The 60,948-nt window shown below is 42.3% G+C and overlaps 2 protein-coding genes across 3 annotated transcripts; one reads left to right on the top strand and one right to left on the bottom strand.

Moving 5' to 3' along the window:
* Positions 1 to 12,324: 12,324 nt before the first annotated feature.
* INTS7 (integrator complex subunit 7) lies at positions 12,325 to 35,803 on the bottom strand. Of its 2 annotated transcripts, XM_054280233.1 has the most exons (20): positions 35,710 to 35,803; positions 35,447 to 35,576; positions 33,842 to 33,988; positions 31,285 to 31,422; positions 30,759 to 30,805; positions 30,058 to 30,257; positions 28,892 to 29,014; positions 26,264 to 26,381; positions 25,185 to 25,319; positions 24,546 to 24,643; positions 23,673 to 23,912; positions 22,843 to 22,980; positions 21,927 to 22,133; positions 18,277 to 18,471; positions 17,420 to 17,523; positions 16,973 to 17,041; positions 15,782 to 15,914; positions 14,488 to 14,586; positions 13,505 to 13,690; positions 12,325 to 12,642 (listed from the first exon to the last, which is right to left on the bottom strand). In XM_054280233.1, the coding sequence occupies exons 1-20, from the start codon at positions 35,798 to 35,800 to the stop codon at positions 12,349 to 12,351; spliced, it is 2,892 nt and encodes a 963-aa protein (XP_054136208.1). In that variant the 5' UTR covers positions 35,801 to 35,803; the 3' UTR covers positions 12,325 to 12,348. The 2 variants fall into 2 exon arrangements, 1 of the variants encoding a protein (XP_054136208.1); XR_008483212.1 differs by lacking the exon at positions 12,325 to 12,642 and having other exon boundaries at positions 13,603 to 13,690; positions 15,804 to 15,914.
* A 230-nt stretch (positions 35,804 to 36,033) lies between these two features.
* Positions 36,034 to 56,619, top strand: DTL (denticleless E3 ubiquitin protein ligase homolog). Its single transcript, XM_054280253.1, has 15 exons — positions 36,034 to 36,079; positions 36,427 to 36,552; positions 37,368 to 37,466; positions 37,793 to 37,854; positions 37,946 to 38,066; positions 38,533 to 38,598; positions 39,727 to 39,842; positions 40,505 to 40,578; positions 41,494 to 41,597; positions 42,466 to 42,570; positions 44,766 to 44,878; positions 48,332 to 48,421; positions 50,192 to 50,330; positions 54,128 to 54,999; positions 56,472 to 56,619. Exons 1-15 carry the CDS (start codon positions 36,034 to 36,036, stop codon positions 56,538 to 56,540), a joined length of 2,202 nt encoding a protein of 733 aa, XP_054136228.1. The 3' UTR covers positions 56,541 to 56,619.
* Positions 56,620 to 60,948: the final 4,329 nt, after the last annotated feature.

Raw genomic sequence — 60,948 nt, 5'->3', positions numbered from 1 at the left:
AGGCTGACCAACCTACAGTGTTTTGTGCCTCATCTCACACTGTCTCAAATGCCAGTTTCTCTAAAGTCCCAGCTGTCACCTCCCTGCTCTCCAGCCCCAAGGTTTCCAAGGGAAACTGGAGGCCCTGAGCAAGACACTCACCACGTTGTTCAGGTGGGGATCCATCCCCAGCTTTGGGGGTTGAAAAATGGCATTAAATTCAGCTGTGAGATTGATAAATGAAGTCTCATTATTGGCAGAACTCAGATCTTTCCACTTGCTTCCACTTCAAATTGTCAAGACTGAGGCATCAGTGGAAGCCACTACAAGTTTTGGAAGGCAGGAGGAAGAAGAATGAAGAACAGACTGATGTGTTGAAGCTCTGAAAAATTATCAAACAAGATGTGCCTTGTGGTAGTGCTGAATGATACATCACAGCAAATTCAGTATCATAGAACCATAACTGCTTATCACACTCGGCTCTGAGAATGGTGCACTGAGTTAATTGAGGTCAAGAATTAATTGCATGTCTTTCAGATAACACTTCTAAATGGCAGCATCTGTCTAAAGAGAAGACATTAATTCAAACCTGTAGGCCAAACATTTACAGAGAAGCAGAAAGTCCCAGTCAGAGCAAGAATGTGAAAAAGTAAGTAAAATGTTATCTTGTCATAAAATGTGTCTTGATTGGCAAACTGTAAGTGTGGATCAAAGCAGTGATGTGCTGGAGAAAGAGCTCAATACAGCAGAGTGTAGGCTTGAGTATTTAACCTACTCTTTCATGGTCTCTTCTCTGTACTTGTGTATTCCAAGGAATTTGCTTCCAAACCCAGCCTTGCATCCTCTTTTCCACTGTTAATACTTAGTGATGACTGAGTTAGATTCATTCTTTCTTAGATTCTTTCTTTCAAGGCAAAGCTACCAAAGATGAACACCAGTTCAAAAATAAACAACAGTTGAAGAACAAATTATGTTGCATTTGTGAGAGCTTGTTAGTAAGGGTTCTCAGGCCTGACTGGTGAAGAAACAGGACATACCATGGGGTGGTACTTGAATTCCAGACTATCTTGGTGCCTGAGATTACCAGCTGCCAACCTGGCAGGGAGCAGCCCTGGCCAGGGCAACGTCTCAGATATTCCAGGAGTATCTACCATGCCCAGTGATAAGCTCTTTCTGTTCCTGAAGGCAGGGAGGAATGGAAGCAGAGGCTTGACACCTTCTTGTTCCACAGCAGCTATTGCTGTCTCAGGTTGGGGTGGAGGCCAGTAATTTGAACTATGTAAATTATATTGCACATTCCACTCCCTACGACACACACTCTTATTGTGGTAATTTCTGTCTCCAACTGGAGGTAATATAGGAGTTGTTACATTCCTCAAATATTGATCATCTCTCCCCTAAGGATGTGGTGCACATAGAAAACAAACAAACAACACCCCCAGCCAACCAACCCCAAACCTAGACCAACATCAGTCGTTAGAGGAGTGCACAAAAACATTCCCTGGGCTCCCTCTCCTAGATGGCAGCAGCTGGGGCTGTGAGCAAACATTAATTACACATGTCCAAATCTACAGCAGAAAGGCTCACATTCCAGGTGAGGAATCTCTGCCACTCATTATGCTGCCAGACACCTTCACACTTGCTCCTGGCCACCAAGTTTTCCATGTGAAAGGTGAGGAGGGAAGGGAGCAGCTCTGACACGTGGTCAGGCTGAGGCTGCCTCTGAGTGTAAAGCAGCCAGGGTGATCTGCACTGGACACAGGAACAGCACTGCCCAGCTCATTCTGCTCTTCCTGCTCTGACAGAAACTCAAACCATCACAGCTTTTGCAAAGGTAACTTCAGGGAGTTACAGAAAGAATCCAAGGGGGCGTTTGGAAGGACTGGGTGCAAGCGCTGCTGTGCAGGATGACCTGTCAGAAGCTATGGATTATGTCTTGAGGACATGGATGAAAAAGTGCAAGCTAGCAGCTGAGTGAAGACACAACTGAGTAGAATCCACTGGTGAATTTGCAAAATCAAGGCAATAGATTGCAGGGGGAAAAGTTGATCAAGCATGCTCAAATACACTCTGCAGAAGCCTCAATCATTGCAGAACATCAGGAAGATTTGCAAACCGCTGCTGTAACCAACACACCCAGGAGCAGTCATTCCACAACAGTACTTGCCAGAGGCCTTAGAAAACACTACTTGACTTTATGTTCAAAACAAAAAGATAAATCTTGCAATTTTAGTTTTGCAATGCTGCAGCTCAGAGATCAGCAGCTGCCAAAACCTTACAGTCTCTGGTCACCATCTTTAAAAACAGATGAAAAATGAAATATCCTTCCAAAAGAAATGGATGAACATTCTGTTCCAGTAGAAAAGCAATGAGTATCACAGAAAAACTCTCTGTACCCTTGTTCACAGAAGCTCTTCACCCTGTGAGCTGTGTTGCTGAGATCCTACCCAGCCTGGAACAGCTGATGGAGTTCACATTGAATTTCAGCTGAACTGTTATAAAAATCCGGCAGGGTTTCCACAAAAGGTCATCACAATGTATGCAAATGCAGGATGAAAGGATATAAAAGAACATACAAGATAAACAATTGAATTCCTGATTAAAAATAGTTCAGCTGAACCTAGGAATTATATAAACACCAAAGATGCCTTTTTATAATCTGATCATGCTAGTCAGTGACTTCATTATGCAGGGAAACATGAGCTGGAATACTCAGATTTTTCAGTGCACTCTACAGTTTCACATTTAGAGCCATTTGCATGGATGCAGTTCCAGGCAAAGTCCACTGCTAAGTACATCTGTTGTCTGCACACAGAGCTCTACAGGGCTGCCTAGATAAACACTAAAAATTGAATTTTGAACCTGTGATACAATGGATGTGAAATCTAGCTCTTGCTACCATCTAGATTAAAAAGAAAGCTCATGGACCAGGTTCTCATTTTAGGAGTTTGGAAGCACTAATTCTGTTACATTACACCTAATCATCAAGGACATTTAAATTAGTCTTTCATCAGGAGATCTTCATTACTTAACATGTGCTATTTGAGTGCATTTATTAAATGCACTGTTAGTATTTCCCCCTCCTCAAAACTCAAATACCTGGAGATCTTTTTCAAATTCTCTTTTAGAATTCATCTTTAATCTTTGCTATTACAGAAGTTTAAGTTTGTCCAGCTTCTTTTAACTTTCACCCTCCTTCAGACTAACACTTGCTTACACATGCACAAATACCTTAAAGGTTTAAATTCCTGAAGATGCAAAGTTTTGTGCATCTCCAAAATACTTTAGTAAGTGAAATGTCCATGCAACTGCAGCTCTTTCTACTCCTAGGCAGCCCAAAATGATTAAAGAAACTAATTAAATAATTAATCACAAGTAGCATTCTTTGTAATGACTGGATTCTTTTGCCATTACCTGGGTAACACAGATAAATATTTTACTGTATCAGGTTGTATGTCTTGCCAGGCTTGTAATTGAAGTGGCCTGGAAGTTTAATATTTTAGAGAGGCACAAATGAGTCATGGTCTCAACTGCCTGTGCTGAGCATGAATTATGCACCTGATTTTAACAGCAGCCCAACACAGAGCTGTGGCAGAGATCCTGTGCCCTGTGTCACCCCTACTACAGCATTACAGGGATTTGTCCTACATTAAAGGAAACTTTTGTCTACATTCTGTTTAGAAATTCAAGTCCTGTGAATGGCTTGTGAATCCATGCAGACTGTTGTGTAATCAAATCACTGGTGAACAAATTACATCTCAGGCAGCCCAGCCCAGCTGTAGATTGCTGCTGTCTTGCTGGACAAAGTCCTTTCCACCTCTGCCCTTCAGCTGTCAGCTTTTCATTATCAGCACCACAGCTGGAACTGAGAATGGGTACAAATGAATCACTGCTCCAACAGCTGAGCTGCTGGGACTGACCCAGGCTGCTCCACAGCTTCTTTACAACTTACAGGTCAAAGTCTTCCTGAAGGAAAGATAAAGGACAAAATGAGTTCTGTTTTTGTTCACATGTGATCTCACTATTTACATAATCTACTGTACTAAGTAAATAACATTATTACTTGTAATCATTTCTGTGAGCACAACAAGAATGCTGGGATTTTTATCTCTTCTAAAGGGAGAAGATGAGGAAATAAAATAGGTGATAATTACAGTGATAAAATTTTAAATTGGTAATTTGCCATCAACTTTTGCTGACTGCAAGTCACACAAGTGCTGCCCCAGTCCCACCCACAGGATGGAGTGGCAGCCACTTGACTTGTAAAACCACTGTTAAATTCCTGTGCTGATAATCCTTTACTCCTTGAATGGCAAAATGTCAGGCACAGCCCAGCAAGACTGGGCATTTGAAGGTCAACCAAAACTAATTGAATTGCCAAACAATACTGTTGAAAAGACAGATTTTTATATTTTTTTTGGAAGGACAGATTTTACTGAGCATTTGGCTCTTTTTAAAATTATTTTTTTAAGCCACACTTCCTGGAGTCATATACTAAAAATAAAAATGAGGAATGAGATTAGGCTAAACATGATTTATGGCTATCATGATTGCAGAGAAGCAGCTGAAAGGAAAAGCTCAAGAGATTAAAAGTGGCATTTTTCAAATTTATTCGGATTGCATAGCTGAGTATTTGAGGTGGTCAATGCCAACCTCTCCCTGGGCTGCCTTGGAAGCTGCTGGAAGTGGTCAAAGATTTACAGCAGGAAGAGGATGTCAAGCTCCCAGCAGTTTTCCATAGCAGAGAATATTTTCATCTCTGCCAGGAGGAGATCAGTGGCCGCACACAGGTGAGAACTCCCAGGTCAGACAAACCACATCACAGTGAACAGAGGCTGACTTGGCAGTGGATGTCCAAAACCAGCACAGCCTGTGGGTGCTGTTATTAGCCGTGGCTGCAAGGGCAGAGAGCACAGAGAGCAGCAGAAAGGCAAAGATCACCCTCTCAGGGGCTCAGACAGGCATCACAGAGGGCTCTCCCATCTGTCCTCTCACAGCAAGAGCTCCCTGTATTTGTGCTACAGAGCAGGCTGCACTGAAAACAGATTTTAAGTTCCATATCCCTCTGGGTAAGCTGTTTTCTGGTGAGGTAGTGTTGACACATAAATATACTCAGTGAATCATCAACATTCCCATCTGCCATTTAGTACACTCACATCACTGAAGGGCAGACCTGAACATGAGTACCTGATCTGCAGCCCTGGGTTTTGTTGAAAAAAGGTTCAATTACAAAAAAAAAAAAAAAATTAATCAGCATGGCATTTAAAAATATTTTTTCTCATAAATTACATTTTAAGTCCTGCACTGGTTTTGTTATCTTGCCAAATTGAACTACTGGAGGCATTGCAACACAGTTAAGAGTCATGAGGGTTGTGTTCTCCTTTTTCCTATACAAAAAGAAAAAATATCCCTCCACAAAACAGAACAATATATTCCATGACTATAGTCAATTCCTAAAACTCTGAATAGCAAAACAAAACTGGGGGTTTGAGGACTCTTGTTATTGTCATTATATGGTTTTGTTTTGTTTAAAATAGGAAAACCAACACAATTGGGTGCTTTCTTTTAGCGTCAGGCTGAAATTCAACTAAATTAACAGCCTTCAAGCTGTTCTTCTGGGTGATCTTTATTGCCCAACTCCCCCCAAAATGAAAATCAGTGTGTATTTTTGTTCTTGACCTAATTTACACACACTAACAGAAATACCAATCTCTCCAGTGGATCTATAATGTGGCTAGTACTACCCAGATGCAGTCAGGATTAATACTCTCAGAAATTCCTACCCAACTCACAGACTTGGTCCACTCTAAAACTTAAACCCTTACAACAAGGAGAATCAAGGAAATCTGCATCTCTCTCACATGGCACAAGGTTTTCCTGCTGTCAGGAAAACCTTTTCCTCTGCAAGGATGAAAATGCACATCAGTTCACTACAGGTGACAGAGAGATAAAGGAAATTAGCTATTAGAGTTTGTACTTTGGAGGGAGGATCAGCTCACTCCTTACATATATCAGCTTCACTGATGAGTAGCAGTAATGAGCCTAATTAATTACAATTGCTTTTGCTCCTCCCTTGTGGAATGAGGGAGAGACCTGCTGAAGAGGTCAGACATTTGTCAATTATTACAACTGCTGAAATTTCCCTTGTGTCTGCAGGGGGTGACCAGCTCTGAGAGGTCTGCATCCACTTCACTCAGGGATCTGGTTTGGACAACGTCATTTGCACAGACCAATTTCTGCAAACACGTACCCATGGAACTAGTGCCAGTGGATTTCAGGCTAAGGGATAAAGGCCTAGCTTTAGCCAGAATTTGTAAGTGTTCCTGTAGGAATATCACTGGTATAACCTGCAATCAGGCCTCTGCACACCGTGGGACTTTGTGAAACAAGGAGAGTCAGAAGCTGTCATGGTTCCTCACTGAGAGCTGCTGCCCTCATGCACTGCTGGCACATCAGGACACACTCAAGCATCCTCAGCTGCTGCAGAGCAGGGACTGACACTCACACTGCTCCAAAGGGCATTCCTTCCTTCCTTCCTGTCCTTGTGTGACCTCTGGGCAGTGACTCAGAGCGGCAGCAAGGCTGGCTGGGAACTCTGCAGTGCTCTCTGCCCTCTCCAGTGCCCACACACAAAAGCACAAAAGCACAAAAGCCAGAGTTCAGGTGCACATGAACTCACAGTTTCCTCCAGACTCCTGCTGAACACAGAAATACACTGCAGGTGCACAGGCAGCCAGGCCAGCAGTTCACCAGTACCTCCAGGATACACCACTCTCTTCCCCAGCACCTGTCTGGTACTCACTGCATTGGCCAAGTCACTCTACAAACCAGCAGAAAAAAACCACTCAAGCCAACTGGAACTGTTTTAAGTGGAAAAACTCATGATGTGATCCAAAGAGCAAAGCTGGAGTCAGGAATAAGCACAAGAGAGTCCCTTTTCAGCACTGCCACACACCTAGAAGGTGTCAAGTGAAGCATGAAACTGTACCCTGGAGATTCACCCACCATGTTTGGCAGAGTCCATCCATCCACATCACACTCAGTTTATATTTATCCCAGTCTCTTCCAGCTCAACTGCTCCTCCTTGGGTTTTCTCCATAGTTAGCTGTGTGTTAAGCACGGACAGCTCTTAATTTCACATTAACTGCATTCCTAAATTTAGAGCTTCTGGGAAGCAAGGACAGGCTCTATAAAATGGATTGCCGGCAAGCCACATACTTAAAATGCTGAGCAAAGGTATTTTAAATCAGCCAACCCACACTAGTCTCTTATTTTATCCTGTCCTCCTTGGAGCTTTGTAGTCACCATTGATACCCCTAAAAAAAAACCTTCCAAACAATTGCTTTTAGTAATCAAAGTTTCAAAATGCTTCTGGAGAACTCCACAATCTTATCTGAGGAAATGTCAATATAAGACTCCTTATCTATAAGAAAAAAAAGGGATGATTTTTAAGACTATGGAAGTGGCTATGGCCTAAGTTTTTACCATCTATAAAATAAAACAGTTTCAGTATCCCCTTGACTGCTCTACTGGCTCACTGGTAAAAAGAAAAATCAGCTTTTTACTACAGTTAGGTGTTCAGTAACTAGAAAGTGTTCAAGGCATTGTTACAGGCTCTTTCTGACCTCAGAAAGACTTTCCTCTCAAAATTCACTGAATGCTGCTCTTAGCTTATTTAAGATCCTTGGGTCAGGAGGCTGAGGCTAAGTGCAAACTTCATTAACCTACAACCAAGCTGTCCTTAATTTTGACAGCATCACCTGGAGGTGCACAAGCAAGAGATAAAGACCATATCCTAAAAGCAAATAAGAATACCAAAGAAATGCTTCCTATTCCTCAGCTAGCAATCAGCAGAGTAGAGCAACTTTCTGAAGCCCAACCTGGGATGACTGCTCACTGAAATGCAGCAATCTGTGACTTCAGGAGTGAGTCTGAGCACAGAGATGTTCCTTGGAGTACAAACAACTCAGGAACTATCAGGGGTCACTAAGGTAGACAGGCTTGTTTCCTGGTGACACAAAACAGCACCTGGCTTAAAGATTCACAGGGGAGGAGAGGGTAACTGCAACACTGCATAACATGCCTGGCTAGAAAAGCATGCAACTCTGGGTTTTCCTTTGATTTCAAGAAGTGTTTTTGTCTCAGTCACTCTCTCTGCTCTGGAGGTGAAAATAGCAAGGTTCTGGGTAAGTCTGCTCTTGCTTAGCATCTCAGGCTGTGTCCTTGGAGCACCTATGTGTGTGAAGCAAGAGCAGTTCCCATAGTGCTGGACACAGAACTGCAGCAGTCAAGCAGAGAGAACTAGCAGTTCTTGGGCTTTACTCAAACCAGAACTGCTTTGAGTGCTGGCAGGGCTCCCAAGTTCCCCCCTCTACCCTCTGTTTTCCCCCCTGCTGTCTTGGTTTGCAGACACCTGAGTACACCTGCACTGCCACAAAAGGAACAGATTGTGCAGAGAAGATGCTGTCAGGAACTAAAAGGACACGTGTGTAAATATGCTGATCAAGGACACAGCAAGCACTTGAAGCAAACAAAGACAACAAACCAGAAAAGAAGTGAAGCCTATCTGAAGGCAAGATGCCTCCATACTGTGTTGTATGAGATCTCTCTTTCTCTATATGCATATACGTACACTAAATATCACTCAAAAGATATTTTTAGGAATGCAATAAAATTCCTTCATATTCTATAAATTCTTTCAGTAGGTTGGTGGGGTTTTCAACTAAAGTTGTTGTATCACTACATAAAATAATTCTTAAAAGTTTATGCATATCTTTAAAGAACCATTGACCTTGCTTCCAGACCTGTGCAATTCCTGTACAGTTTCATAGGATTTAAGTCAAAATATATCCCCTATGAAATACAAAAACTTCAGCTATATTAAGGCATATCAGTCCTTGGGTAAAATGAGGGCATATCCAAGGAAACAAAAACAGGAAAGGAAGTCTGAGATTCCATGAATAGAGATTCCATGAATACCCACGATGAGTGCAACTTGGGGAATGACTTCTGAAATACACTTGCATGACCTTAGCAGGAGATTACACTCCAAATTCCAGGGGAAGGTAGAATCTGACAGAGGGCATTCCTCCCCTGCCCTGCATTCAGTTCCACATTGCCTGGAGCGAGGGATCAGCCAGGAATCCAGAAATGACACTTTCTGGACACATGCCTGAGCACATGTTCACAGGAATGAGAGGCAAGTACTTCCGAGGGTAACTGGCTCCACCATCCGTGGGAAGTCAGGTCAAATTACAGAGCCTAAGCACCAAGAACTAAACTATTGTCTTCATGCTGCACTGCACACATTGGCAGCACCTCCAGGCGTCTTCATTCCATCACCTCCTCCTGCTCAGCCCAACCATTCATCCAAGCTAGATGCAGGCATATCTCAGTGATTAGGAACAGATCGTGACGTGGCTGTCTGCACAAGCCCTTCTGCTGTTTGAATTCTTAGCAGGTGTCTCAGGACCAATGTCTAGCCACTGAGTATTTTCTTTCTTGTGCCAGTAAGTGAAACAGATCTGAATTGTCTTCCATCACCAGTGTGCAGCTATGCATAGTAATCAGGTTACTGCTTTGTTTACTGAGAAACACTGAGGAGATTTAAGTTGGGTCCATATATTAGAAGTGCCTTCCTAATTCTTTGTTGCACATCTTCAAGTACCAGCACCAGAAACTGAATTCAGAACTCAAACAAGAATAACCTCCCTGCTTCCACTGATAGTGAAGGATCACATTCACTGCTGATAGCTCCAACAGCAGCTTTCTGTATATTGCTGTAACTTTAACACTCTTCCTCACTTCTCTTTAGGTATTTTGAGACATTGTGTGCCATAAAACCCCTGGTTTCTGTCTGACAGGTGTATATCCCAGCTTATTAGGAATAAAAAAATACACCCTGTTAGAAAACAAAAAAATCTCCCCACACAGAAAATTACCTCACTACAAATCCAACAAAACATAAAGCACTGTGCTTACATAGAAGGAGAATTTACTAACAGGTAGAGGCCTTTCCTGATCAGCACACACATATAACTAACCTGCAAATGAATCAGCATGAGAAACTCTTCAGTTTGTTAGAAATACAGGTATTTGTACAGCAAGCCACCCTCCTATACAAGGGAATTTCCAATAAATAGCAATTGCAATTTTCCTCCCCCTGCAATCTCCCATACCTAACATCCAGGTTCTCAGGCTTCAAGTATTATTTGCTGGGCCTTAAAACTGATGCAAGTTCTTGGAGTTCTAAAGGCCTCTCAGATCAGGTGAGCAGATGTGTTTAAAGAAGGAACACTTTTTTCAGCTGTAGTAGGGTTAATCTCACAGACAGCTAAGCCTCAGGCCAGAGCAGGGCTTTCCCACTCTGAACACCACATGACTTATGAGAAAAGTTTGTTCCCCAGCATGGAAATGTCTTGTAATTTCTGAGTTGTTTTGGAAAGGCACCATCCAAGGTTTCCACCAACATATTGGTCAATAAGAGCAAGAAAAACACATTCATTATGCAGGCCTCTTTGACCTCCAAGTCTCTCTCTTCTTTTTTTTTTTCCCCATTAAATACAGAGGTTTTGTGGTAAAGAACTGATCTATGGCTTTAATGAAAAAACCCAACTGACCACAAAGGGTTCAGCTCTTCAATCTGACAGAAAGCACACACAGCAGCAGGCCAGGAACCTCTTTCAGGACCATTCAACAAGCTGGAGCTACAGGTACAGATATGCCTGTGTGCACACACAGTTGAATATATACACACCCACCCCAAACTATGGGCATGGAACCACAAAAGTGGGACAGAAACCACCACTTTCCTCAGTCAGCTTGGAAGGCAGTGGCACTTTGTGTCTCCTGCTCAAAAGGAAAATCATTTATGGAGGATGCTGCTCAACTTTTCACCAATTTTCTGTCTTCTGTTTCAACCTTGCCTCCCAGTTACCATCACAAACTTCCAGTTTGTTTGGGTTTTTTTGGATAGTCTCCAGCCAAGAGGTACTATGCGAAAACACAGCAAAAAATTCTTCATCCTGCTATGCAAAGAAGCCTCAGTTTACAGCAATTCATTATCATATTCTCTGCACCTGAAGCAAGCAAAACCTGTAAACTCCATTCAGCTCTAGAATGAAATCAGATTGAAGAAATAACAGGATCATAGGATTTTGCTGAGAAAACAACAAAAATTTCTGCTCCAAGAGAGGATTAACAAGCTCAAGTATGCAAGAAGTGCCGACTCTCCTCCTCCTCACTCAAGTGGGTCCTGCTTTGCTACAGAGTGATAAGCAGAGACTATTTATGCAGACCAGGTGAAGGTCATGTTATGTGATCTACTGCCTGTGAGTCTGGATACAGTTCAGCCTTTTATATCACAAAGGAACTGTGAAAATCATGTATGAAGCAGTGTATTTCCAAAATTATTCTGGATCAATTTCTAGAATTGGCAAAATTCTATTTCAAGTTCTTGTAAAATTAACAATTAAGCTTTGCAAGTTGGTCAAAGAACACATAAGACTACAAAGTTTTGGTATAAAGGATTCCTTTTAAAAAACAGAGCTGTTTACTTGCAAGCAGTCATTCATTTTAATTTCCCTCTAAAAAGAGCAAATAAAAAAACCCTACAAAAGAAAAGGTTTCAGAAATACAGATGAAGATTTAAAAACAACATGGTAATATCTTCCATATCATCTGAGAGACAGTGATTATTCCCACCTGTAAAACTCTGCCTCTTGGAGACAGCAACCCCTCAAGCAGTCTCCTCCCTCTGCAGTGACTGGGTATCACAAGTGAACTGCAATTTTTTTTTCTTCCAGCTGCATGCATTAAGTAGTGCTGAAGAATTTTAATAACATACATACACCACCCAAATACTGGAACTTGCTATTAAAATGTCAGAAAAAGAATCTCTGGATATTCCTGCCAATTGCTTCACATTGAAAGATACACACTTGGTATTACACTCATTTCTGTATAACCAGCCAAAGTGAAGGGTTTCCCAATGTCCTGTCAGCCTGACATTAGAACCTATGTGCTTCAAAAAACATCATGGAAAGTACCAGTCAACAAGTTTAGTGTCCCCTGCTACTGCAGTTTGTGGAGCCTGCAGGAACAGGTTTGTAAACAGAAGTTAGAGATCAGGTAGAAGTCCTTATAGTAAGAGCACAACTCCAGATCTGAACAGCTGCCTCTGCTGAATCAAGTTCGAATTTACTCCAGATAATGTAAGAAGCAACAAACTGGCATCTGAGACTTTCTAGGAGAAGGCTGCAATAAAAAAATCTTCAAAAAAACCTTTAAAAAGAAGTGTCCAGAAGAGCTGCAGCCCCAGCAGAGCAGGCTGGGGTGACTGCTGCAGCCCCAGCAGAGCAGGCTGTGCACTCAGAAGCGCGAGTACGCCGTTCTCTGCTGCTGCTGCTGCGCTGGGGCCGGGCCCTGCTGCTGCTGCTGCTGCAGGCGAACCTGCTGCGAGTAGGGATCCTCCAGAGACTTGACAAAAATCGTTGTTTTAGGCCCAGTTTTCCAGACAATGCCATTTGAGTCTATCACAGAGGACTCCACGGTGATGTTGTGGGTGCCAAGGATGACAAAGTTGAGCAGGAACTGGGTGCTGAAGTAGTCGTTGTGCGGTTCCACCCTCTGCTCCATTTCATTGGTCATGCTGTCAAGAGGAATCTGAGAACACAGATGGAAGGTTAGAACACCATAAACCGGCCAAAAATAAGTTTTCAGGTCTCCACTTGAAGGAGAGAGGAGAAAAAAGGAAAAATCTGTTTGCAATTCTCCTAAACCAATACATGTGCATACCTGGGACAGCTTGACAAGCTAACTAGTCATCTTCCACCTGAGGTTCTGCTTTTCCACAAAGTAATGTGAGTCAAACATCACACACTCCCTAGTCCTCTCCTTTTACAAACCATTGACTTTCTCCCTCAAACAACACCAAATAACAAAACAAACAAAAACCTGACCCCACAACCCACCAAAGCAGGCCTTTCACTAAATATCACATGCTGGCAGAACCTAAACCTCAGGAATGCAGCCTTTGATAAAACTGTTGACTTAAGTTTAATATGTGCTCCTCAGATGCTATTTGTTTTGGACAGCCTGTCCTCATGATTTCCACAAACAAAATAAAAGAACCATAAATTGACTATAAAAAATTCTAGTGACTCTGTGGCAGAGAGTAATATACTCCTGGTCTGCTTGTTTTGCCCTGTGGTGTTTTATATGCTATATAACTAGGCTGTTTTCCTCATCTCAGGCAGATTCCTAATGACTTGTTCTGAACATCACAAAGCCTCTTTGTTTGGAAGAGCTGTTACAAAAAGGTATTGACATTTTGCAGACTTAAAAATCCCAGATCCCCTCCACAAGTTATGCTTGGCTCTGGCCAGAGCTTGGATGTCAACTGGCAGGAGTGACAGGACTACAGAACCACCCCCATTCCTCTCATCCTGGGAATTCTGCTACCCAGAGACAAACAAAAGAACAGCAAAACATCTTAAGGCTCCTCCTGGCTCTGTTCTATCCACACCTTATAGTCCTGTCCAGATTTGCTCTGCAGCACTGAAGAGACATTGAGACAGACAGACTGGATTTTACGGAAAAGGCCTGGTTTGGATCCGTGCTGAACCACTCCCTCCACCTTGAGGGCCAGCTGCTGGTTGTTCTGTACTGCTATAGGCTCTGCTGGGTTCCTTGGAGATGGGGACAGAGCAAGCTGGAACACAATAAACAGAGCAAAATGTAACTATAAGCCTCCAGAAAAGCAAACAAAATTCAAGGATGAAACAGGACACCTTCTTATAGAAACATTTCCAAGAGAGGTTGGGTAGGAAAAATCAGCAAATGGAAACACAGCCTTTATCAGAGACTCATGACTATATTATTTAATAAACATCATCAGCAATACCAGATATTATCTTGGTATCAGTTTCATTTATTTCTTCAAAATATGTGGGAAAAAAATCTTCCACAGGTATATTAAGCTGAACAAAGAAGCAAAATGCAATAATAGTAAGTAATAAAACTTAAGGCTTTCACTTTTCCCAGTAAAAAGGAGCACTTGAGTAAAACAAAAAAAAGAAAACCCATGACCTTAGTCATATTTAGTCATTCTTAGTCAGTGAGCTGATATATAGGACAATTTTCTTCCAAGATAGTGAACATTGCTTTTTAAAGGGAAAGGAAAAAAACCAAATACAAATCTATAAAAGCTGCCCTTCCAGACTAGAATTATTTAGCTTTGCAGACTCAGAATCAACAAAAAATCCAGGTACATTTTACTTTTAAGACTTTGCAATCAAAGAACTGAATCCTACTTGCCTAAGTGACAGTCTAGTGGTTCTGAACAACCATGCACACATGCTATTCAAGTTACTCCTAACACATTAAACCAAATGTTATTTGCAGTTATGTATCTTCACTAAAAATCCTTAAGCTTTGTGCCTTCAGTAGGGCTTTTCTCATGAAGTAAAGACTTTCTAAAATTTGAGGCCATATTTGAGCAGTACTTACCTTAATACTTGTAGACTGCAGCTTTTGGAAAAAGTACCTTTGAAATGAAAGGGGCACCTTCAACAAGGCAATGACAGCATTGCACAAACAAGCTGTGTGCTGCAAGAAACAAGAGCCAAAACAACTGAGAAAAAATATCATTCATGACACAGGAGAAATACATGTACCTGAGCTACTGAAATGGCAGGAATTTCCATTTTAAGTCCAAAAATATATTAATACAGTCATAGAATTATAGCCACTAAGATTACAATGACTATATTCAGCCTCTCTGTTTATGTTCTGCCCCTTGTTGAAGGAGGAATCTGCTCTGGAAAAAAACAAGGAGGTCAAGCAAAAGAAAAATACAGATCTTTCCAGTCCTAGTCTTAGAGTTCACAGAGCAGGATCTGCTTGAAACACTCCTACACACAAACTCTCAAAAAACAACTCCCCTCCAAGCAAAAAGCCTGGCATCTATCACAACTTCATGTAATAATTAAGTTTTAAGGCTCTTGTCTGCTCTTCCTTTCCCTGCCGCACCATGCCTCTGGCTCAGATGGACACAAGCAGTGCCACTGGAGTCACCAAGCTGCCCTGGTGTGCAGCCAGCCACAGCTAAGTGTACAGGGTTTACCTTTGCTGTGGTTTACATGATTTACTCCTCTGTTCTATTTGGAATTGGTGAGGACTGTTGGTTTTAGAAACCAGGCAAACAGATGCCAACCATGTCAAAGCACCTCGCTCTCACTACCATGCACTTCAGCTTCAGGATGCTCAAGAGCAGCAAGAGCCAAAGGCACCAGCCCTGTAAGGAGAGTGTTATCAGCTCACTGTTTGCACCAGCACACTCACACTGTGCTCCCTGATGCCCTGCACTGATAAGAGAAACACAACACTCCCAAAGCACAGGGCTCACCCCCAGCAGCTCAGGGAGCAAAGCCAGGCTGCTCTGGGCAGGGGGACAATTCCTTCAGAGCAAGAACAGGAACGAGGAGAATGTGCTGCAGGGTTTGCATGTGAGTGTGCTGAGGGGTCTGACAGCTCTTGCAGTGACCTTATCAGCACCTGCTGTGCTCTCAGGATGGGAATTTTAAAAATATTATTTTTCAGCAGACCAGCAAGGCTACAAATGTTTTAGCAAAATGATTTTTGAAGTATTGTTAAACAAGCGTGTCTCTGTAGAGACCATTTGAGTCAGTAATGTTAATCAACTGAGAATGCTTCCCAGTTTCTTGCCAACCACAGATAAATGGGAGTTCTGGGGTTTTGGCCCCTTTTCTCTAGGCAATATACATTTAAAACTGTTACTTGCCAAGTAAGACACAGGAGCATACTTCCTGTTGAGGGATTCCACTTCCTCTAGCACATGATTAAATACAGACATCATTCTTCTTTCATATTCACTTTCAACATGAGCTGTTCCATTTGAGCTATATTCCTGGAAACTAAAAAAAAAAAAAAAAGAAAAAAATGAAACTTTTCATTATGTCTAACTTACTTTCCTCATCATAACCTGGAAGGCACACTACCAAACAGATGTGGCAAGACATTACAACATGAAATCCATTAAGAAATGTCTTTCAAACTGTTTACTCTTTCTTTATTTTTTTTTCCACTAAAACACTTGCCCTTTACATTTAAATCTTTCTTACCTACCATTTATTCACCACTTCTTGTCCCCACCCTCTCAGCTGAAGCAGTGACAGGTCTAACAGACTCAGCATACTTACTTCCCCTGGCTTTTTTAACCCTGCAGTGTTTGTAACAGCCATGAAAATCTCACAACACAAAGCAAGAAAGCCAGTCAGAATTAAAACTAAATCTCCAGGTTTATAATCTCCTCCTTTGAATAGAATTTCATCTCATTGACTAATACACCTTCTAAGCAATGCTTAATTCATAATGAGTACTACAGTCACTTAGGATGTTCACTTTTATTACCAGCTATAAAATCACTGAGAGATTTAGAGATTTTATCCACAGTATTTTCCATTTAACCTCAGCCCAGGAGTTTTAAACAGTGATTAAATTCATCAGTACTTCAACATTTTTTTCTAGTGGATTCAAGTTCATTGTTAGAAAAAGAGCCAGAGATGATGGCTTTACATTAAAAATTTGAACTATCTTATTGCATGTGTTTTCACAACTTTGAAGGAAGCTAAGGTGCACTTACAAGTGCAGGCAACAGGCATGGGATCTAACACACAACAACACAAACTGAAATAAGTGGCTAAAGGAGAGATTAGAAATTCAAGTCTACACTTAAGATAACTCCAGTATAGTGCTCTCAAGAACAAAATCAGTATGAAATGCAGAACCCAAGAGAGTTCCAGGTACATATGCCAGGTACACCACAGCAGCAACAGATCCTCAAGCCTGCTCAGAATACAATTAGGAATATCTACTGAGAAACTTTCTGAACATTCCTTGAATTCCTAGGTTTAAAGCTCCAAGGATTTATTAACAAGCAGAAAAGGAGTATGCAGTTAACTATCAAACCTACCTTGCAGATTCTGGGTCCAGAATCAGAGCTTCTATTGCATGTGAAATCAACAAGCAGCTCTGCTGTTGTCTGATATTAATATTAAGGAATTAAAAGACTTTCAAAGTTGGCACCTAAAGCAAGAAATGCAGTGTATTTGGTGGCACTTTTCCTTGTGAAGTAATCCTACAGTCATTACTCATTTAGTGAACAGAGAGCAGGAACTGTGAAAATACCAAGTTATAAGCTGCTCCAATTTTTGTGTCATAACTTGCTTATCAAGTAATTCCAAACAATAATATGGCAATGTTTATCTTCAAATAGGTTTTAAACAATTGGCAGCCAATTTTTACGTTATTAACTTCCGAAATTACTTTGTGGCAGTCTTCAAAGAAAAGAGGATTCTTATGCTTTATGCTGGGCACATGAGAAGAAAAGTGGACAAAGCCTAGGATTTTTAAAGGATACAGTTCTACATTCCTTAGAGTTGCTGAATCTGCATCAAAAGATGACTGATAGAGATCTCCATATCGTGCAGCCAAGTTTCGGAATTCCTCCATTGAGTGTTTCATCTGCAGAGACAATGTTACTAGGCAAAAACACAAAACAAAGCAGAACAAAACCCCACAAATCCAGAAAACCACTACACGGTAACAGACAACACTGAAGGAATAAGGGGGCACATTGGAGAAAAGTTTATGAAGTTCCTGCTTCTTCACTCAGATAACGATTACCAAAGTGACAGACTGTTATCCATGCATTAAACAGGTATATTTCCTGCACCAACAAAATCTCCTTGGGTTAAAAAGAAAGCAAAAGAAAAAACCTCCATCCCCTACTGGTAAATCAAACTGCTCTATCTCTCAATGACCACCCACTGGCTGGATTTAGAAGCAAACCTCCTTGGTGTTCCAAGGAGGTACAAGGCAAGTTTTGTACAGTACCAAGGGAGTTGCCAACTCCCAGCAAAAGGAGTTGCAGAATTATCCTCAGGTGTACATAATATTCTTCCTTAGTGTACTCAGAGTGTCTGAGGTGTTTCAAAGCAAGGTGTGAAAAGCCTTGCTGCAAGTTTGAATGTACCAAGTCACTTGCTACGTGCATATCCCTGGAAGCTGTGTGTGTGACTGGGGGAGAAAACACACGTGCACATTCACCTTCAAAACACAGCCTGCTACAGGCAGGTGTTTTCAGAGCTACAGGTGAAAACCAAAACCCACTTCACAACTGCTTTTCATTTATTTTCTCAAAAATGTTTGCTGAGAAGCAGAATTCATACCAGAGTCACAAACACAACTGCACAAGAGTGGAATAGGACCACATACCTGGTTGGAGATGCGGCCACACCTCTGGAGATCATTTCCTGATGTCATAGCGATGGTTGTGGCAATAGCTGGGGGTGGACTCGTTTTTAGGCTGTTGCAGGTACAAATAAGTTGAGAAAAAGCTTGCAGAAGGTCAATCCTGAGTTTCACAAATCCACACTGAAAGCTCAGAGGATTAAGTGGTGTACTAGCAGCCTGAAACACAGTAATAGGAATGTTGGCAAACTAGGTCAAAAGCAAAAATGATAAAATTACACTGCAGTGTCACTGAACAGTCTCATCAGAAAAAACTGAGCCCTCAAGTTCAATTCTAAAAGCTGTTTTTTTAAAAATTACATTTAACAAGTTTGCTCAATTTCAATCACACTCAATATAAATGACATAGAAGTTACATAATTGCTAAGTCATATTCCAAGCATGTCACCCTTGTAACAAATATGACTTAAGCAGTTAAAATAAATACTGTTAGGGCACATATTTCCTTTTTCCAAGGCCAAGCCATTAGGCTTAAATGACATCAGGCCAGACAGTCTTTATCACAAGAAGAAGTACACTGAATTGGATGGCAAACAAGAAACACAAGGACTGAAAAAGTGATTCTCTGCATCAGCCACAAGAGAAGGAATTGGCTCAAGTTACCCCCAGCACAAGGTAAGGGTGACTTTTTGGAACTGTGAAACATGATGAAGGCACTGAACCTTGCATTTGATGAAGGCAAGAGACACAGTCTAGTGGTAACTAAGAACAGTAAATAACAGAATTCCAGGAGGGTAGATAAGCTGCTATTGTTCAGAAAATACAGTTCTATGAAGCCTTGCTCCCTAAAAGTTTATCTGACTTGTAGAAGCATCTATGACAGCTTAGGACACCCAGGAGGGGGTAAACTGCAGTACTCGAGGTTTGATACTAGTTAAGCCAAAACCCCACTACTTATTTTTCTTAAACTGTTGGATTTTGAGAAGAACAAGCCCTCTCCAAAAACAAAGCACCAGTACTTCCTCTTGCACTCATGCCTGTCTTTGCCACTGCTTCTTATTCCTTACCAGGTCACTTCTCAAAGCAAGAAGTTATAATCTACCCCAAAACCTTACTAAGACCCATTTCTTTGCTGGCAGAAAAACAGCTAAGTGGTTTCACACAAAGCATCACATCATCTGAGAACTGGCCCACTACTTACTAAAGTGAGGAAGTATCAGCCCACTGCAACCACTTAAAACTACTGAACTAGATTTCAACTGAAAAAGTAAGACTATTTCATATTTAAACCATTAAGCCTCTCTTATCTATCACTTTGCTTTTCCTTCTCCAAGGGCACAAAAAAAAACCCCTTTTGAATGGGAATTGTTCACTTTATTTTGCAAGGATGGTTTCAGAAAAGCCTCTGTGGAAGAGGGCTATACTGCACTGTAATTGCTCTACAGAGACTACATGCTTTTAAAGAGTAAAGTACTCATATCAGAAAATACAGACTTTTTAGTAGCACAAATTGGACTTGAATCTTGTAAATGGAAATACAAGCTTGTCTCATTAATACTGCAATTCACCTTATCTGCCATGGGCAGTGAGTGAGTGACAATTCTTTCTGAAAGTGACAGAAGTATTTCTTTGGCTCAGCCAAGTCCTTCAAACACCACCACTTGACATATTTGGAACTGGTGCTTTTTAACCAATGGCTGTATAAGTGCTTTGTTCAAGTTTTGTATCTTTTTTAGATTACCAGCAGTGGAAAAATAAGCCCAATGAGACATAGGATCTGTGCCAGAAAGAGCAGGACCCATTCAAAACCTTTGCTAAGTGTACAACCAAGCACACAGCAAGACAGATGGGGACTGTGGTCAATGTGCTCCCTGACAAGTCCCTGCTCTCCCACAGGGAGAACCTCTTATCCATAAAGCAGAGGGGTTTCTTTCCCTCAAGTGCATTAACTCCAATGAAAGAACACTCTGCAGTGCAAGGCAGAGTTTTATGTTTATCAAGGAGGAATTGAGAAATTTTCCAACAAGGCACTGTCTGAACATTTCACTGCTGCTAAACTGGGCTGGCTGAACATCTGCAAGAGATTTACTGACACGGTGCTTCCCAGCTACAGAGTGGAGCAGCTACACCAGGCTCATCACATGCACCACTGCTCTGTGGTACCAGCAGGGCTGAGTCATGCTCTGCACTGAAACAGCAGCAACAGGAGAGCTCCAGTCAGAGGAAAGAGAGCAAAAGCCTACAGCAGCAAGGCTGTCACGTGCATTTTGTGGCACTTTGCTCCCCTTGGAGAGGCTGAGTTCTATGGACAAGCAGTCAGTGGCTCCTGTTACAGCTGATACACTCAAGCATGGCTGGGAAATTGTCCAGAGTGATGCAACAAGTCAGCAACAACCAGCAGAAAAACCCAATTTCCTCCCCTCTAACCTACAAATCCTGTACTCACTCCTCTGGACCACAACCACCCATAAGGAGGGCACTGGGCCCAGGAAAGCACTATGTGCAACAGGAACTGAAGTCAGCAGAAGAGATGAAGACAGGAATCCTTCAACAGAAAAAAGCCCCAAACTCCATGGAAGGGGTAATTAAATTACTGGATCACAGTATGACCTAATTAAGTATGTTATTTTCCTGCCTGTATTAAATATTAACATCTAATTAGATGAGGTCCTCCTCTCAATGTCTTCTTGATGTAAGAGAAATCTTGAAGTGTTGAATTAAAAGCCTGATTCACTCAGCCAACACTTAAAGACAAACACTTCAGGATTGATGGGTCTTTCAGAGGACAAAAGTGGAAAATTATGTCATTGCAGCTTATTCAGGGACATCTTATTAATAAATAGTAATATCTGAACTTTATTAAATGCTAATGTCTGAATTTTCATGACCCTAATAGTCCAGAAACTAAAGCAATGATGCAGCTTCACTGAAAAGGCATACAGAAACTGTATGTAAAGATTGCTTCATGGAAACTAAAATATGAAAAAAAGTATAGTGTGAAGCTGGATCATTTTTGCTTAAGAAGCAACTTTACAGTAGGAACTGAAGGTCCCTAATCATTAATGCTTTTTTTTTTGTTTACATTCACAGACATCACACAGCTTCTTGGTATTTTTACCACTTCAGAGAAGCAGAAAGTATTTGCATAAAAGCACGTACCAGTTGGATTTGATGAAACTGAATTGTCTTTCCTCTTCTTACTAGATTGCTTTTAGGATTCCATGAGATCATATTGTCAAATAGAAGGCAACATGAACTCAGCAGGAGGGAGGAAGACAATTGAATCCTTCTCTATATTTCAAGAAGACAGCAGCCAATTCAGGCCAATTCTCAGGCTTGGTTATTACAATACCTTTCATTCACCCAAAGCAAGGAGTGGAAAACTATCAGTATTGTCACTTTAATTAAACAAGATCTTTCACATTTCATTTGATCTGATCAAGGCAGGAAATGAGGGGTGGAGGGAGAAGAAAAAGCAAAGAGAAATCTAGCTAATCCTACTTGGCTGAGTTACAGGATGTGCTCTCTCAAGATGCAGCGTGTGATGCCTGCAGAGGAGAACCAAGCAGAGTCTGGCAGATGCCAGAGATATTAAAGAACTTTTCAGAGAGCTACAACAGAACCCAAGGAGGCACACTGCAGCAGCAGAAGCATCAGCAGAGGTGTGTGCTGACCGTGAGCGAGGCGATCCCTTTGTGGTAGGACTTGAGGGCCTCGGCGATGCAGGAGAGCGCGGAGCTGGAGCTCTCCTCCTGCAGCCCTGCCAGGCACTGCTCGGCCTGCGAGAACTCCTTCAGGCTGTTCAGCCAGAAGTAGAAGTGCTCTGAGGCCACCTGGGTCAGCAGGCTCTGGTACAGCTCTCTGGCCATGTCGTGGTTGCCCTGTAATGACAAGAATGATTCTGAAAGGGGACGTGAAAGAAGGCTGGGGATTTCTACAGAACTTACACAAGGAAGAAAACAGGAACATCGCCAGCTTTCAAACACAAATACTGAAACTTTTTCCAATGATTTGATTGTGGCAATGCTAATAATAAATAAAAGCACAAGTGCTTACTTTATAGAAACACCAGGCTGTAAAAAAGCATAGTATTTATTTACACAAGATAATTCAATAAGATGAGAAAAAACCATGGAAATTTAGCTCAGCATCTCATACTAGGGTTTCTGTGTAATTCTAACCCCAACTGTGAATTTACTTAAGGGAAAAGGGAAACAGTATATTTTTCTTCCTTTCTTCACACTGAAGGAAGAGAACCACACATCAGGATGACCTTCACATTCTGAAGAGCAGTCAGACAATACAGATTAGGCACATGCTCAACAAAGTGCCAGGACATCACTTACTTCCTTCTCAAATACTTCAAAAGGATAAGTAAAAAACCATTTTGATGGGATGAATGTCCCAAATTATACATATCTGAATCTGCATTCCAGAGAATTAAGAGGCAAAGTGGTTTTTATTTTTTTTCTCCATTCACTTCTTTCTCCCAAGTCCTACAACTTTCCTTATTCCCTTATCCAATTTAAAGAATTCCCTGGCCATTCCTTCAATCACAGAAACCATTTTTCTGCAGGTATTTTCACTTACCATCCTGGAAGCCTGCCTGGCTATCCTGTAGGCTGTCCATCCATTGGAGGCATTCTCAAGCTGCTGTTTGATAACAGTTTTGATTTCTGTGGACAAAGCTTTCTGACTGGAAACAAATATCACTGTGGCAAGAGAAACCTAGTAGAGTGGAGGAGTGAGAAAGAAAGTTATAATTCAGTAACTAAAGAAAAAAAGAAAAAAAAAGCCATTTCTGTTTTATTTTGGGCTAAAAACTACATAGAAGATGACATATATATTTTTTTTAACTGCAAAACTTCTCAGTCATTTATCTTTTAAATAGTTACAGCAATCCAAGTATTTCTTGTAGATAAAAGTAACTTTCATTTAAAGAATCTCAACTCTGCCTTTTAGCTGAAATATTTAAAATGCTCCAAGTAAATTAACAGAAATCTTCTAATTTCTTTTTTAAAATTCAAATTCTTTTCCAAATATATGTGATGAAAGCATTTTTCTCTCTTACAGTATACTAAGTCGTTTGCCTCAGAGCACCCTATATAAATGGAGCTAGCTGCCATTTGGCCTTTAAACACTACTTTAGAGACACCCCAATAATTTCAATAGCCAGGCTTGCCTAAGCAGTGCCATCTGCTGGAAAATCTAATGGAATACACGGCATAGGACAGCTCCATCTAGGAGATATTTCTACACTGAACACTGACATAAAGAGTCAGAAGTTGAAAGAAAATCGAAACCGGTGGCTACAGACTGGCACATCAACCCGGACACACAACAAATGCCTTAGCTGCCTTTTAAAATACTGTCCATCCCCAATTGTTAATACAGACTTTATGCATCAAGGGAGGTCTTACCAAGAGTTCCTGCTTTTTATCTGTGGCAGATTGTCCAATCAATTTATAGAGGTCCATGAGGTCTCCCAGCATGCCATCTGCCAGGACAGGCAGCTGCATGGCAATGGCTGCCAGGCAGTGGCACATGAGGATCCTGGCATTGTCCTGGGCACTGTGCAGCTGTGCCAGCAGGGATTCCACCACGGACTGGCTCAGGTGGGGGCGGCACTTCACCAGCTTCACCATGCAGGTCAGCGTGATCTGCAACTCACACAGCCCACAGGAACATCACCACAATGGCCTCAAGCCAACAAAGCCAGGCACAGCTACTTGGCTGCAAGCAGGACTGCACAAACACTCATCTGGTATTTTCACAACTATGTACTCTGCTAAAGGTTTTTCCAAGTCTTTGTCCCTGAGCTACCAGCACTAAAACACATCACAAATTCAAGAAACATTAATAGTCTCTCATGCCACCAGCCTGAAAGGTAAATAACTAGAAAAATTACTGATGATTTCTGAAGTGGGAAAATAATAATGACTTATAAAAATGCATCTCCATCTCCAAAAAGCAAGTTGTCTCCAAGATTCTCTTTGTCCTTCAGAGACACCTCAATCCAATGTTCATGTTTTATTACAGCTGTTCCTCTGAGAGGAATGCTCCCTGCCACCTGCAACAACTCTCTTAACCCAGAGTTGAGAGGAGTTGTACTATGGCTATGCCCAGTTTCTCTACTGCTCTGAACTCTGATTATGGGCAAACCAGAAAAATCCTCTTTTCCCTCCAGTCTGTTGTGCTTCCACCAGAAAGGATCTGGTGCACACCAGCCTCTCTGTCACACAAGCTGTTATTATAACTTATAGCTGTGAAGGGGAAGACAACAGTAATGTCACCTTTAAGGTTGCCTGAGCTCCTGGGCTGTCATCTTGACTACAGAGAACAAGTAGAGCTTCTAAGCCAAAAACTGCATCTTGCTCCAAAGGCAGAAGATCTACAAAAGGGAAAAGAGTTAGTTTGTTTTCTGACCATAGCTGGTGTAATGTTTGCACTGCTGTTGCAATGATGACAATTAAGAATCTTCCTAACACTTCAGCTTTGCCTTACTCTGATGAGAAACAATTCTGCCATTCCATGTCTTGGGTAACTATTCAGCAGCCCCACTGACACTTGCAAAGCATGCATAAATCCTGGGACTAAGACTTCTAAATGCCGTGTTATTATTTTGCAACAGGCTCTGTGCAAAGGGCTTTCAAAGGTTGACCAACAATTCACTAATCTTACAGCAAAGGTAAAACAAGCATTCATTTAGCACAAGTTCTGTTGTGGGCAGCAATTTTCTCTAAATGAGACAAAGATGGAACCTTCCCAACCATTCATAAGGCCATGCTAGATGACAGTCCCCATTCTCCCTAACCAGCCTGAGGGATCAGACAGACTTACAGCCAGGTTCACAGACAGGACGAGTTAATCTGTGCTAAGAGCATAAGCCTGGCTGCAAACAGAGGCAATGCACTGCCCCTGCTTTCCCTTACCTTTCTCCTGGCAAGAGGCTGAAATATTGGTCAGAATTCTCACTCCATGGGCTGCAATGCCACGGTTATTATGGTAACAGCACTCCTGTGCTAGTTTTACCAAATCAAATGACCTGGCAGTTGTAGCTGCTGCTCCTAAATAAAAGCAAGGCAAATGGAACATGAAACTGCAGTCCATAAATATACCACGGAACTTTAAGTACATTTCTGCAAAACCATTATATTGATTTAGGGTTTTTTCTTACGTTTAAATAATAGGATGAAAATATTGCTCTCTCTTCAGACAAACCCAGAGACTCTCTCATTCTTGAGCACTACACAAGTTAGACACGTAAGAAATCAACCTTTAGCTCCAAATGTTCTGTTTCAGGACTCAGAGAAATACTGCCTTAAGAAATATTATGTCTGATTAAAAAAAGCTGGTGAGCCTATTAATTATTAAGCCATGCCAGAAGGACTGAAGAGGATGTACTATTTTTTTTCCACTTCTGCAGCCCATGTATTTGAGCTCATAGCACTCATTTGGGCAGTCTGGCTTTCAAGAAGAAAGAGTGTGATCATAATTTTGAGAACAAGATACCTTGAATCACTTTTAAATGTCTACTTTTCCTAAAATTTCTCCAGAATATTGTCACAATATTTTGGTGACACCTGGTACTACTGTCAAGCCCACAAGGGTGGAACAGTAACATGCCAGTCCACTCTTACACCATGAAGCCTCCCTACTACTCAAAAATTATACAAATCCATGGTTTCAAAGCACCTTAAGCAGAATGCAGGTCAGCCACCTGAGAGGCAATATGTTCCTCCACAAAATGAAGAAAACTTGAAGACCCAAAGGCAAAAACCCTTTTAATATACCACAGCACCCGCAAAACACAACAAAACCATCATTATTCATGACTATACAGTGTCCCATTTTCAGCTTACATACATGATGAACACAGTCTGACTCTCAGTGTTCTGAAGTTCAAAAACAGTTTTAGAAAATGCCACAAAGTGTTGAGATGAAACTGATCAGCAGGAGAAAACCAAGCCATTAGAATGCCAAAGGTAACCATCTCATCCAGTTTTCTTACCTGGAGCACTGCTGAAGTACTGTTTAATGGCAATGGTCCCTGATAACGTGGAAAGAACAGATAACATGCCCATTTTCAAGCTGTCATAAGGAGTGTTTAGAGCAGATTCACAGAGTGCCTAAAAATCAACAGGAAAAATAATATAGAGGTAAGAAGTAGCACGAGCTATCTGTATGAAGTATTTAGTTGCACTTCTCTGAGAAGTTTTAAGAATCAATATTCTCCCATTAAAAATACTGTACTAAAATCAAAAGCCAAGTCCTCAACATCTGGTTTAGAGGACTAAGGATGTGGCTTGTAGAAAAGTGACAATGGGTCCCATATGCTAGAAAACACCGATTATAAGCCATTCATTAATTAAAAATCAGTGGCAAAAATATTATCTGGTCTCATTGATCCAATACTATAAAAGATTTTAAGACAGTTTCAGGCATGCTGATTATCTTGCATTGTAACAATGTGCAAGGTTTTATATAAATATACGTCTCTGAAGAGCAAGGTTTCAAGTGTAATTTCCTTTAGCAGCATTGGTGTCCAACAGGAGTTTAAGGTTCTTGATAAATAAATTAAAGTGTATTTTATGTTTTAACTCATTTGTAGTAGAACTCATATCTTACTTTTGTGCCTTTTGCCAGATTTTTATCACAGGTCTTATCACAATTTGGTTTGAATAACTCTGCAAAGGCACACTGTTCTCAATTCCTTATGCTAACATTGCTCACAATTTAGTTATTCACTGGTTTTGGATGCTTTCTTAGTCAACAGAAGGGACAGTAGTATGAGACATAAATAGAAAATATAACTATATTCTGCTTTAGAGTGTGTCAAAACTGAATGCCAAAGAGCCAGTAACGAAATAAAGAAAAACAACACAATTAGTTCCATAGAACATAAAAAAAAAAACCCACAGTGTTCTTACCAGGTATATGTATTGTGTAAGGGTTAAATTCTAAACATATCTGTGATTTGTACCAATTAGTATTTTCTAATCCACTGACTAGAATGGCATCAACAGACAGAGGAAGATCTAATGGCTGGGGTAGAAAATGAGTCTTGATGTCTCCCAAGACACTGATGCTTTACTCCAGTGCTGTCAGATCAGCTCTCAGGGCATATCTGAAACAGTGACTGTGAACACTGCCAGGACACACAGGAGTCAGCAGGATGGACTGCTCCAGGCAGCAACAGCTTCTGAGGCTGATGTCCAGAAATCAGTGAAGCCTCCACAGTGCAAACACCAAACTTCCCACCTGACCTACACAGGACAGACTTAAAATGCTGAAGAAACTAACCAATGTTTGCTGGTAAAAAGGTACAAGAGGCAGGCCTTGCCATGAGAAAAGGAGAGGCTGTTCCAGTCCTTGTTGTATAAGCATGGTATTTGTTTATATTGTCTCCCGTTGTTGGGAGAACAACTTCCCAACAAAATTGTCAACTTGTTATTTCAGAAGTCAGAAAAACTCTATTTCTGCAAGCTTCAGACAATTAGCTTTGTTTTCACCTAGCCACTGGTTTAGTTCTGACATCAGTGGAACTCTTCCCTATGAATTTCAACCATCAGGACACCCACTCTGCTTCAACACACTACATGACAATGAAAGCCACATTGTCAATGCCTCTCACTTGTACTGACATAGCTACTATTGAAATATGGGATAGAGCAGCATTTTCTTCACAAAAAATCCACAATTCCTTAAAATTCCTAAAAGGAAATAAATTTCTGGAGTTAATCCATTATGAAGAAAAAAGCAGTTCACTAAAGCAAAAAGCTCTGCACACTCCAAACCATCATCTCCAAGAACTGGGGACAGAGCAGAACCTGCTTTATTCCTCACATGATTGTTAACAAAAACCTGCATAGTTTTTTCTCCCAGATGCCTCATGCTCCAACAGGACAGGATCCAAGTAGCTTCCAAGAGTAACAAAAACAAAGAAAAAATGACCCAGGAAAAAGTAGAGCTGTGACCCCCTGCCATCAAGTTCTTGAAATATTTACTTTCCCATTAATCTAAACTGAAGTTATTTTCCATTTCTTTTCTACCAGAAAAAGGGGAAGGAGAAAAAATTCATATGCAACTTGATTGTAATATCTACAACATAACACAAATTTCCCCAAATAGCACAGGTGCACTATAAACACCTTCTCACTGATACAACCTGAGTCACAAGGCTACTATTACAAAAACCCCATTAATTCTAAGAAATGAAATCAAAATCCCATTTGTCCTTTTAAGTACCCCTTACTGGATGACATGTTTTGACAAATCCCAGAGGCTGTTTTGCACCAGAGCATTGGTGTGTACTCATTGTGGTAAAAACATTCAGCTCTCATGTCTGTTGCCTGGAATGGCTTTGTCAGATGGAAAAGCTACTTGCTCATGGTACAGAGGCCTCCTACATGGCACATGCCTTCCCTTGGTAGTGTCAATTTATCCAACTGAAGACATTCTGTGAGCTGCTCATTGATGCCTGGCTAGGCTGCTTGGCAGAGTAACCTAACTTAAGGGTATGGAGATGCATGTTACTCCTTCCTTTACCTCCCCAATCATTCCTCCGGGGAGAATTCTACAACTCCTTGGGAAGCTTCATAAGAAATTTTATCTTAAAAACCATGAATATTTAGTAGACCTGAATATTTTCTCTGCTCCATGTATGTGGTGTCTTGTTGGCCAACAACCTCAGATCCTGGATTGCAAGCCTCTTCACAGCCTTCCTGGGGTCATTTTTCAAGTACTGCAACAAAAGTTGAATCTGCAAGAAAATAAATTCATTGTTTAAAAGTGATGCTACTAGAAGGAAGTATTTTCTAAAGCACTCAGGAAGAAATGTTGAGCACACAGAGCCAAAACTAACTTGAGAAAGTATGAACATGCCAGCCATGTTTTTTAGTCTCCATCAGTTTTATGCAGTATTGGCTGTTGTGCTGCAGAAATACAGCCTAAATCTCCATCTGTTTACTGCCATTAAAAAACAAAAATAAAAGCAGCACATTAAGTGTTCTCATGTTGTTTCAGCAGACTTAGGTTCAGCACCATCAGAAGCATCATCTGAAATACAGAAGTGAGCCACAGCAGAGAGTTTCAGACAGATCAATGCCATTATCTAACAGACACCAGCCTTGCATGGCTGTACAGGGATGAAAGAAAGCAAACAGATTTTCATTACTCCTTTATAATGATTAGCTGGATGAGTCTCAAGTGACACTGTGTGCAGACCCCCTCTTTTAATCACATCCACAAAGCTCATTATCAGAGCATAAAAAGCATTGCATTTTTCCATCACTGCTTTCCCATTACTTGGTTTGTAGTCCTGAATTTAAGGAACTGATTGAAATTCCTCAAAATTCTCCAAGAAACACAATTTAAATGCATGAAATATTCATGTCCTTCCATGAAAGAAAGGCAAAAGGCACACCCACAACCCAAGACAATATACAGAAGTGCAAAGTAAAGCCTGGCTTCCAAAGGCCAGTTGAACTCTTTTCTCAAAAAATCAGGATGCTTATTTTCCTGTATGCTGACCTGTCCTTGTTGATTTGAATCCCTGATTTAGTAAAAGACATGTTATGAACTGTAAAAAAGGAGTAGTGTGTTTGATACAGTCACCTGGAAATGGAACCAGAAAAGGTAAAAAATATGAAAGTAGCAGCAGTTTTTAGGGTATTCTTCCTTGACAGCACAGGAGCAACCAACCCAGCCCAGGCATCACTGTTTGCTTTGATCAGCAGGCAGAACCTGAGTGCTTTTGAAATGTACTTTGTACTTCAACAGAAGGCATGCCTTAGGAAGAGTTACCTGCTTGGGAATGTCAACCAAAGAGGAAGCAGCAAGCAGAGTGAAGGTGTGCAGGGTGACAATGACCATCTTGGTGGAGGGGTAGGATGTCACCAGCTGCTGCAGCAGCTGCCTGGAGCTGGAGGCCAGGCTGGCATCGTGGTGCATGTGCTGCAGAATAGGGATCAACTTCAGCTTCAGGTCCACAGGTGTGGCCAAACCTGCAATAAGGAAAGAAACACAGCCAGAGTTAGTCCTTGGGTTGGCTTTTTTGGCAGCTCTGAGGCACAGAGTATGTCTGGATTGCTACCACTGCTGAAAGGAGATTGTGCAAACACCTGCAGCGGCTTCAAATAACTCATGTTCTAGCTGGGTGTGAAATGACAGCACTATCAAGCACTTTCATGGCTGTTTGAGAAAGCTGCTCCTTGCTTCCCTGCAGGTAACACACAAATTAACTCATCTGAAGCAACCTATCAGAGTCTATGCAAGCTTATTCATCACACTATAGATGGGCTTTTATTCTGTACCAAACAGGTGCTTCAAAAACTTAAATTTTAGGAGGATTTAAGATAACCAGACAGATTATTGGTCACCTAATTTAAAAACTGGAATCATCTAAGGGCAACAGCATTCTGATATCTAATATGTAAATATGAATAATTAAGAACTTTAATTTCTCTGAAGGATTTTCCTCTTTATCACTCAACATACAAATGTACCTTGAATCATCTCGCTGATTTTGTTACATATTCCGACAGCAAAATCCCTGTGGAGAAAAGAAAGTATCAGGTGAAATGAAAAATAAAAAATTAAGTCATTAAAAATAGAAAAAAAAATTTGACTGAACTACCAAACACTGTGTTTTAACAATTAAAAGTTATACAAAAGAGTGCCTGCCAAAACCTGAGTCTTTTCAGAACTCCTGCACACAGGCACGACCAAATGAAAAAATGAAAGTTTTCAAAAACTGACAATCAGCACTACCTTTTACTAATATAATTTCTGCCAAATAATTCATGATTAAAGCTGCTATTCCAGTTCTCAATCTCATAGTTATGAGCTTTCCATTTCAGAAAAAAAAATCTGCTGAACCTGGATTCAGATTGTCTTATGTGCAATTGTTATTGCACATAATTGTTTTGCTATAAAGGACAGCACAACAGAAAACAGAAAGGTTTGTGAATGTCAGTGTTAATGGAGTTTCCATTCTCTGTAATGTGAAAAAGTGAAAAAACTAGTTCTTACTTAGATTGTGCAGAAAAGTTGGCAGCAGCAAATATAGCAGCTTCAACCTCCACATTGTCATGGGAATCCAAACTCTGGCGAATACTGTGATGGGCATTCTTCCTTTCTGGGATGATAGATGCCATGCTGCCCAACATCCTACACAGCAAAATCAGGACAAACAGTGAGCATGAAGAAATGATGAAACCAAATAAAAATGTAAAAAAGACTGGCTAAAAGGCTGTGTTTATATAAATATGTGCTTTTCCACAGCTGTTACAGAAACAAGCAAATGCTTAAAGTAAACATGTAATTAAATGTAACAGATTTTGTTGTGTGGGTTGCATCAGTGGTTTGATAAAAATTCCATTACATTTTTATAACTTTTAGCTTGAAATTGATACGGTGAGAAACTTACCAAAATTCTTTAAAAATTAAAAGTTCACTATGACATGATTTATTTCCAACATCTTTCACTGATCTAAGTTAAGGTTATTAGTGAAAAAAGTAGCATCACATTTTGTGTAACTGCTAAAAAAGTAGCCTATACTTTGCCAGAAATATTTCAAAGATACCTTTCAGGCATATTTAGCATAATCCAGTTAAAAGAAGAATAAATGTAGGATTTATACTGATGGTAATTTTAGCTACAGCTCTGTGCAAATATTTACACAGTTATCTAGCAATAAAATTCCACAAAGTTTTGTTTAAGCTGCTCTTTCTTTCAACACGTTCTTCCTTATTGACACTATTCAAGGAGGACAAAAAAAATCAACAGAAGATTTTAAATTGAAACTGTTCAACCAACAGCTATTTTAACATTTTATTTGATGCATCCTGTGAATTTAGTAATTAAAGTACTTATGCAAACTGAGAGGATTCCTGGGACTTGTAGCAGCCTGTGAAGATAACCCTCAATGCCAATCAACAACTGCAATCTTATATTGGAGCACTGAACAGAAACTACAAAAAAACATGCAGACATATTGTATTTACAGATTTCTGAGACACCAGGGCATGAAAGCATAATCTCAAATGAAATATTCAAAGAAGAAAGAAATGGACACATGACCTAATCAACCAAAGCCCTGCTAATGCCTCCCATCTCCCAGTAGTAAAATCAATAACAGTTCCAGATGGAGGTATAAAAACAATATAAAAAGACAAGTGCTCTCTTCACATTTGAATTCACCTGCACAGGGGCTGGAAGATGCATTTAAGAGGATCATGTTGGATAGCATGAGGGACACAGACACCAAACCAGCAGGACAGTGACATGGAAGACAAATTAATTTGTTTTCCCACTTGATTCCCAGAAGTTCAAAGCAATCAGTAATATAACAGCATTTCCTCAGAAGTTATTGATCAGATATCAACTACTTTTGGTTGCAAGTTAACAAACACTATTATGACACAAAAGGAAGCACTTCCACTTGGTCTAAAAATATCCTAGGCAAGATGTGATATATTGCATATAGCTACTGTCTGGGCTATGCATACTACAGATTCAGTTTTCCTCTCCGGTGTACACAAAATTTCAACACTGCAAATTCTGTTCTCCCCAGGACCATATACAAAATTCTCACCGTCATAAGTGGTTAATAACCTTGTTCTTATTATCACCAATCCTTGTCATTCATGCTTTTCAAAGACAGATGTCTCTGCTTTTAACTCTATGAGGAATGTATAAAAAGCCTCCTTTATTTCACTCACAGAATCACAGAATGGCCTGGAAGGAAGGAACCCTAAAGATCATCTAGTTCCAAACCTCTGGCCATAGACAGGGACACCTTCTGCTTCACCAGGTTGCTCAAAGCCCCATCCAACCTGGCCTTGAACACCTTCATGGATGAGGCATCCATACTTCTCTGGGCAACCTGTTCCAGTGCTTCACCACACACACAATACAGAATTTTTTCCCAATATCTTACCTAAACCTACTCTCTTTTAGTTTGAATCCATTCCCCCTTGTCCTGTCATTACAAACTCTTGCAAAAAGTCCCTCTCCATCATTCTTGCAGTCTCCCTTCAGGTACTGGAAGGCCACAATTAGAGCACCCCAAAGCCTTCTCTCCTCCAGGCTGAACAATCCCAACTCTCTCAGCATTTCCTCACAGGAGAGGTGCTCCATCCCTCTAATCTCAGCTGCCTCCTCTGGACTCTCTCCAACAGGTCCCTGTCCTTCCTGTGCTGGAGACCCCAGAGCTGGGCACAGCACTGCAGGAGGAGTCTCACCAGAGGGGAGCAGAGGGGCAGAATCCCCTTCCTTGGCCTGCTGCCCAGGCTCCTTTTGATGTAGCCCAAAGCACATTTGGCTCTCTGGGCTGCCAGTGAACATTGCTGGGCCATGTCCAGCTTTTCACCCACCAGCACCCCCAAGCCTCTCACTGCAGAGCTGCTCTTGGTCTGTTCATCCCCAGCCTGGAGTGACACCAGGGGTTGCCCTGGCCCAGATGCAGCACCTTGCACTTGGTCTTGTTATTCCAGACAAGCACATTGATAGTTACCTACAGGTTTGCAGTAAATCAGAACCATTCCCAGATCTGAAGGAAATGATGATCCCTCCTGCCACACTCACCGGAGTGTAATGGCCCGAGCAACCGGATCATTGCTATGGATCACTGAGAAAACTCTCTTGACAAATTCATCCACATTCAGGATCTTCTCCAAGTGCTTCTCACTCTGCTGAGTAACTTTCAGCACACACAGCCTCAGGAAGTTGTTCCTGTTAGAAAATACAAACATTTCTTTGTCAGGCTATTTTGTAACAAAAATTCAAGCACTTTAAATACAAAATTACTTAACTACAGCTTTTGGGAGCAAATTAAAACAAGGAGATAGCTATGCTTTAGAAGCATTTGAGTAGACTGATACAGTAAAATAGAGACTGTTAACATACTATTGCTTTATTTTCCAGTTCAGATAGTGTCAAACTAAAGCCCAATTCCAGGGAAATGAACCTGCTGACACCAGTGAGGAGGGGTGTAAGCAAATGCCTGTTCTGTGCACACATAGGGATCCAAATCTGCTGGAAAAACACATTCAAGACTAAGACAGAGAAGTTTTAATTACCACTGTCAAGTGCTGAGCAAATTTATTTTCCTTCCTGAAGACAAGAGTGAAGATTCCTCAATATCAGCATATACCTTTGTAAGCTTTTAAGAAGCAGCTTTGATTCCATTATATAAATCACTTTAGACAGCAGGCACTTGGAAAAGCTGCGTTTGTTAGATGTGAAAAATGCCAATCACCTGTTTTTTTTAAATTTTAAAAGTTTAATAGTAATAAAATGGTTATAAAAATAGTAATACAATTAGAGTAATAATAATTTGGACAAACTGAATTAGGACAATATAGGACAATAGAGACAAAGAGTTACAGACATCCAGGTACCTTTTTCTGGGCACCATAAGCCTGAAAAAGGACACCCGTTAACAGAGGATTAACCCTTAAAAGCAATAGCCCATTGAATATTCATACATCTCATACATGATGCATAAATTCCATTCAAACAAAGGATTCAGTCTGGTCAGTGTCAACTTCTTCCTCTGAATCCTAACAGTGCCTTCAAGGCGGGAAGAAGTTCATTTCTTCTGATAAGAGGGCAATAAATTCTTTTTCTCTAAAGATTTAAGTGTCTTGTGGCTGCTATCTGGTGTGAGTGCCTCATTCCTTTCTTAAAAAATATCCCACTTACATAGTTCTTATTTTAACTACAAAAGTTACCTTTTTAACTACAAGCCTACATTTATCATATTATTAAAATGTTAATACAGCACTACTAATCAATACAGCAAAATACATAGAGTAAATATCTGCAGAAAGCCATATAATATGCACTTTTCACACTAGAGATTAGATTTGCACATGTGATCATCCATCCATTTATGAGTTACGATTTGGTTGTGCTTATAGAGCAAAACTTACACCAGTGAACTTAAACCAGCCAGGGAGAGAATCCCCAAACCAGGAAAGGAACTGTGTCGTTACCACTCACAGCCACTCACGCCCACTGAGGAAGTGGAAAACAAGTTCCAATGAAGCACAACCACAACAGACTGGGTACCGCAGGGGTGTTGGCAGGCGAGCACGACCCGCCAGCCTCCACTGCAGGACACTTCAAGGCACGGCGCGTTCCCACGGATCAGACTGGAACAGACAGGAGCAGACGGGCAGCACTCACCCCACTCTGAAAACATCGGCCAGCTTTAGGAACGCCGAGTTGATGAGAATGGGGAACGGGTATTTCTGGAAGAGCCTCGGAAAACGAACGACGGCTTCGCACTGCTCCCCGAGCTTGCCGGACCTGAGGCCTAACGGAGACACAGGAATATTACCGCAGGCACCTCTACCGGCCCCGGGTCTTTCCTCTGCCCCCCACCCTCCCTGGGTAAAGCGAGCGAAGCCCCCAGCCCGGCCCAGCTGCCCAGGCCCGCGCGGGCTCACCTTTGTCCAGCTCCATGAGGGCGGAGTTGGCATCCAGCTCCTGCTCGCCATAGCCCGCATCGGCCAGGAAGGACTTGCCGCTGGCCGCCATTGCTGCAGCCGGCCCCGCGCATGCGTGACCGCACGCCTGACCCCGCCCGCCCGGCGCGGCCGCGGGGCCGGCCGGCGGGCGCGGCCTGGAGGCCCCGCCTCCCCAGAGCCGCCCAATCAGAGGAGGCAGGCGCGGCGCGCTCGCCGCTGGCCAATGAGGGCGCGCGGCGCGCTTGGCGGGCTGGAGGTTTGGCGGGAGCTGGCGTGGTGCGCCCCGGCCGTGTCCCCGTTGCCATGCTGTGCCGCGCGCTGCTCCGCCGCGCCGCCGCCGCGCCCGCCCGTGAGTACCGCGCCTTAGCCCTGCCACCGCCACCGCGCCTTGCCCCTGAGTACCGCGCCGTGCCCCTGAGTACCGCGCCATGCCCCTGCCACCACCACCGCGCCTTACCCCTGAGTACCGTGCCTTGCCTCTGCCACCGCCGTGCCTTGCTCCTGCCACAGCGCCTTCCCGCCGCCACCGTGCCTACCTCCGCTACCGCGCCTTTCCGCCGCCACCGCGCCTTCCCGCACCCCCTCCCGTCCCCATCCACCCCCGGCCGCCCGCACAGCCGCGGCGGCCGCCTCGCAGCTCGTGGCGCCCGAGCCTGTGGTGTCTGAGGCGCTTACGGTCCGTCTGTCCCGTTGTAGGTCCGTGCTCAGCGCTTCCCCTGCAGCATCTCTTGGAGAGCTACCAGTGCAGCCGAGAAGATGATCACCTGTCCTACGGGCAGACGGGGATGCCGGTCCCTCCTTTCGGCTGCACCTTTTCTACAGGTAAAGTCACCTCCTGAAAGCCCTTTTGTGGGGCCGGGGTACGGGCTCTGTTGTGTTAAAGTGAGCTTACTCCTGCAGTGTGCTTGTTCCTACACGTGATAAACTTTGGATCGTGGTGCCCCTAGATACTGATGGAAAGTTTTCCCTCCGAGAAGCAACTGTAAAGCTTTTATTTTAGTGTTTCTTTGTTTCATCTGTGTGTGTTTCAAGGTGTGTCCTCTTGGTGACAGTGTGAGGCTACATAGGTGAAAAACTGGGCTTTGTTCAAAACATATAAAAGCTATAATAGGGTGGAGAGCATTAGGTAGATATGGATGGATGTCACCAGGCTGTGCTGTACACACGGCATTTCCCCGTGATGGGGGAAGGGAGTAAGCAATGAAGCTCCTGGATCTTTAGGGCAAAACATCTTCATTTGTTGTGCTCTAGTTTTGGCTTGAGACTTTACATTTCTCTAAGGTGGCTTCCTGCTTTTCCAAGTCAGATCACAGAAAATGCTGGAGGCTGTAGATGATAGGTACTCTAGATACAGACAACTGTAACTGGAAAACTGTTATAGCTGGTGAAAAAGGTGTTATCTCAAAAGTTGCTTCTGGAGCAATTTGATTGCCCATGTATAGTCATTCCTGAATGGAGCATCTAGAAAAATTGCTTGCCAGTGTTTCTGTATTTTAACACTTAGGTTGCTATGTAAATGCTGTTTATTTCACAGTTTTATGTTTGCTGCATTCCCTATTTAAAGCACCTATGGTTTTCACAAAAAGCATGGGCATGATTTTTTATTAGCTACATAATATATTTCAATTTCTTTTCAGCCCCCAATTTGGAGCACATCCTGGCAGTTGCAAATGAAGAAGGGTTTGTCAGACTGTATGATACTGAAACACAGACCACCAGCAAGCTCATCTTTAAAGGTAGATGTTGTGCAGAAGGTGATCTTCATTTGATGTGAAAAGTGTGGGATTTGCTGGAATCAAAGAGAGCTTTTTGCAAGTCCTTAAAACATAAATTGTAGGCAGTACTTTATTCCTTCCACGTTCTTTGCTGCGTCTTCTTTACAAAGCAGCAGCATGAATGTGCTCTTAAATCAGCAGTAGTAGATGAATTGTTCTGTGTTGTCTTTCATGCCTAAGGCAAACTTGAGAAGATTTTTGATTTCAGTGTCTGACGTCATTTAGTCTTCTGCAAAATACCATGCTACAATGCACTGAACTAATCTCGGCTTTTGCTTTCTTTTTAGAATGGCAGGCTCACTCAAATGCTGTATTTGACCTTGCCTGGGTGCCAGGGGAGCACAGGATTGTAAGCAATCTTTTGCTATCTGACTTTTTTTTTCATGCTTTGGCAACTGTGTACAGAAAATAACTTAAGCTTTTTATTTTTCCCTCTGAAGGTCACTGCTTCAGGAGATCAGACAGCCAAGGTGTGGGATGTGAGAGCTGGCGAGCTTCTTGGCATATGCAAAGGTCACCAGTGTAGCCTCAAGTCAGTTGCTTTTTCTAGATTTGAGAAAGGTAAATGTTGATATTGCCTGTTGTCTGTTTTTTTCCTTCTTCTTTACCTCTGGCAAAGTACTTTAAGGGCTAAAAAAGGGCTTTGGAAGGTGACAGGTACCAATAGCACAGGCCTGAGCAGTGACCCAGCCAGGAAAGCAAAACTGTCTAGCTGGAACCTGATGGGGGCCTGATGCTAAAATGTGCACATTTCTGATCTTGGGCAAAGATGAGATCTGCTTCCATACCCAAGTGTGTGAATATGCTTTCCATAGGCTGGTTTCTCTAGTGGGAGTAAGAAAAGGGTAGCAAGAGTAAGGGAACAAATTAAAAAGCATGGCAAAACAATGGTCTGAGTTTTGTATTTCCAGGATTGGCATCCCAAGTGTTGGGACGGGAGAGCCAGAGGTACATTAATGGCATTGTACTGCATTCACTTAATTAAATAAATGCTTTTGGAAGCTAATAACACTTTTTTTTCTCTCAGCTGTTTTCTGTACTGGAGGGAGAGATGGAAACATCATGGTTTGGGATACCAGGTGCAACAAGAAAGGTAAATAAACTTTCAGATATGTATCAGAAAAGCTTGGTGTCTCCTGTAAAAGGATTGCTCAGATGGGCTGGTTGGACTGATCCTTTTGATTACAATGTAGGCAGCAGAGGACTCTCAGATAACTGTACTGCTTTAGGTACTGCAAGGGGATGGAATAGGTATCTCTGCTATCTATGTGTAATACATTTCCCCACTTTGCAGCAGTCTCAGCTGTGCAGCATCAAACCACAGGCTGGTTTGATAATTCCCTGTGTGTAGGTAAGGAGGTGAGGCTGTACAGAATGCATCCTGCTAGGGCAGTGCAAGAGCAGGTGAGACAGGAGAGATTGCTTAGGTCAGAGCCATCCAGGGGGGTGAGGAAAAGCTGGAAAGGCTCCTGCCAGCAGAGGAAGGAAGGCAGAAAGTGTAGGAAAAAAGAGCTTGTGAGTGCTGGTAGCAACTGAATATATTGTGGGAACACCTACTATGAATATGATGTGAGCTCATTCTGCTCCTCTTTGTTTCCTGGAGTTTTTCCTTCTCCAGCCCCTTCCCCTTACGCCATTTCCCAGTTCCCTGCCCTGCCACAGCAGTTTCTTTGCCTGTCTTGCTCTTCCATCTGTCCCAGGTTTCCTGGCTTTTCAAACAGGCCAGTGTAGGAAAAGTTGACTGACTCCACATGATTGAAGTGGAAGGTGTAGGAAAAAAAAGTAGAAAAGTTGCCTTACTCTAGTAAGGCAGTACATTTCACAAGGTAACAGACAAAAGGCTGAACATGAAATTATAAAATAGAGTGGAAAAGCACTGGGCATGTTCCAGTGAGGCAGTTCTGCTTGGGATGAGGTGGGTTGAACACTCCAGATCAGGATGCATGTGAAAAAAAGACCAAGGGGTAGCAATTTCCAAAGGCAGCCTGCCTAGATCAGCTTTAGTTTCATTGTCTATGCTACACTGACCTCTGGGTTTTTGCAGTGTGTTCTTCTCACTGGTTTTGTATGTAATTAATTTTTGTTTTCAGAATACAGTAATGAATTTCAAGGTTAACCTAAGCCACCTTTTAGGTCAAATCCCAAGCTGATGTCTGTTTTATTAAAGTGATAGCAAAATTGCATGTAAACTACTAATTGAGATGTCTTTGATTTCTTTCAGATGGCTTTTACAGGCAGGTAAATCAAATCAGTGGCGCACACAACGTGGCTGACAAGCAGACTCCTTCCAAACCAAAGAAGAAGAGGCAGAACCTAAAAGGACTTGCTCCCTTGGTGGTGGGTACCTGGGCAAGAAACAAAATGTCTCTTCTGGGGACAGTGTTATTCACAGAATTCTTCCTAAGCAAATATAGTGAGAAATATGTAGTTTGTATGTGGTAAATGCTTCCATTTATCTTTGCAGAGATAGGGTTTTTTGTCATGGTCATTTGCAGTGGCTAATTTTAGACATTGTTTAGTTGCCTAACTAACATGTGCCATAAAAGCCAACTTTGGGCAAATGCTATGTGAAAATACATCTTTCTCTCTCCCCAGGGAGGAAAGGAGTGGCCAGCATTCCCTTTTTGAGGAGAGAGATATGGAGAGTTGTAAATTTTTTTTCTGTGTTTTTTTTTTGCCCCCTTAATTTGACCAGACAAATTACTGCCTTACTGGAGTAACACCTGATCATTTTTGATCTATTAGACCTTGGGATGAAGGCAGCTCTCTTATCTGTGTGCTGAAAGATGTAATCTCAAACTGCTGCCCAAACACTTATCTCTCAGTGGCAGTTTCACTGGAGGGAGTGTTCAAAGCATTGTTGTGTCCTAAATGACATCTGCTGTTTCTGTGTCCTGCTGCCTGCCTAGGAGGAGGTTTTCCCTGCATTCACATGGCCTTGAACTAAGATCTTGCTGACCTTAAAAGAAAATAAACTTCTTTTTTCTTCTCTTTTTAAGGATTTCCAGCAGAGTGTAACTGTGGTGCTGCTTCAGGATGAGCATACTCTTATCTCTGCAGGAGCTGTTGATGGGTAAGGAGGGAGGATGCCTGCTTTCCTGTCTATTCTGTGTGCTCAGTGGCATAGAAACATTGGGAGATTTTCCCTCTAAGATCACTCAGTGGCCAACAAGGCCTAGAGCTACTGCTAGGTGGAATCAACAGCTATGCTGCCAGCTTGCATTGGCTTTACTCCCTTACTGGAGATTGCAGTACTGGACAAACTGTGTTATGTGGTAAATGCTCATGTTAGTCTTAGCTGTGGGGCAGAATGAGAGCAATTCTTTCCTCTCTCTATTCTCATGGACCTATGAGACCACACATAGACAGGCTATTGTTAGCCTTTATGGGTGTGGGTGGGTGGTCAGGGCCTGGACATGTGTAGGCGTGCTTGAGAAAATGTTGCTTTGATTTACAAAAGATGCATTCTCTTAGGTGCCAGATCCCTTGCAGCATCTTGGAGCTTGAGCAAACCGTCTTATTGATCAGCATGGAAATGATCCTCTTGGACTCAATTCTTTAGCAGGTTCCATGTGGTCAGAGCCTTTCTGAGGCAGATAAGATTGACCCTCTTGCCTATGGTTCATGACAGAGACTTGCTCCCAAAGAGCAAGAAAAAGAAAATGGAAGACAATTTTTAAAACTACAAACTAAAACTACTCATCAGAAGTATAAATGCATCCATGTATTTCCTTTTACTAGTTGAAGGAAGCTGGCTTCTAGGCTCTTGTTCTGTCTTGTGTTAGTTACAGAAGGCAGTGCTCCCTCCTCACCCGCAGCTAGCAGAGCAATGTTTGGCTTTCAGTACAGCTCTGCTGCTCAGCTGTTGTCTCCTTAGCACTGGACACTGCTCAGTCATGAGCACCCCGATTTCTGTGCTCTTAAAGGGCTGTATCAGCATGGGAAGGGAAGTGAGGAAGCTGAAGGCACTGGTGCTTTTCTCTTGCAGCGTGATCAAGGTGTGGGACCTGCGCAGGAGCTACGCGGCTTTCCGCCAGGACCCGCTGCCCCTGCGCTCCTTCTGCTACCCAGGGACCAGCACTCGCAGGCTTGGTGAGCGCTGCACGTGGATTTGTTACAGCGCAGAGTCAATTAAGTACTGTCTGTGACATTTCTTATCTTTATAGCCAATTGTTGATCAGACTGGCAAACTCTGCAGGGTATTTTCATTGCTAATATAAATTTTCAATGATAAAAACGTGCAGAAGCTTCAGCAGTGCATTTTCATAAACAGAGTGGAGGAAAGTAGAGCTCTTGATGAGGAATTTAGCTAGTCATTTTATACATGAGTAAAATTCAGATTGAGCTTTCTTTGCATTGTATCTTGCAAAGACAACAGACTGGACTGAGTTTTTATATTATCATCTCTTGAAACTGTTATCAAAGACAATAGCACACTTGTCCATGTTTCTCTGTCTTCTTTTTTTATTTATTGCCTTACAATGCTCTGATGCAATACAGTAATTCCTGATGATTTGTCTGATCAATGTGGTAATGGTCAGTGGCATTCCCAAGGAGGATGTAGTTGTGAAATAATTTGCCTGCAGAGAAAAATTTTTCTTGAACCTGAAGCACTAGCAAATCAGAGAATGGCTTGTATTATCAAAGCATGAGCATCTTTATTTTTGGTCTCTGCTTCTACAATTGGTTGTTCCTGTTATCTGTTTAAAGCTATCAAATAAATCACTTGCCTGTTCTGAAGGTGCAATTCCTTTCTAAATGCTACCCTAAATGAGAAAATGTAGATGTTATTCTAGAAACGTTTCTTCTTCAGCAAGTGCTCTGTCAAACATAGAAACTTTACCATGACAATCTCATACATGTTACAGATCCTTTCCAAATTTCCTTCTCTGGGCATTTCTTTGAGAATGTCTCTTTTCCAATTTTTTTTCTTCTAAAGAACTTGTCTCTTTCTCTGTAGGATACTCCAGCCTGGTTTTGGATTCTACTGGTGCTAATCTGTTTGCTAACTGCACTGATGACAGTATCTACATGTTCAATATGACAAGTTTAAGGACCACTCCAGGTAAGCATGAAATCTGTGGAAATAGCTGCAAAAAGTGTAGATGTTACAAAGCCTAGAAAGGCAAGTGTGTCCCTCTGACAGAGAGACAGGGACCAGGTTCAAAGCTTGAAGGAAACCTATTCCATGCTCTTATCTCTAAAGCTATGCAGGACAGATCCACATTTTATGTTAAGCCATCCGCATGAAATTAATGGCAGATACAGGTTCACCCAGACAGAGACTGATGGTAGTTTGCCTGTTAGCTCTAGTTATCCAGTGAGGAATGCCTGCTATGCAGCCTGAAGCAAGTTTGAATCCTCTGCTTACTGGCAGTCACTGGTTTGTCAGACTTTCAGATATGAATCCACTGAAAGTGATCACCTGATAACTTCAGCTATTTTAAGGTGTCTTTTCAGTTTAACTTATACCACAGTTTCTGGAAGACAGGATCCCCAGCATATTGAGGTGCTTCATCCTTTTGGATTCCTTCATTACTGCAGCTGTGACCTTTACATGCACAAGATGGCCCTGAGCCTTTTGTGCACGAAGCTGCTTTGCCATAGGCCCGTGGCAAAACTTGTTAGATGCATTCCAGCCAGACACATAATTTATTTCCCATTTCCTTTTCTCAGTCTCTCAGTTAACTGAAATGAAATGAACAATGTGTCCTTCTGTCTGCTCTTCAGGAAGGCAGTCTGGTGGGTGGGAAAACTTCCAGAGCAGAGAAGTGTTGCGAGTAGTAAATATTAACAGCTTGGTTGTTGAGGTTAACCCCGGCTGCTCTGTGGGGATGTGCTGTCTGTCCTGTCCCTCATGGGAGCAGGCTGTGGCCAGTGCAGCCCTCAGCCTCCTCATGGAGCTCTTGCCTTGTGTGTGCAGCCATGTGCAGCCCCGTGCTCCAGCTGGATGGAGCTCCTGTGCAGCCGAGGTGGCTCCAGCTGGATGGAGCTCCTGTGCAGCCCCGTGCTCCAGCTGGATGGAGCTCCTGTGCTGCCCCGTGCTCCAGCTGGATGGAGCTCCTGCGCTGCTCCTCGGGCCGCCCTCAGCAGAGGGCAGTGCCCGCCTGCCCGCCCTCGGGCCGCCCTCAGCAGAGGGCAGCGCCCCCTGCCCGCCCTTGGGCCGCCCTCACCACAGCTGCAGCTGCTCCCACGCAGCCCTGGGATGGCTCTAGTTCGTCAGGAATCCTCCTGTAAAGCACTTGCTGCCTGCTTTAGGAGGGATTCGCTGTCTGATGGCCCCTACACCGGGAGAGCTGTGGGCAAAAAAAATCAAAGGGTCTTGCAGCTCTTCAAAGGCCACCAAAGGCAACCATGGGTCCTCTTGGTCTGTGGGTTGTTTCCTCTGTGAGAGCCACTACTGAAACAGGGCTGGAGGAGAGCCCAGCCTGGGCTGCCCTGGGAGCCCTGTGCTTTGGGCCCCATGAGGGGACAGGACATGGTGCAGCCAAGCACTCAGATCACACTCAGCCGTTGTGGTACAGCCATGTCAGCCATCTGGGGGGATGGTTTCAGGCCTTTAGCAAACGCTACTGAGGCTTTAAATACTGGAGAGCATGACTGATGAAATACAGGTTTTATTGATGAAATAAAGCTTCTGGCAGTGGGAGGAAGAAGCAGCCAGTGCCTTTGTTGCCATCTGGCTCTCTTGCCAGTGGAGGCCCTTGTGGTACAGCCATGTCAGCTGTTTGGGGTGGTGGTTTCAGGGCTTTAGCAAACACTACTGAGGCTTTCAATACTGGAGAGCATGAATGATGAAATGCAAGTTTTATTGACAAAATAAAGCTTCTGGGAGCAGGAGGAAGGAGCAGCCAGTGCCTTTGGGCCGCCTGTGTGGAAGAAGGCTCCTGCTGCAGGACTGCCCTTTGTTGATGGAGGAAGACTGGTGATGGTGGTTGAGGGAGGAAGAGACAAGGAACCTGAACCAGAGGAGTGGGGCAGCCCAGGTGAGGGCTGAGCCTGCTTGTCATGCAGGTCAAGGTAGAGCTTTAATGAAACTGCCATTGGTTTGTTTGGGAAGCCTGAAGGGCTCCAGTTGAATAATAAAAACTTCCTGCTGCCAGAGGCCCAGAGCAAGGGAGCAGTGCAACCACTTTCTCCAAAGGATAAGTGGCTAGGCAGGAAAAGCCTGTAAGATCAGCCCTCCTTGCACAACTGACTCCAGGGCTATGCATTGAGTGGGGCTTTTACTGAGGTTTGTATTTTATTTTCTCTTCACAGTGGCAGTTTTCAGTGGACACCAGAATTCCACCTTTTACATCAAATCCAGCACTAGCCCAGATGACCAGTTCCTGGTCAGTGGCTCGAGTGACTGCAATGCCTACATCTGGAAGGTGAGGCAATGGGGGCAACTGCTTTTGCTTTTCATGTTCACATAGAACACTCCTTGCTTCCCAGTCCTTCCCAGAGCAGCGTGGGGTTAGCTCCTGGCATGTTGTGCCTGGAGCGTGTATGTTGCTGTCAAGGCTTCGTGTAATTGTTCAATGTAAAACAGAGCTAACCTCCTGCCATCAGTACATCTCTCATCACTGCTGCTTATTGCAAATTGCTGTTCTTAATCTGGTTTTAATGGGCATTAAAATCCTTTTTCAGTCCTTTTGATTCAGGCAGCTATGACAAGTAGACAGACAGTTCTCAGTTCATAGTTAGCAATGGAGCACATTAGCAGAAACCAAAAAGTTTAATTGTTTTAAAGGGCACACTTTCCCTCCACCTCTCCCTTTTCCAGCTCCTGCTTCAGACATAGCTTTTTCTCATGCTTAATTTACAGTAGTTAAAGCCTCTGTGTTACAGCAAGGGCTCACCAGAGCCTTCAGCAAAATTCCAAAGCACTGTCTGACAGCTGAGGGCCTTCGTCACTTAACATCTTGCAGGGACGTGTAGGAAATGCAAATGTCACCAAGATAGTAGCAGGCACCTCAGAATAAGGCATGCCTCAAGTTCTGCTCTTCATGTTCCTCATAAGGGAACAGAGTGAACTTACTGAAGCAGAACAGACAGAAACCACAGGTGACTGCCTATTACAGTTTTGGGATAACTTTTAGGGAATGTTGTTTAGGGAATGTCCATCCATTTCACAGCAAGTTTGAGACTAAAATGCACACCTCTCAGAGCCTGCTGAGGCTGTGGTTTGAGCACATAGCCTCTTTATTTTGGAGAGCACTTGGGAGCAGCTGGGTGGCTCACTCAGTGGGGGCAGGAGTGTGGTAGCAGGATTACTGTGCCAAGTGGTGTCATTCTAACCTTCCTCGTGTTCTGTGCAAATTCAGCAAAAATGCCTGTGTGAACTTGACTTGCACATTCTGCATTCGTGTGTTTTGATACTCTCTTGGAACACAGGCTGGGACTCAGTTGAGAGCATTCAAGGATGTCATTATATCTCAAAATTTAAGCATTTGAGCACATTTAAAATGCATTCATGTATGGAAGGCTTCTGTTGCTGTCACATATGAGTGACAGATCGTATTGCATATTTATAAAATAAATCATCAGATGATTACTTTTTATTTTAATACCATAGTCATATTAGAAAGTGGGACTTCCAGTGCATTTGTCTCTTTCAAGATCTGTAGTATTCAGAGGCTTCTTAATTGAAATGTTGACAGATTTGTCTCTGAAACATATGTATCTTTTCATGGCATGAGGATTTACTGTGCTGTGAAGAAAACCATGGTTAGATGATGCATGAGTAGTTAACAGGTAATATTATTAGGGCCTAAATGACGAGCTCTTTCTGTATATAGAGAGGAATGAAATGCAGAGGAATACCTTTTCCACTTAGGTGATTTCTTTGAGAAACTTTTGCAGCAGTGCTAAGTTTGTATTTGAGTGAGAAACACTGTGGATGGAAGTTACTGCTGACAAGGATGCTGTTTCAGTCTGTTTTCATCTACGAGTCACTTCCGGGCAATAAACACTTCTTTTGTTGTGTTAGGTTTGGTTTTATTTAAATTAGAAGTTCATCAATTGATGAACTCTCACTCTTGAACGACCATAAGATTATACAAGCTGAAGAGCAGAGAAGTTTTTTTCCACAAAGATGGTACCTATCTGAGGTACCTTCCTGGTAATAAAACAGTATCATTTGTAGATTTGTGCTTGTTCTTTCAATCCTTTGATGTGGATCACTCCCAGGAAACCATATCAAGTTGTGGTTTGGTGTGTCCCAGCCCTGGACTGGAGGTGCTTCTGTGTCATATGGTGCACAAAGCCATAGGCACCATTTTAGGCTGCATCTTGAAAATGGATCTAACAGCTGTTTCCAGTGAGGAGAGTAACTAAAAAAGGTCTCATTTCCTAGGTTTCTCTTTTTAACCTTTCCACAATAGGCCTCACTTCCCCAACAATATCCTGTCAATTCTGGCAGAAAAAGCAGGCTGTGCTGGAGCTAATCCTGACTTACCATGCAGACTGCCTGACAGTCTTCTGCCAAACACATGGACACAGCCATAGCTCTGCACTCCTCTTCACAGGAATAGTATAGTTCCTTTAATTTACACTGCTCTAGTGTAAAACCACCGTGCCCCAGAAAGAGTAATTCCTTTCCTTCCAGCAATCAGTGGCTACTGGACCACTGTTTTGGCTGCTCTGAATGTATAATAGCAAGACTGCTATTAACTGTAAGTGAAGGTGTTCTCTGCACCAAGATCTCCTGTTTATTCCCTAAACAGGGATTTAATTTCCATTGCATGTTTTGACAGTGAAGGGAATGCTCTGAACAAGGCATTTAGTGCATATTTAGTCAAGTGATTGCCTCTGTCATGCCAGGGAAAAAAAGGGTCCCGTTAATATGAACCTGTTTGTATCAAAACTACTTAAGTTCTGAAGCTGCAGTTTTGCAGGCTGTTGTAGATGATCTACAAGAGAAAAATGTTGGTAAAGCAGAAGCCTTCCCCAAAGTCTGGCATCTTCCTTTGAAACCTATATGTAAGGTCTACTCCTTTTCCCAGACAGTAAAGGATCTGTTCCTTCCCTTAGTCATTTATGCAAATTCCCTTGATAAATCTCCCTCATAATGTCACATCAATGATGGTGACTCACAGCTCCAGAAAGGATTCCCTGCTGAAAGCAAGCAAAACCCCGTGTGTGTATGTTCATCTGTGTGTGTTTTCTTCTTCGGGCCACTTAGTGCTGGCTTCAGCTCTGTCTGTCACTTACGGGAGCTGGAGTCAAAGATAAGTAGCAATACTGTAGAACAGAAGAAATATTTTTATGAAGAGTGTGAGAGAAGTGGAGATCAGTTGAATGGATGTGAGTTATTGAGAGAACTTTCCTATGAATTGTAAGAGGGTCTCTGGTCCAGCTGATTGATTGGAGAAGGAACAGACACTTGGCAATTGCAGAAATGCCAGTTCTGAAGCCAGTGGAGGTTCATCTATGAGATTTTGTTGGCAGTGGTTTCATTTTTTTAATAAACCATTGACCTGTAATTTGGACATTGGTAAAATAGCAGCAGAATATATTTGCGTAACCTGATTCAAAATATGAGCTCCCAACATCTTACCTGGAACAGGTAGAGCTATTTAAAATGTTTGTGTCATGTTTTGGACTGTCAACTCTGGAGGCAGAATTCCTGTGTGTAGCAGGAATTGAACAAGTGTTTCCATGAACTGCTTCTTAGGACTTCCTCGTTTGTTGCCTCATGATGACAGGCTGAGAGCATTTCATACAGGGAAGATGGGAGGTATCCATATGCTTCACAGATGGGATATGGGGTTTTTCTTGGAGATGTACATTAGGCTGTGTGCCTTCTGACTGTTTGCCTGTTTTTCTGTGGAATTTTTAAGGTTTCTGAGCCCAGCCTTCCTCCCCGGGTACTCCTTGGTCACTCTCAGGAAGTTACCTCCATTGCTTGGTGTCCTTCAGACTTCACTAAGGTTTGTCTTCTGCAAAATGGTTTTTACTGGGAAACAATAGATATGATGTGACAACATCTGCTTTTCAAAATGACAGCAGCATTTGTTGTTTTGGGAGGTAATTTTTAGTCGGTCAGTTATAAAATGTTCATTTAGGAGACAGTAATCCACCCTTGTCATATTAGCACAATGTATCAGAACCTTTTTATTATTTCCAAATAATTTTGGCTAATTGAGAAATCCTAAGAAATTGTAAATCAGTAAAGACCTCTCCTGATGAGAGCTTGATACTACCTATAAGAGAGAAGACAATGAAATAATTTAATCAGGGCTTTAATAAGCCAAAGGCTTGTTTTGTTGTGCAGTATTCACATTTTCCTTTCCCTCTGACCATTGATACATCTGCTAGTCTTGTACAGAGTGGCAAGAAGTTCTGAATGCCCTTTAAAAACATATGGGCTCTTTTCATTGTGACCTCTTTTCAAAATCTGAGCTGGTTTTATGACAAAAAGAGCCTCCAGTGAAATTGGGTCAGTAGCTATGCACCAGGTGTCACTGAAAGGAAAACAACTGGAGTAGGAAGTTGGCTCAAATGTTTGGCCTAGCTCAAAACTAGACATAACCCTGAAAAATCCTGAGCAGTGTCCTAAGGATAGCCAGAGTTCCTTCCACCCCACAATGTTAAAGAAGTCAGCTTCTTTCCTTGGCTTCCATTGCAGCACCAGGGCTTCACTAAAGCATTACAGTGTAGGAGGGTGGGAGTCATGCAGGGAAACATCAGGAATTGTTCTCATTGTGCAAGATACACAATATGAGAATTGGCATGTCAGATGAAATCTGTGATCTAGAGGTAGCCCAGCATCCTGATCATGATGTGTTGGAAATGCAAACCAATTCAGCCTTTCAAATTGTTACTGACACAGGGAAGAAATAGACAGCCATTGTTCAGATGCCTATGCATGAGGAAAAGTGGAAAATAGGGAGCTAAGACAGGTCAGGAAGCTTCTTGGTGTGATACGAGGAGCAAGGTTGCTTTTGGTAGGGACAACACTGGTGTGACAAAAGTCAGAGTAGAGACACTTGCCCCAATCTGATTGCTGTGAACTTTCACCACAGCATTTCCTTTTTCTTTCTGCTGGTTGATTCCCTGCTGAGTTGCCAGCTAATCTGCCTGAAGATAGCCGTAAAGTGTGGGTTAGATGGGTGCTGCTCCTTTGGTCAGGATTCCAGAGATCTTTTTGGAGCATGTGATGCTGCAGCAGGACTCTAGAGCTGTGTTCCTGGCAGAGTTGGGTTCTCTGCCAGGTACTGCTGACGTCTGACTCTGGAGAGATAGCACAGCTCAGGCAGCAGCCATCCACTGTCACCTTCTTGGTGTGCTGCAAATGTTTGTCCCCAGGCAAAAGATGTCCTCAGCAAAGGAGGCAGATTAAGGTGCAGGTGCACAAAGGATCGTGGCTGCTTTTGTCTACCAAGGGCTGGAAATCCCAAAATGTGCCGTGCTCTGAGCAGAGCAGTGTCCCTTACATAGCCATGCAAAGCAAATGGTTGGTGGTGGCTGAGATTTCTAGAGCAGAGAGACATGGATGCAGCAGCCTTGCCTGCTTTAAAACAAATACTGCTGCCTGGTGCAGTAATGAAACAGAGTTGGGTTATTTTCTCTGTTCAATGGTCTATCTTGTTCCCCTTCATTCATAGTGGTGGGGTGTGTTGGGTGAAGCTGTTCAGTTCACTCAGCCAGTGATCCATAGGATGTGCCCTGGTCACTCTAACACACACATTTATACTTAGATTGCCACATGCTCTGATGACAACACTGTGAGGATTTGGCGCCTACAACGTTGTCCTGAGGAAGAGAAATCAATATCCAGGAAAGCCAACCTGGTGGGCTGGGTCACTCAGAAGAAACCAGAAGAACAACATGGAGCAGGTAAGGCCCCTGAGCTGAGGAACCTTGCTCTGCAACACAGCTACTGAATTTTGTCTGTTCTCTGTACCAACAAAAGCCCTTGGCTTGTCTTACTAGCCTTCTGAGGTTTTTGTCATATTGGGCAATTACTCACATAGCCAGACAAGCACTTCTACTTGTAAATACTTCTGCCACCAACAGGACAAGCTGGCTGAAGTAGCTTACAAGTATGGCAAAGTCTGTATGGCCAGACTGCAAAGCAGATATTCATTGACACAGCTTGCTGGGCAGCCAGATCTTCAGTGGGTTTCAGCAGGGTTTGGTAACTGAACAGCCTAAGGAGATGTCACTGTAGCAACAACTCACCTTTTCTTAAATTTCCCTGTCAAATACTGACCAAGAGCAGTAGGATCATATGCTTTTTCTAGTTTGGTAGTTTACCCAGCAAAGGGTTGACAGCACATATAGAGCCTTGGAATTCTGACCTGTTTGCTTCTGCCCATAGCTGAACTGTGCACAGAGTTATTTCTTAGGTGCAGTTATCATTGTTGTCTCTCTTTCTTCAGCTTCAGTCAGTGCTACTCACCATATACAGCCAAATGAAATGCTGTGGAGTGAAAGTACTTCAAAAAAACATGTAGACAACTGTGATGATTGTAATGTCCCAGAATTAATCATCTATTCATGAGTGAACAAATGCAGTAAGTTTCTACAAAGCCTGGGCACTCACACAAGTTGTGCAGCATGCTCTGAGCCAGCAAGCAGATGTGGGCTGTGTAGAGAAGGGGGTCACTAAGCAGGTAGTACCATAGAGCAGAAGAAAGGAACCCTGATCATGATATTAACTTTGATTTGTCTGTAACCTGCATTTTTGTTGCAGTAGAGTAGGTGAAAGGAGGAGGTGCCCTTCCCCCAAAGTGAAGTAAGATGAGCTTCTCTGTAGAGTAGCTCTGAAGCTGAGAATACAATGGCTTCCCAGCAGCTGCTGCTGTGACTTCCTGCATTCCACCTATCTTTTTGAGCCACCCTCCAAATGAATTTCATCTTGGCTAGCACAAATAAAGGCTGAAGGTCTCCAAATCCCACTAATGGGATAACATTACCTCTAACCTTTTGCCAGTGAGTAACAAGTCTAGCAGGAAGTTTGCAGGACAATGGGAGGGAGAGTGCCAGGACCACTACATAGCTGGTAATTGTTTTGTGTGTGCAAAATTGTTTTGTATTTTGAGCCTCCCAGAGAGGGCTCAAAAATATCTTTGTGTCCGAGTGAAAAAATAGAAGTAAGCATAGGTTTAGACCAAAAACATGAGATCTAAAGGATCTTATACACTAAGACTTTACAAGTCAGATTTGGCAATAATACCAGAAAAAATTACTTATTTCTCCTTGCTCTTGCTGCATGAAAGTAACACAGGAGGGAAGAGGAAGTACACAGACACTGCAAACACAAGAGCAGGCTTCCTGCTGACCTTGGCTCCTGAACACAAAACACGTGCTGGTAGAATATAGGAGTTATCTGCAGAGAGTAATTCAGAGCTGGCAAGCAGAGGACTATTTCAGACCTGCTGGGATGAATCTAGGTAGTTCCCCACCCATTTCTGACGAACAAATTAGGAGATTGAGGTTGTGTATTGATTGTTGACCTATTTCATCAAGTGTAGCAACCAGAGTTTCCTCTTTGGCAATTACTTTTGTGGTTTCTCTAAATTGTACTACTTTCTCTGTGGTTTTGTGTAGCTGAATTTCTAGAGCAGGCCTGTGCATGGACAGTGTGTGAGTCTTAAATCTGGAGGTTGATAATACCACTCTAGAAGATTTGTGGCAGAGAAGGTAGGAAACATCCAAAATAACCTGCTTTGGTGTGATGCAGGTTGACTGCAGGTATTTGCAGTATTCTACCATGTGCAGTGGCAGCATAAATGGAAACAGCTTCAAAGTAGCTTGGTAGAAACCTGAATAATGCATGCAGTCTTAGGAAAAAAAAAAGCCTGATCTTCTTATTCTTTACCTCAAATTTGTGTTTGCTTCTTGCCATGACACTCATCCTACTCCCAGGATAACTCTTTTTCCACCATCCAGCATGTCCACAGCATAACTTTCAGACCAGTTTGGGATTCAAAGTGCTCAGCTAGTCATGCAATATATACCCAGCTAGTCATGCAATATTTCTGCTGAATGAATTTGTAGTAATCATTATGGATCAAGAGTTGCTGAGCTTGCTGTTTTCTTCCCCCTAGGAGCTTAGATTTTTGAGTGCAACTAATTTCCCAGCTGAGTTATTATTGTCTTGTAAGTGCTCATTAAACCAAAGATTAGGAGAAGAAATCTTGGCAGTTATATTTGCATAGCCCAGATAGAAGCAAGTTGTTATGAAGTAGCAAATTTTATCAGGAAAGGAGCCTTTAACTCTGTTTTTTGTGTTGAAGTTATGGGTAGTGGGATCCTTTAATATGGGGTCCTATTCAGTTTTGCTCTGATGCAGCAGTACTTGTATTTTGGATGCTAGTTAGATAATACAATGAAAGGATCAGAAGAGTTTTAGGATGGTATATAACCAGGCCTGTGGGTGCTCACTCAACATGTTGTTTGTGAGACAGCCCAGCACTGTAAAGAACCTGGCAGGTTGTTCACACTAGACTTCTCATTGTTCTAATGAAGTGCTTTATGGTGCAGTGCTAGTGCTCAGAGTGGGCAGTTTGGATTAAACCCCTGGTATACACAAAAATTTTAGTGCTCTTGTGCCCAGCAGTGGAAGTGCACAGAGGAACTTAAGGCACTACTCCATTTAATTGCATCACCATGAGTTAGGAGAATGAGAAAGCAGGCATCTTACAAACCTATTAATGTGCTCCCTGTGGGAGGGGACTGGAGATAAAAACATTTGAAAAAATTAAAATAACATTCTCTAATATTGCTGCAGACTGAGATCCTTGCTATGTATGATTCCCACTGTTGTTAGTGAGGTCCTTATGTCCCTACCTATGACTGGTGTTTTCTGAGTGTTCAAAATTTCTCCTTTACAAGCAGGGGCATTTGTATCTTGGGTAGTGAGCTCAGAAGCCACTGTGAAATACCTGCTTGGGAATCATTTGTTGAGAGATTTTATTTCCTTTGGAATTAAGTCCTTGTTCAGCAGGTGAAGAATTTCTCAAGCTTCCCTGGGTGTGGTAAATAGCTACTGGCTCCATTCTAACACAACACTGCAGAAAGTCCACCAGCAAAAAGACAAGAGAATGAAAGAATGTTCTTCACTAAAAAAAATCTTTAAATCTGCAGCCAGTAACACCTGGAGCATTATTCACATGCTAGGGCATCACAGTGTAAGGCTCCCTTGGTACTGTAATTAGCCATGGGACCTGCTTGCAGTACCTTTGTCCATCAGCTCACTTATGGAGCTGTTAAAGATGCAGGGCAGGTGGGGACCAGCCTTTTTGCCAGCCAGTTGTCTGGAAAAGCAAAATCCAAAGCTCCAGCAAGGCTAGCTACACTTGGAAGGTTCAAGATTTGTTTTGTCTGTTCTTTTTGGATGTAGCTTGTGTAAGAACTCTCACTATCGAAGGAATAGATGTCAGACATTACACAAATGTACTGCATTATACTTTATCAGTGTGATAGAGGATAGAGGAATTTATAAAGGACTGGTACCAGTTTAACCAAAATCAGAGGGATTTATACAACTTCTTAGTTCAAAAAGGTATATCTGACCCACAGGGTCAGCACTGATTCATCTCCTCGTTGGAAAGGGTGTTTTTTAAAATGACAGTCCTTAATTTGTTGTTCTGTGTTCCTCATCAGCCTACTTCTTTCTCCCCTCCCAGGGCCAGCAGCCAGCCCACAGAGCACTCCTGCCAAGGCTCTGACAGTGGGCAGTGTGTGCATTTCCTCACCACGGCCTGCTGCCTGCGCTCCCACGCAGTGCGGAGACCTCCCGCTGCCCTCCTGCACTCCCACTGCTGCTGCCAACACCCCGAGTGCCACAGCCTGCACCCCAGCCAAGGCACCTGCAGCCAGCCCCTCTGTGTCCCCCAGACTGATCCCTTCCTCCAGAATGTCCATCAAACACTGGGTTACAAGGACTCCCTGCTCTTCTCCTCCAGAAGTGGAGAAAAAGTCTCCTTCTCCTAGAAAAGCCCTGGCAGAAGTCACCCAAGTCACCCAGGGCCTCCTGGAAGCTGCTTGCCCTCCTCAAGTGCCACACTCACAGTTTGAAAAGCGTGCCAAGAGAAGGCTTGACTGCAGCAAGGAGGCTGATGCAGGGCAGAAGTGTCTGCAGGGCTGTAGCTGTGTGACTGAGCTGGACCATGCAGCTAAGAAATCCAAGCTGAATTTATGTCACTTGGTTCCAGACCAAAAGGCTTCTGATGAAGACTCTCTCAGCCTGGCTGACTTGTGTAACGACCATGAAGGCTCCAGCCACAGCCCAAAAGAGCCTTCCCTTTCTGGAAGCCATATTAATCCATCAGGCATTGAAACTTCCCCCCATCTTTTCAGATCTCCACGTGGGAAAGACACCGAGGTAGTAGATAAAGAGAACAGTTCTCCTGAAAGAAAAAATTGGTTGTCTGCTCTGGGAGAGAAGCTACGGACTGGCAGAGCTGGCAGCCAGAGCACGTCCAGCAGCCCCCTGTCATCCTGCAGCCCTGGTGCCAAGAGACTCGAGTCTGGGGCAGTGGCCACTTCACCAAAAACTGTAAGTAGGGCAGCCAACAGCATCCTCATGAAATAAGTTCTCCCTAGCTGCCACTCTCCCTTTGTTTGTTCCCTTCTGCTCAGACACAGAGAATTATCTGATCCCTGTGACTATGGACAAAAGGGATGATTTCTGGCCTAATAAGCCAGATACATCAATGCTGTTATCTGCTAATCCTCTCCATGCAGGAACAGAATTTTTATGATGTGTCCTTCATTTTCAAGGGACTTAAGGCACACAAGAGCTCAGAGATCCTTGCAGCACCCAGCTGGATGTTAGAAGGATGTAGCCATCTTAAATACAGCTCTACTCTGAGAGGCACAATAATGCCAACAGCTTTCCTGGCAGATCTCCTGTTTATGTGATCACCATCACATCTGCCTGTTTATGTTACTGGAAAGCTACTTAAAGACTGGAAGAAAGAGCTAAATTCTCTTCCAGCTCAGGTAGCAAAAGAATTTGTCATCCATGTTAAAACTGTGGGGCATTAAATAATGCCTTCAGTTCCTTCAATGGAAAGCTAGAAGAAAACAAGAAGTGTGCAAGTGTGAGAGGGCAGGATTTGACCTCCATCATCCTACTTTTGGTGTACAGGAAGGCTGGGACAGAGCTCACCCTACAATCTGAAATTAAAGTTAAGCTTATATAGCAACTAAAATGTTGGCATGAGGGCTTAACTAGGAAATTACAATTACATTTTTTAAAACAAACTAAACTTGACTTGTCTCTGAAACTGGACTCCCAAGTCCTCCAGTGTCTTTGTCTGAGTCTCATTTCAGTAAATGTTAGGTAAATTTTCAGTTATCAAATTTTACTTGTACTCTTGATTATCTCATTTCTTACTTGATTTCATCCCTTCCAAGGGATGAAATTCCACTTTTATCAGATAAAATCTGGGCAAAGCACCAGTCCTGAAGTTATTCATAGCAGCTGAACTCCTCATGTTGGGTTGTACCAAGAAACCTTGGCTATAGGAAACCTACAACTGCTTGTGACTACTTGTGCTTTATGCTGTACATGTTTAAACACAAGACAGAGAGATTTGCCCTGGAGAGAGATTACTATAGAACAATTACCTTTCCTGCCCAGTATGCCCTGATTCAGATTTTGGGATGCTCCTGTGTTGTTCTCATAGCCTGAGGAGATGCCAGGAATACCCAACAGCATTCATTGAATTTGCTGTATCTTGGAAATCTGCAGCTCTCTTACCTGCTGTGGGGAAGCTGAAACTGCAGCTGGAGTGCATTTCTCATGGCAGTGGGACAACCCCAGGATTTTGACAGGGTTTCCTGTAGATAGGAGGCCTCTTCCCTGTGAGACAGATTGTAGTAAAGAACCTTTCATTTACTCTCTTAGTTGGGAAGCCGAGCAAACTGGAGCAATGATGGAGGGGAGACTTATGATATTCCTGCAGCATATGAGCTGTTCACCTAAAAGTGTTTCATGCTAATTTTGGTTTTATTTCCTGCTAGGCTGCAGCCACTTCAGTTTCCATGAGGAAGATCTGCACATACTTCCACAGAAAGCCACAGAATGACTGAAGCACCGTGCAGCACTTGCACCTGAGGGATGCTGACACCAGGCTGTCAAGACCAGACTTACCAATGCCAACAACAATGCACCAGGATTACACAATTTGTTGTCAGACCTTCATAGACTTGAGGTTTTAGTCTTCCCATTTTTAAAGTTGTTATCAGTTGAAGTGAGCTGAGTGTGTAAAATCTACACATTACTTACTCATGGTCTCTTTCTGACTTAGGGTATGTATTTTTTTATAAACAAAGTATTTTTTATGTGGCAACTGTTCTAGTCCAAAGACAGACACAGCTCTGCTGTGTATTGTTGGCAGGCACATACAGCTTGTCAGTTCATGTTACTAATCTGCTGTTCAAACTGCCACTGCTTTAGAGTAGTGTGTAAATCATTACACTCTCCTGAAAAGTGACTGTTGGAATGTATGTACAGAAATTTACTGGAGGTACACCTGAGCCTCTTCATGCTGAATGGCATTTCTACAGTTATTCCTCTAGTACTGCAATGACTGCCTGCTTCCAGCAAGGAAGTTAGCTATGTGTTAATTAAATCTAAAAACTTTTTAAATAGCCCACATCCATTTGATGGTGACTATGGTGTAAGAAGAGATAAAGTTTTAATCAAGTATGTAATGCCTGTACTCCCCTTGTTATCCCACTTCTTCTCCCACCCTGGAAACTGCTGTATTTACCTACTTAGCTGCCTCTTGAACCATTAGCACTACAGCTCTTAAGACCAAAAGTTTACCACTTTACTGTAATAAAATACTGGCAAGGTGTGTTCACAAAATTAGTTTGATCTATCCTAAACAGGCATCCCCTAACAGCCCATTGCCAGTCAGCTCTTACAGATTCAGCCTGTAGCAAAGACATTAGTAACTGCTTATAACTTAACCTTCATAACAGTTTTATAATACAGTAGTTACAAAATAATACCTTGTAAATTGTGGGAGAGGCAACTGACATTTTAGAAAGCACTTGAGAGCATTTACATGTTAATATTAAAGGCTTTGCCATTGTAAGTTGTCCCCAGTGCTGATAGAACAAAGTCACTGAAATGAGATCACTGGCTAATGACACTAATTCCTCAGCCATGCTTTCCCCAGGATCTTTTAGCAGAAGACCTCTATCTTATCTTGTAACATTTACTCTGTTTTCTAGTGCAATCATTCCCATGAACTTCAAAACCCTTTGAATCGTTATTATGTTTTTTCCACTGCAGAAGAATTGAGGTATATGAAGGGGATATGATTCCACTAACTTATGTTTTCTATCTTAAATTTTAACTTCTACTTTACAGTAACATTGGAAAGTATGGTAGCTGAAAGGGGTTAGAAGGAAACAAACTGGTTTGTATTTTATATGGTAGATTGTATTTTGCAAGGAAATAAATTACTTGAGAGAAAATGGCTTTTACAAAAGGTATGCTACAGCTATGAAGCAAAAGGAAATGTGTAATGTGCTTTTTTTAAAAAATAAAAGTAGTTACTATCATGTTGCATCTTTTAGCATGAGCACTTGCGTACAAATAGGGGCCAGGACAGCTTTCTCTTGTTTCCTGAATTACAGGCCATCATCCTATGAATGCTTCAGGCATTTTTTATAGTTCTTCTTTAAAAAAATGGATTTTTAAAAAGTGACTACCTGAATAGATCTAGTATCTTAGGCAAAACAGGAATATAAAAAAATCTGCTAGTTCAATTTTAACCTACATCTGGATATTGAAGTAGATGGAAGTAGTAGAAACATGACCTAAAATTTATAGGTTTGGGATTTAATTCTGTCTTAATTTTAATTATTATAGCAACTTTGTGGGGTACAACCTGCCTTGCTTCAACCAGATTTTCATGCAGGATTCCTCCGTGCAGTTTGTAAAAAACATTGCAGAGTAAAGAGATATGAACCCTATTGAAGTACATGAGAGTCATCAGACACATCAACAATAGGATTTTGTGTTTCTCCACTCTTTCATAGTATTTTACTCTTCCAGAAATGTTCTGCAGCCAAACCACTATGTCCTGTATCTTACAAATGTCTAGCTAGAGAGGATATATAATAATGGCTTATCACTTGGATGAATAATATTCCATGGGCATGTGAGATTTTCTTCTTTTAGAAGATACTTGTTTAGTGGAATGACTTATTTTATGGACCACCAGGCATTTATTTCTTCATCTGAAGGTGGTGTCAACCAGGTTCAAAGTCTAGGAGAATGAACTGATATGTCCAACTGCCCTGACCTTATTGTGATAAAATGACCTTATTGTGATAAAATCAAAATTGCAAAAGCATGGAAAAATTGCTGATACAAATCATATGTCAGCAAGCTATACCTCCGAATTTTCTTTCCTTCTAAAGGATTTATAGAAACTCTGACCTCCATGTTTTATAATCCAATTAAACCTTTTAAGATATTATTCCCAAATCCTATATATGTATGTAGATCCCACCTTATGTATCCTCCAGGTTTTTCCAGGCAGATGATAGTGATTCCTGATGTCCTGTCTCTGTCCTCAGTGTTTACCCTCTGACTGCCAAGTGGGATTTGGGACTGACCACAGCAGTTTCTGATGGTGCTATATCCAACAGCTGTTGCTGCTGCTCTGTTGGAAGTTTTGCCTCTCCTGCTCAGCTCTGAGCACCCAACCAGTTTGGATTTAGGCAACTTGACAGCAACTGGGGCTAACCAACCCTGCTGGGCAAAACTGAGCCGGCACTCCCAGGATCTGTACAGATGCATGGTCAGCAAGCCTGGGCAAGCATTTCTGCTGGGAACAGCACTCACTTAAGAGTCCCCTGGGGAAGCTAACTGCCAAGAAAACCTAAAATTTAATTGCCTCAGTTCCCTGCCTCAGCAGATAGTTATGGACCAAATCCAGGGAGGGGACAGATGTGAATGTGTGGGGACAACATTGCCACCAAGGGGGCTGTGCTGTCAAACTACCTCTTGATGTGTGGAGTTGGCTTCTAGTAGAGTTCAGCTTCTTGTTGGTCAGGGAGTGCTTGAGTCTTCCTCTAGCATGGTTGTTTCTGCAGCCACTGAACATGGCTGGAATCTCCAGTATGGTCTATCTTACCTTGGAGTGTCCACCTTGTAACCTGACTACTGAGGTGGTAGAAAAACACACCACTGGAAAATGTTCCAGTTGCTCTCTGAACGTGGTATGTCATTTCTTAAGGAGTTTTATTTAGAAATAGATGTTTTTCAGCCAGGGATTTTCCAAAAGCATTTGGTAGCTGAGTATTCTAGGGTTTAGGTGTAATTCTCCTGAAGCAGCTCCTCAAGGTGAAATACTAAATGTTTTCCATCACCAATATTTATTTTCCAGTAAATGGGAAATGGTGTTCATCTTCAGGTCCCCTACAATCAAATTTCATTCTTTCTCTCCTGAAGCTGACCTAAACAGTTTTCCAAGTGGAAATTATCACTCTGTTTCTCTTCACAGAACTCAGAACCCAATGGTTCGCATTTTTCCCTCTCTGATTTATGTATGGCCCAGACTACAAGAAATAAAATACATTGTGCTACTGTACAGTGTCCATGTGTTGTCCTTCAAAGAGCAGCTTTACCCATAACAAACTGCTCTTCTGCTGCACTCCACAAAATGCCAAATACAATGCAAAGCATGGGTGAGGGGAAAGCAAACATGAAAGAGTCCATATGTAATTTCTTCTAGAATTACTCAAACATTTCATGTCATTGTTTTATAGAATATTGCATTGTTGATATGAGGACAGCATGAACCCAGAAGAGAAAAAACAAAATTGCAATTGAAGATAACCTTTAAATTTTAAGCCTTGGTCTGAATGACATATTTTTCTAATCAGAATAACTAACTTTCCATCTTAATTGGTGCATTATGGAAAAATTCCAGGTACTAAAAGTACAGCAGGAAGACACATTACTCTAGTCTTGTGCAGCTAGACAAAGACTCAAAAATCGGAAAGTATTATGTATAATGAAGTCTGAATACCCCATCTTAATTTTTCAATATAATGTTTTTAACTGCTGGATCTACAACAGTTCTTTTTTTTTGAAGTGGTTCAGTCTTGATTTCAATGCTTTGCATGATTACAGGTCCATTACAGTTGTACATAAATTGTTCTAGAGTTGAGATACTGTGAAAAGACTGATTTATTGAATTTGTTCAACTTTGTCTTTTGCCTGTTAGCTCAGGTTACTCACTTTTTAGTCTGGGTTGCAGATATTTATACTGCATTAGATCTTCTATCCAATTTGTAGAAAGCCCAAACATAAGACAACAACCTCTGGTTCTCCTCTTTCATGAGCTAAAGAGATTCCACATACAAAACCCACAACAGCCAAGGAAGTGCTTCATTCCTGCACATTAAAGAGCCACAGTAGTAGCTCCACTTACATTAACACCTCTGTCTTGTCTTCACTCAGATTTATGGT

The sequence above is a fragment of the Melozone crissalis genome, unplaced genomic scaffold (assembly GCF_028551555.1).
Source record: "Melozone crissalis strain CALT ecotype California unplaced genomic scaffold, PUWL_Pcris_2 ptg000027l_1, whole genome shotgun sequence".
Taxonomy (NCBI): Eukaryota; Metazoa; Chordata; class Aves; order Passeriformes; family Passerellidae; genus Melozone; species Melozone crissalis.
This window is presented reverse-complemented; position numbering and strand designations above follow the sequence as displayed.

What these genes read in the sequence shown, in the direction of transcription:
- DTL (XM_054280253.1), top strand. Translation starts at nt 36,034, where the DNA reads ATGCTGTGCCGCGCGCTGCTCCGCCGCGCCGCCGCCGCGCCCGCCC. An exon ending in TTTTTCTAGATTTGAGAAAG is followed by an intron (nt 38,067 to 38,532) that starts GTAAATGTTGAT and finishes TTTTTCTCTCAG; the next exon opens with CTGTTTTCTGTACTGGAGGG. An exon ending in AAGGACTTGCTCCCTTGGTG is followed by an intron (nt 39,843 to 40,504) that starts GTGGGTACCTGG and finishes TCTCTTTTTAAG; the next exon opens with GATTTCCAGCAGAGTGTAAC.
- INTS7 (XM_054280233.1), bottom strand. Translation starts at nt 35,800, where the DNA reads ATGGCGGCCAGCGGCAAGTCCTTCCTGGCCGATGCGGGCTATGGCGAG. An exon ending in GTACTTCAGCAGTGCTCCAG is followed by an intron (nt 25,320 to 26,263) that starts GTAAGAAAACTG and finishes GCTTTTATTTAG; the next exon opens with GAGCAGCAGCTACAACTGCC. An exon ending in TGCAGTCTACAAGTATTAAG is followed by an intron (nt 13,691 to 14,487) that starts GTAAGTACTGCT and finishes ATTGTGTTCCAG; the next exon opens with CTTGCTCTGTCCCCATCTCC.